The sequence below is a fragment of the Ctenopharyngodon idella genome, chromosome 7, assembly GCF_019924925.1.
Source record: "Ctenopharyngodon idella isolate HZGC_01 chromosome 7, HZGC01, whole genome shotgun sequence".
NCBI classification, from domain to species: domain Eukaryota; kingdom Metazoa; phylum Chordata; class Actinopteri; order Cypriniformes; family Xenocyprididae; genus Ctenopharyngodon; species Ctenopharyngodon idella.
The window spans coordinates 44,985,528-45,057,616 of record NC_067226.1 but is presented as its reverse complement, the minus strand read 5'-3'; the positions used below and the strand labels follow the sequence as shown (position 1 = coordinate 45,057,616).

The 72,089-nt window shown below is 37.9% G+C and overlaps 1 protein-coding gene and 1 long non-coding RNA gene across 2 annotated transcripts; one reads left to right on the top strand and one right to left on the bottom strand.

The window, feature by feature from the left end:
* Window positions 1-15,006: 15,006 nt before the first annotated feature.
* Window positions 15,007-56,941, top strand: mmp15b (matrix metallopeptidase 15b). Its single transcript, XM_051900154.1, has 10 exons — window positions 15,007-15,961; window positions 28,540-28,688; window positions 30,514-30,636; window positions 30,736-31,043; window positions 38,756-38,917; window positions 40,849-41,075; window positions 44,535-44,673; window positions 47,756-47,906; window positions 49,722-49,840; window positions 51,119-56,941. The coding sequence occupies exons 1-10, from the start codon at window positions 15,833-15,835 to the stop codon at window positions 51,592-51,594; spliced, it is 1,983 nt and encodes a 660-aa protein (XP_051756114.1). The 5' UTR covers window positions 15,007-15,832; the 3' UTR covers window positions 51,595-56,941.
* Window positions 53,975-61,835, bottom strand: LOC127515959 (uncharacterized). The gene is made up of 2 exons (XR_007930894.1): window positions 60,980-61,835; window positions 53,975-57,390 (listed from the first exon to the last, which is right to left on the bottom strand). It is a non-coding gene; the product is annotated as an uncharacterized LOC127515959 (long non-coding RNA).
* Window positions 61,836-72,089: the final 10,254 nt, after the last annotated feature.

The window sequence follows — 72,089 nt, the reverse complement described above, 5'->3', positions numbered from 1 at the left end:
TCCAGTCTTCAATGTCACATGATCCTATATTATTTATTGGTGCTCGATTATTAATAATAGTTCTTATTATTATCAATGATGAAAACATTGTTTGCTGCTTAATTTTTTTGGAGAAACTGTGATACATTTTTGCAGGTTTCTTTGATGAATAAAATGTTTAAAAGGGACATATCATGAAAATCAGATTTTGTCAAGTGTTATAATCGGGTCCCGGTGCATCTGCCAACCCAGAAAACGTGAAAAAGGACAACCCATTAACTTTGTTTTGGCAAGTCTTTCTCTGCAAGCATGTGAAAAAATGAGCCGTTCAGATTGCACTCCCCTAGTGACATAAAAAGGGGATCTTATTATAATATTACCGCCACATTAGTCTGAACGTTTCCACCCACTGCACCATCATTTTGTTTTTGCGAGCAACAACGGTGTACCAGTTCTAACTCCAAGGCAAAAGTTAGAGAAAAGCATGCTAACTGTTCTGTAGAGTCTCGTTAGCTTGGATAGCCTGCAAGTTGACCCTGAGTGTTTCTGTCCAAGCGATATTTTGGAAAAAATATTAGACCATTCACAGCATTTGACAGCAGTCATAAACGTTAGCCTGGTGTGTATGGCTCTGTTTGGCAAACAGGTATGCTATGTATAGTGGGTGTCCACACAGGTTTTGCATAAAAGATTAACATAACGGCACATGCTAGTCGATGAGTTGAATCAACTCCACAGCAACTACATAAATTTATCCATTAGCCATTCTAAAAGTTGTAACTTCTTCCTGAGTCTCTCCATCAGTGTCCGACTCCGGTTTGAACAATGTAAAGCTGAACACCGTTACTGACAATCCTCATTTTGGCTGTGTGAGATTCTCCAGCTTTGTTGTTGATGAGCAACCGAAGCATAAGTTGTTAAAGCTCTGCCGTCTTTGCATTTAAAGAGCATATTGCAGGTTACATTTTTTTCCAAGCTGTATATATAACCTTGTATAAAAATACCACATGAAAATTTAATGCAGGATTTACAGGACACGAGGGCACAAATTTAGTAGATAAAGTGACCGTTTCTTTGGCTGTTTGTAAAAAACTTCTTTTTTTTTTTTTTGCCTGGCTCTGCATTGACAGAATAGGTTGGCATTCAGTACGAGCGGCCATGAGTCAGTTTGTTTTCGGTAGTTTTTGTATTTCAATTTATCATCGTCATGGTGGAGGTTGCACGAACTCCAGCCTGTCAGGACATTGAGTCCACAGGTAACAAGAAAAAGGACAGTGCTATCGTCCATGTCTGGGTGTGTTTTTTGTGCAGGTGAAAAGACAGGACGAAAAACACGTTCACTTTAGACCGGAGGATTATCGTCATTCCAACAATATGAGTTCAACATTGTAATACTCATGTAAAGGATGATATTAAATAAATAAACTTCCACACGCGATTCTTCACCGTTGTTTTTATATGAATCAATTTCAACATTGATGAATACAAATTATGTACATCAACACAAAAGCATACAGTCTCACACTTTTCAAAACAGTTTTGAATTATGTGCTGGTAATGCAAATACTCCAATCATGCTATGTATGTACATTCAAGTTCACTCAACTACATACTCATGACGTCATATACATCCTCACACTATCAGTGAATCGGCACAGAATAAACTCATAACACAGAATTAATGAATAAAGGATAACATGAAACACATACAATATCACGAAAACGTGAACTATGAAAGTCTTGTTGTTGTTGTTGTTTTTTTAAACATTTGCCAACTACCAAATCAGTCGTGATGAGAAACCGCTATACCACGTAACGTTAGTGTGGACGGATATTAATGAGTGTGACATACGCCTGATCAAATCTTATTAGTTTCTGTTATTGGTAAGTATCAATACTCCTAGATGACCAATACTAGCTTTGCTGTTGTCTGATACATGATAATAATCTGTACAATATTGTGATCTGAGCACAGTGTTACATATCCTTAGCTAACGTGTATATATCTACAAGCTAACACTGGTCTCCTGCCCTTTTCTCCACTGGTTCTCCTCACACAACAACTCAATTCGTCTCCTCTGACCGTTGTTCTGTCTAATCCTGGCCTGTCCTTGCTCTCTTGACCGCATAGCAGGCTAATTGTATGGCTGTGGTCTGTCATACGAGTATGAATAAACATTTACAATTTCCCCAGCGTCCGAACTGTCATTGCAATCCGCTGTTTTCCTATTGTTTAAATTGACCGAACGGAAGTAAAATTTTCTCACAAAAATGACTCCAGAGGCCTCAGCAGTGTATTTATAAGTATATTTTAAAGAAAATCTAGTTCCTACATTATTTTTCTATACATTGACTCACTGGGGCTTTAACCTGCAATATGTCCTTCAAAGGCAAAAACAGCGTGTTTTTGCTCACACCCAAATGGGGGCAAATTTGACAAGCTATAATAAATGATCTGTGGGGTATTTTGAGCTGAAACTTCACAGACACATTCTGGGGACACCAGAGACTTATATTACATCTTGTAAAAGGGGCATTATAGGTCCCCTTTAAAAGAACAGCATTTATTAGAAATAGATATAAATAGCTGAATAAAAGTATTAATTTCTTTATCTTTAATTTTTTTACTCTTATTTGCCCCAAACTTTTGAATGGTAGTGTATCATTGTTTCCACAAAAATGTTAAGTAGCAAAAACATTTCATAATAATCAGAAATGTTTCTTGAGCATCAAATCAACATATTAGAATGATTTCTGAAGGATCATGTGACACTGAAGACTGGAGTAATGATGCTGAAAATTCAGCTTTGATCACAGGAATAAATTACATTTTACAATATATTAAAATAGAACACAGATTTTTTTTAATTTTTTTTTTAAATAATGTTTTTAAATATAACATTTCACAATGTTACTGTTTTACTGTATATTTTTATCAAATAAAGGTAGCCTTGGTGAGCATACTTTTTAAAAATAGCCTAATTGTAATTAATATTTCAGACATTTGACTGGTATTGTATATGTTACAAAATTGTGTTAAGTTAAATGTTGGATCATGAATGTGCAGACTTTATGCAAATACATTTCCTGAAGGTGACGTAAAAAAGCAATATCACACTACTGTATCAATACTGAGATCTGAGGTGCAAGATAATAATAATGAAATACAGTGTGATTTCAGGAAGATTTCAGGAACTTACTAAGGGTAACGATTTTGCTTTGTTGAGATAATGTATTTCCAGAATCAGTTGTTTTGGCTGATACATCCACTCCATAGATCATGACCAGAAGTAGCAGGAGCTTCATATCTTCAACTCTGTGGAACTAATTAGGATAAAGACATAAATTAAATCAAATACAAAAAGACAAATCGATTAAAACATAATAAATATATAATAAAAATGCCTATAATAAAAAAGGTTAATCTTCTTGTTGTTAAAATGGTTTATAAAAACTCTATAATAAATAAATAAAAACATGGGCTAATACATATTCATAAATACAATTATTTCTGTGTAATATTTCTGTTTAAATTTAGATGTTGTCTTATTTCTCTCACCTTATTGTTTTTCTGGTCATGAAGGATGAAGCTGTGACAGCTCTGTGGAAAGTTTGCAGTTCAAACACCGAGAAGTGAAGAGACAAACTCAAATTTTGTGGCTTCAGTCAAACTCACTGAGCTCTACTAATGACAGAGCACAATGACATCCTTGTCATCACATTTAGCTTTCAGCAATATGTATATGTGTTGTTGATATGATATTATGTCCAAATCCTCAGCACTACTACATGCTACTATTGTTTCTTAAGGGTTAACTGTAAAATACTGCCACTTTCTGATCATATTGTAATACTGTGCTCAGTTTGATAGTTACCTATAGCATTTGGGATTATTTCACATCATTATAAAAACAGGTAAAAAAATCTTTAAAATAAAACTTTATACTTACCATGATATTATAATGATATTCTACATTCCTTGGAGTACAATTTCATGCTAAATAACATTTTATTTCTTTAGAAAATATGAAAAGACCATAACTTCCTTCCAAAGCCTTTATTTGAATAAATGAAGTCAGTGATGGGAAAAGCAGACTGTAATTTGACTAACTGTGGAAAACTTGATTACAGCATAGCTTTAAAAACAAACAAACAAGCAAACAAACAAACACCTAAATACAAGAAAACATTTAACAAAATCAAGTTTTTTAGAAAATGTAATTTTTTAATGCTATAGCAATGAACTGTGTTTAACAGTTAAATGAGATTAAATTTGTTACATAAAATAAATGTGGTATTTTATAATTTTCCAGTTATGGATTGATTGATCGATTTATTCACGCAAGTCGGGTCTGGTGTGAACGCCCCTTCAGGGGGACAAACACCTGCCTGGAGGTGACGTCCTCCCCCCACCTATACACACACAAAGACACAATTAAGATTCCTACGGTAGATACACCCACAGCTCACCTTTTGGTAGCAGTACAGTCAACTATTTTCTTACAGACCTTAACACAAACTCCCTCACAGCGTTCACAGTCAGCCGACTAAACCCACTATCAGACCACAGTAAAATAACCCTCTACTTAACCATTGAGAAATGGTTTGACAATGACTGCAAAAGACTTAGGAAAGAATTAAGAATCCTATCGAACCAGAAACACAGAGATGCTGACAATGAGAACATCCATCATCTCTATCATGAAAAACTTAAACAATTATACTTTAAGAAATAAAAAAGAACAAAACACAAAAAGTCAACTCAGAGAAATTGAAGAATCTCTAGAATCCAACCACTTCTGGAAACATTGGAACACACTAAACAAATCTTACCATCAAGAACTAGCCATCCAGAATGGAGATGTTTGGATAAACCACTTCTCCAAACTTTTTAGTAATATAGACAACAATCAGGAACAAAATGCAATGTACAAAAAACTAAGGGTTTTAGAGTCAACTATCAAAGACTACGAGAACCCCTTAGACTCTCCAATTACACTAGCTGAACTAGTAGACAAAATACAAGCCCTAAAAACCCAAAAAGCCTGTGGTGTCGATGACATCCTAAAATGAAATTATAAAATACACAGACCACAAATTCAAATTAGCCATCCTCAAGCTCTTCAATATCATCCTTAGTTCAGGTATATTCCCCAACATTTGGAACAAAGGCCTAATTACCCTAATCCATAAAAACGGAAACAGATTTGACCCTAATAACTACCGTGGCATATGTGTAAGCAGCAACCTAGGTAAACTTTTCTGCAACATCCTAAACAGCAGACTAGCCCATTTTCTCAGAGACAAATGTCTTGAGCAAGTGTCAAATTGGCTTCCAACCAAAATATCACATATCAGACCATATATTCACTCTCCATACCTTAATCAATAAGCAAATCAACCGAAACAAAAGCAAAATGTTCTCATGCTTTGTTGACTTCAAAAAAGCTTTTGACTCAAGAAGGTCTTTTTCTTCAATTAATCCAGTGCGGCATTGGAGGAAAAACATATGACATTATCAAATCAATGTACACAAACAACAAATTTATAAACAGACCCTCCATCACAAAGCCCTGAACTACCAAGAGCTGACACCAGAAAGAAACGCCCTCGGCCAGTTGGTCTTAGAACTGACTACACAAACCACAACATGTCTGACTGAGAAGAAAAAATAAGCCAGACCAAACCAAATAAATGAAACACAAAAAGAAAAATACCTAAAACATTGGACAGACACAACAGCACAACAAAGTAAATTGGAACGCTATCTGGCCCTAAATAGAAAATATAAATTGGCAGGATACCAGAGTACAGTGAGTGACCCTAAACTGAGAAAAGTCCTGAGCATGTACAGACTCAGTGAACACAGTCTCACCATAGAGACAGGCAGACACAGACAGACCTGGCTACCAATGGAAGACCGAATTAAATAAATTCAGTAACTCAATAAAGAACTTTACAACCATGATTGAAGTAGAAAAAATAAAGATAATATTAGGAGAGGGACAGACAGCAGCACTGGCTGTGAGATACGTGTGGACGTGCCACAGCCTGAGAGACAGCGGGTGAATGTGTGTATTGTGTCTGACCGCAGTGTGTTTCCCTACTGTCCACCACAGTGACCCTCAGTATGTGTGTGTGTATATATGTTAAAACACTGTGGTATCAAATGTTCAGTCATGTTCTAATTTGTTACAATATTAATTTAAATTTAAGTTATGTTATAATATTTGATAGTGTTTTAATATTAGCTTTGGCAGTATTTTATTATTTACAGTCATGCCAATAAAGTAATTTTGAATTTGAATTTGAATTAGATAGATAGATAGATAGATAGATAGTTAGATAGATAGATAGATAGATAGACAGACAGACAGACAGATGGATAACGTCTACAGAAATTAAAATTTTAATTTAGTAAATTTTAAGCAAATTAGTTTTCATACGTATTTTTCCTTGTAAAAATTCAATAAAATATTTTTTTTCTTTGTGATTTAATAAGTGAATTAAAGGGTTAATAATAACACACACACACACACACACACACACAAACATAAGAACTTGAAACAAAGTGTGGAAAAAAGGAAAATCTAGTGAAAATAGTTTGTTCTGTCCTACTGTCAAGGAGTCACACCCTGCGTCGCAATGTCCATACTATCCATCCTAAATAGTATGTGAGATTAAAATAAGTCTGTCCCAAAGCATAGTATGTTGAAAAGAGTATGCCAAAAGTCCCCGGATGGTCTACTATTTCCAGTAGATTTTCGAAGTGTGGATCCGTGCACACTATAAAGGCTAATATTGCCCACAACACATTGCGCTTTGGATGAGGATTCAGTTCTAAACTACAAACACGAGTAAAAAGTGTTAAAAAACTACAAAACATGGCGGATATGCGCGACCAACGGTGAGAGGTTTGAGTGACTAATAATCAGTTCAACCTGATAGAAAATATTTATTTAATGTTATCTGTGTTAAATTTCATCTGCAATACCAATGTGGACTTTTATAAAGATCTGATTGGCCATTAACTTTTAAATGCATCGTTATACATATAAGGAGAGTTCTACACATGAAAGACCCGCGACTGCAGATCAACGTGCTACTGCGTTTCTCTCCAATACAGTAGGAAATTAACTAAATGAAAATGTGGAGGATGTAAGATGATTGACAGGCCAGTTTACGGTGACAGGATGCGACAATGAGCAAAGACGCAATTGTATGACGTGACAGTATGTCCCAAAGCTTGACTACTCTTTTGCTACACACTCAAAAGTATGTACTTTGTGTTCACAGAAAGAGTACATACTTTTAGGGCATAGTATAAGTAGGCGAATTGGGATGCAGCAACAGCCAACACCCACCAACGCATCGTCACCAGATCTTCACGCTCCACCCACTCGTTCACAGTATCCTGAGTACTAATCACCTGCACCTGCACATCATCATCTAGGACACTATAAAGACTCTCACTCTCTTCACATCATTGTTTGGTCTTGTCTCATGTACCTGGACTCCTCACCCGCTACTTACCTGAGTTTCCCGTGTCTTCATCCAGTTGTCTTCCATCTCCTGTTCTCCGCTCCACGTTGATTCCTCCACCTGCAAAGACAAACCTCTGTTATCCTTCAGCTAAGTGACCGTTCTGAAAGTGCTTGTTCATTGACTCACCTGCATCCACTGTTTACCTGTGTTCGTGCCTCTGTTCAATAAACATCTGTGTTCCACTCTGCTTCCGTCTGTGTCCTGATACCTAGATGACTGAAGTGATTTGAAGACATTATATACATTAGCATATCATCTGATAGAAGAACATGAGAGTAAACTTTGTGTAAGTGATATTTTAATGTAAATTCTGAATCCTAGTTACATGTTTCGACAATTAATAAGCACACACTTAATCCTGTGTGTGTGTGGAATGAAGGGCACTTGTGTACTGATCGCCTGTAGATCTTCAGGCAGGTGTAACTACCATCTCTGTGTGTATTTGAATGAAGGGGTTTGAAAAGGGCTTTAATTTGTTTGTGTTGACAGATGTTAGAAAGCACTCTAACTTGACCGCTCTAGGTACGGCTCTCAGCACACAGTCAACTACGCTCTTATCTTGGACAATCACTGCAGTCCTTTAATACACCTGTCTAAAACACAAGACTGTTCAAAGAGACAAAGCTTTTTAGAGGCAGCAGCGAGTGCAAGACCGACGCCCTGGTAATGACAAGTACAGGAGCCTCAAGAATGCAGATTGACATGGATTTAAGTTGAAAAACAAATGTATTTAAATGGTTTAACAGTTAAAAGCCAAAATTTCATGCAATTCAGATGTCTCTTTTCATTAGCATGGTACAGAAAGTTTCTTGTGCTTCTGCAAAGTTTAAATATTAATTCTACAGTTTTTATAAAGCTGGCAGCATTAAAATGTGCAAAGATTCTGAAACGAAAATGGTTTTTAATAAAGAAAACTGAAGTAATTGTCATTTGACCACAGAAGCAAAAACTACTAATAAAAACCATGAGGACAAATGCTCTGTCATTTATTAGTTTTGTCTGACTGTATTCTGTAGGTGCTGTTCTACTAATTTTCATGACTGACTCAGCTGTGTGTGTATTATTTGGTTTATTATTGTTGTACATAAATGTTTGTACAATGCCCGAAATGGACACAAATTGGGAATGAACCCTAAAATAAGGTGTTATGAATGTGACCTTAAAGCTACAGTATGTATTTTTCTTGTTTGTTGCACCATAGTACAGGTGCTGGTCATATAATTAGAATATCATCAAAAAGTTGATTTATTTCACTAATTCCATTCAAAAAGTGAAACTTGTATATTATATTCATTCATTACACACAGACTGATATATTTCATATGTTTATTTGTTTTAATTTTGATGATTATAACTGACAACTAAGGAAAATCCCAAATTCAGTATCTCAGAAAATTAGAATATTACTAAAGACCAATACAAAGAAAGGATTTTTAGAAATCTTGGCCAACTGAAAAGTATGAACATGAAAAGTATGAGCATGTACAGCACTCAATACTTAGTTGGGGCTCCTTTTGCCTGAATTACTGCAGCAATGCGGCGTGGCATGGAGTCGATCAGTCTGTGGCACTGCTCAGGTGTTATAATGAGCCCAGGTTGCTCTGATAGTGGCCTTCAGCTCTTCTGCATTGTTGGGTCTGGCATATCTCATCTTCCTCTTCACAATACCCCATAGATTTTCTATGGGGTTAAGGTTAGGTGAGTTTGCTGGCCAATTAAGAACAGGGATACCATGGTCCTTAAACCAGGTACTGGTAGCTTTGGCACTGTGTGCAGGTGCCAAGTCCTGTTGGAAAATGAAATCTGCATCTCCATAAAGTTGGTCAGCAGCAGGAAGCATGAAGTGCTCTAAAACTTCCTGGTATACGGCTGCGTTGACCTTGGACCTCAGAACACACAGTGGACCCACACCAGCAGATGACATGGCACCCCAAACCATCACTGACTGTGGAAACTTTACACTGGACCTCAAGCAACGTGAATTGTGTGCCTCTCCTCTCTTCCTCCAGACTCTGGGACCCTGATTTCCAAAGGAAATGCAAAATTTACTTTCATCAGAGAACATAACTTTGGACCACTCAGCAGCAGTCCAGTCCTTTTTGTCTTTAGCACAGGCGAGACGCTTCTGACGCTGTCTGTTGTTCAAAAGTGGCTTGACACAAGGAATGCAACAACTGAAACCCATGTCTTGCATACGTCTGTGCGTAGTGGTTCTTGAAGCACTGACTCCAGCTGCAGTCCACTCTTTGTGAATCTCCCCCACATTTTTGAATGGGTTTTGTTTCACAATCCTCTCCAGGGTGCGGTTATCCCTATTGCTTGTACACTTTTTTCTACCACATCTTTTCCTTCCCTTCGCCTCTCTATTAATGTGCTTGGACACAGAGCTCTGTGAACAGCCAGCCTCTTTTGCAATGACCTTTTGTGTCTTGCCCTCCTTGTGCAAGGTGTCAATGGTCGTCTTTTGGACAACTGTCAAGTCAGCAGTCTTCCCCATGATTGTGTATATATTGTGAATAACGCATTTCTATGGACAAAATGCATCTAAAAATAGTGGAGGAAACATTGTGAGCTGCTGCGGGAAAGGTATGTGAACCAAACTGCCCAAAACATGAGAATTCTTTATTTTAAGCTTCAAGTTAATGCATTAGCATAATATTTAACATGGCTTGCCCTGTCAGGCGCGTTGACAGATGCGTGTGCTGTTTAATGTGTGATAAGTTTCCTCGACACAAAACTTTCATTTTACGGTTATATCCTTAACTAAGTGTAAGTGTTACAAATTCATGCGAATATTTCCAAGAAGGCTCGTCCTGACAGAGTGCGTTAAACTTCAGACTTCACTGAATGAATCATCAAACAGATAGAGAGATATATAAATTCGGCACAAAAATATTCATTTTGCTGATGCTGATATATCTGTTGTTGGAGAATTTAGAATTTAGGTTTAAAAGTCAACATGTAATAAAAGTATTTATGAAAGTGGTAACTGTAAAGGGATAACAGCGTGTAATTGAATACAAATGTAAGACATTTCTTACATTTACAGGATAAAGAAATGACAGTATCAGGTTACTGTGTCCAGAATGAATGTGTGTTAATTATTGCTAAATAATCATGTTAAATAATAAATGAATAAAACATTCAGTTGTCATGTTTGTTTGAAGGACAGGATGTGGAATACTGAGTTTTGTCAACAAATTAAAAAAAAAAAGAAAATAGGTCTTTTTATCCGATTAATTGAAGAAATAATCGGCCAACTAATCGATTATCAAAATAATTGTTAGTTGCAGTCCTATTTGTTATTATTGTAACGTGTTATGTGCTTTGAGATATGAGGTAATTTAAAGGATTAGTTCACTTTCAAATGACCCCAAGATTTACTCACCCTCAAGCCATCCTAGGTGTATATGTCTTTCTTGTTTCTGATGAAGACAATCGGACTTATATTAATAAATATCCTGACACATCCGAGCTTTATAATGGCAGTGTGGGTTACCAAACGAGTATGAGGAAAGTATGAAGAAAGTGTATGAAGAAAGTGTCTCCATCCACACCCATCATAAACATATTCCACACAGCTCCGGAGGGTTAATAAAGGTCGTTTGTGTAAAAAAAAAAATCCATATTTAACAAATTATGAAGTAAAATATCCAGCTTCCGTCAGACCGCCTTCCGTATTCTTAAAAAAGCTTACGCTGTACGTCCTACGCCTTCCCTATTCAACTTACGTAGCTGACGTGATGCCAGTTCCGTTTTTTCCGTAATTTGAATACGGAAGGCGGTCCTTTCAAAAGCTAGCTTCTATATTCTCTCCATCAAGCATCAAGTTTCTTTCAAAAAATGTCATTACCTGTCTTAATGCTATGCCATGGATGTTTTTTTTTTTTTTTTTTTTTTTAAATGTAAAGTTTAGTTTCAATTAATTTGGGTGTTTCTGGTTGTATGCCTTATTCTGAGACGAGTAATGTCTCCTTCTCTTCAACTTTTATCCATATCTCTGCCAATACCACCATGTCTTTGAATATTATATAATTGTCTTCCTGTACCATTACACTGTTAAAACAATTCCGTAAAAAAAAAAAAAATGGATAATGTACTGGCAGAAAATTACCAAGACATCATCCAGTAATTTTATGGACATTTCCGTTAACCCTAAAACATAACGCAATGTAGTTCAAAATTCAAAATACATGTAAAACACCTGTAAAAAATAAATACGGAAAACTTCATCAAATTAATACAGTACATTCTGCACTATTTTATTTTAGTGTTATTATACCAATATTCCTGTCATATTTTTGAGTTTGATATTTTATGATGGCTTCACTTAATGAAAACTGCAAATCTATTGTTTGTAACTTAAGAGACTGTTTAGCTAATATATCCACTTCCTCATTTCCTTTCACACCTACATATGCAGGAGGAATGCAAATGAACCCAATATTCAAACCTTTGTTATGTCACCTGTTCATGACAAAATATAATTTAAAATATTTCATGGTCCTGAAGCTGCTGCGGTCCTAAAAGTGCATCCTCCAGTATTGCAGGCAGATAATATTGAGTCTGCATGATTTCCCTGATTTTATGTGAGTGCTGATCTGATGCAACTAAAACACTCTTTTTATGGCCACCAGTTCTACTGTATACACTGATAAGTGATGTGTTGTTCTTTTCCTGATAATTTTGTCACATTGTAAGATGTACACTGCAGCACCTGTGTGTCCGTTCTCAGGGTTCTTTGAACCATCAGTGAACAGTGAAACATTTTGATAATTTTCTTTTTAAATAGTGTAATTTTTAACAAAGAAGAAGCCTACTCTAGCGCTACCACAGCACTCTGTTTTCAGCGCTCATATAATATTCAAATTCGGCTCATGAATAGGAAACGCAGCATCAGTTCTCACATATTTCCAAAAGTATAATGAAATGATTTATTCAAAGCCTCTGCACCACTTTAAAGTTGCAACAAAACATCTGTCCTGTAGGGGGCGCTGTGTCCCATTATCTGACTGTCAGTTTATCAATTTACTCATTCTGATTGTGTCACACAACTTCAAGCTGCCGTTCTCTGTCACAAAAGGCTATTCTTGAGTGTGAGTGAATTCAACGCATGCTACTGGCATCCTGTTCATTGTGTAAACAACCAATCTATAATTAATACAGTGAAACTGTCTGAGCGTGACCAGGGCATAATTCTGAATGTCTAGTGGTGAAGAAATTCTAAAGCAGGGGTGTCCAAACCTGCTCCTGGAGGGCCAATGTCCTCCAACTTGCCTCAACACCTGCCTGGAAGTTTCTAGCAGAGCCACACGAGTCCTGAAAAGTGAAGCCAAAGGGTCTCGATCGCCCCCAGTTGGCTGGATGCATAGGTCATAAACCCCGCCCTCTCTATGTTATGTAATCGAGGTGAGACAAACTAAACAGTCAAATTACACGTCAAATATTTTTTACTAAAGACGGTTTCTGTGATTTTAGGCAGTTTTTATCATGCTGATGTTAGGTAAAGTGTTTGTTCTTTAAATAAGTTTTTAGTTACTTATTTGATGCTATAAAAATGCGGGTGTTGACGTCATGATTGACAGCTGAGATTGACAGCTTCACTGAGTGGAGTAGTCACTGAAGCACCAACTGACTTTTTTCTGGATCTTTGGGAGGAGATTGGAGCTTTAACTTTAATTTCTACATTTCCAGGACTGTTTATCTTGGATCATGTGTGCCTTGATAACCAATTACATTACAGCCTTGACGTCATTGAATTTCATTCAGAGATGTGCGACAGTCAATAACTGTTTGCAGATACCATAGAAATGAATGAGAAGCGGCATAAACTGAATCACACCGACAACGTTTTGGGGGCCTGAAAATGCAAACTTTTAAAAATGGGTTTCAATGTGCAAGTTTTTGAAAACGACGGTTATCGTCTCCGTGTAACTACACGATTGTGAAATGGCGATATCATGCGCATGCGTATTACATGTTCAGTCCATAGGTGCATGTGTCTGTGTCTTTACAAAGTGACCTCGCCAACTACTGGCCTGGTATGTATAAAACAGCGTTTTTAGTCGTTTTCGCAGATTCATGTGAACGGTATGGTTTTGACAACGTTGTCGTCTGTAGGCCTACGCGAAAAACGCAAAGGAAAACGTTTTCCATTTTTAGTACATCGTTGTCATGTATATACCCTTGGGGGACTGTTTACACGACACCGTTTTCAACTAAAAAACTGAAAACTTTTTATTTTGGCTGGTCATTTACATGACAACAGCGTTTTGGTGGCCTGAAAACGCAAACTTTTGAAAACAGGTTTAAAAGTGCAAGTTTTTGAAAACAGTCTCATGTGAAAACTACAAAAACGCGAATCTGTGAAAAAGATGATGTCATGCACATGCATATTACATGTTTAGTCTATAATGTTTCATCGCCATCTAATGGCCTGCCAGCAGAATACAGCGTTTTAAGTCGTTTTCACGGATTCGTATGAATGGGGATCGTTTTGACAGTCGTCTGTACGCGGAAAACTCAAAGGAAAAACTTCTCCGTTTTAAGTATATCATTGTCGTGTAAACATACCCTAAGACTTTGATTAGCTGGTGTGTTTAATTGGAGTTGGAGCTGAACTGCAGGATAGTGGCCCTCCAGGAACAGGATCGGATACCCCTGCTATAAAGTGGCAACTATGGAAGCTTGTTTCCGCCATGGAAAAAAAATGCAATAGCGATTTTTCTCACAATTCTGACTTTTTACGCAATTGACCATTCGCAAAGACCCACCGTTTAGTTACTGTTGCTACGTCCGACATGCCACGCTGATCTCTCACCACACATCATGTTCTCACGCAGTGAAAAATACATCGCGGAGCAAAGAGGATACTGACAACGTGTCGACAGACAACACAGAGCAGGTTACTTTTGATATGAAACAAAGTCTCAAATTTTAAATTTTGTCATTTTTAAAGAAATTTAAATAAATACCGTTTTGTGGCTCTTTAATGTGTCATGACAGATTGCTGTAGCGCCTCAGTTCAAGCGTGGCTCGTGAACCGATCATCTCTTCCTACTAGTTCATTTATAGCATCAAATAAACATGAATGAACATCATAAAGAATATTGTTTAATCACGGAAAGACTTCAGTACACACCATTTTTCCAGTTCAAGTCCACCTACTTTAATCTGCTAACTCCCCTCCCCTGACTGCTTTGTCGGACAAAATGGCGGATTTGGCGTTATGATTGGTTAGATCGCCTGTCAATCAAACTCATGGCAAAGGGTCAATTAAGAGTTTAGAATCTCGCAATTCTAATTTTTTTCTCTCTCTCTATAAAAATTAACTCTGAATTGCGAGGAAACAAGCTTCCGTGGCGTAAACAAACTTTCATAGACTGTAAGTTGTCTGTTTTTAAAAGTTTTTTTTTTTTTAATACAGAGCTCAGAGCTCAAAAAGTAGTACTGCAAAGCAGGAACACGTAGGCCTACATGTTTTTGTGTTGGGATAAATGTCCAGACTGGAGGTGGCACTGGCTACTTTACTGATGTCCGTCCCGTCGTGCCCCTCCTCCAGCAAGGCAGAGGGACACGCCGCAGGATTCGGCACAAAGTCCCAGTCACTCACTGCACACATGAGGCGCGTCACAAGCCACCAGCGAGCACGCGGCGGAAACGAAGTGGAAGCCGTCCAAGAAAACTGAGAGAAACCGTGGATTTTACCGAGAAGAAACCATCATATTAAATCTTTACAAGCAGGGCGGTGATCCAAGGCAGGTGTCAGAGAGTGTTGCCGTCATCTGCTAACAATTTGAGCGCTCTTGTATTGTGGTTGCTGCGCGACGACCGACGGCATCGTTCACGAGCGAGTTTCTGTCCCACTACAATCACACCAGCCATTCATGCTTCGTTTACAGAGTCATACCACAAGAGGAAATTGCAACGTAAGTTTGCACAGTGCCTGCTTTGAAGTAGGTTGTAGCTGTAATTAATTTTACAGCCACCACGTGAGTGGGATGAAACGAGCATTAAGTGGGCACACCCGCGGGATATGATACCTAACACACTCAGAAACTTCAGCCAGATCATCGGACCTTATTGAGCGCTTGTGCAACGCCTGGGATCGGCGTTCAAATCCCACTGAATGATCGTTGCACTCGAGAACCGTGCGCTTCTGGAGAAAGGACACGCAACTAGAAGCGCGCTCACAATGATAATGTTTTTAATCTGAGTGCATTGGACTTTGTGTGTTTTTAAGTTACAGACAGTTTTATTTAAACTCTTTGAAAGAGTTCAAGCTGCTGAACCCACATTATTGATCCTGATGAAAATGATGGCAGTATTATGGGATGACCCGTTCACGTTGCTGTGGAGACGGACTCTAATTTATTCTCTTCTGGTGTTCTTGATGAGTGGAGCGCGCACCTTTGGAGATGAAACCTTTAATGGAGAGGTGATTCTTTCAAATTATCAATGTGCTGCATTTTTGTATCACAAACTCACTCATTTAATAGTACTGTTTTAAGTTTGGTGAGAACTTCGAGTATTAGATTTAAATGGTTTTGACCAACTTTTGGTCACCGTTTTGATGACTACAAACGATATAAAGTATGTATTCAGGTCAGTGCTGAAAAAAATAGGACTAGAACAAATTAGGAATAGTTGGTTTGTTGATGTTGTGCTGCTGTATGTGTTGATGTGTACATGCATGAATGTTTTTGTTTGTAGCTGCACATTTGGTGTTTGTTTTACTGCTCATTCTCTGTACTGAAAAAGTTTAAATCATATATTTGGTGTGTGTTTTTCATTTAGGTTTGATGCAATGTGCATTTAATCTTTAGAACAGAGTCTCAGGTCTGGTTTTATAGGACCTGTAATATCAGAGAGCAAATTAGAAATTTATTTAGCTTTTAACTAAATTTTTGAGCGCCAAAATTCTTGTAGACAAACTTTTGGCTGTTTTTAGTTTGAAGTGGTAGAACAGCTTGTAGTCCTTTGTGGTTTGAGGGTTGTTAGTGGTGTGCCACCTCATGCATGCAGCGCTTCAGTGGTCCAAACCCTGTTGTTGGTGGTCTGGCACTGTGCAAAGAGACTGACAGAAGAACCGGCTCTCGGAGTTAATTATTTTACTCATCCAGACTGATTCACATATCTGGCAGGGAGCCTCATATTGATCCTTTCAGGTATCTGTTGCCTTCTTAAACATATACTCAGTCCTGACCCAGATTAATATTAAAAAGTCTGGAATAACATGAGCAATAAAGATAGAAGTGCTTCTCTGGGCTGGAAGTAAATCCATCTCAAATTGAGCACCTGCAGTTATTTCAGATTAGGGATGTGCCCTGATGATTTGGCTTTGTGAAAAAGCTAAGGGACTTTCTGGTGTTATTATCACAGTGTTATTACATTGACTGTTTATCGCCCACCAACATCTGAAATACTATAGAGTCATTCTTTGCAGGTAGTATTTTTTTTTTTACTGTAGTAGCCATGAGGTTTTTTTTTTTTTTCCCTTCTCACTAAAAATGTTTGACTGAAACCCCAAATGGGAATTTTACACATTCTCCTTTCATTTGTGTTTCGAAAATTAACGAAAAGCTTACGGATGTGGAACGACATGAGGCTGAGTAAATGATGACTGAATTTTCATTTTTGGATGAACTAACACTTTAAGTAGCGATACTCGCTGAACTCCAGTTCAGTTCACAGAGCACTTCTTGAAATATCTGGGCTTCTACATCACTATTCACAGTGCTTCCCAAAACCTTGGTGAGCTTAGTTGATCATAGAGAACATTGGTGGCAGTGGTCTACATCAGTGGTTCCCAACCACATTCCTGGAGGCTCCCCAACACTGCACATTTTGCATGTCTCCTTAATCAAGCACACCTGAATCAGGTCATCAGCTCATTAGCAGAGACTCCAAGACCAGAAATGGGTATGTCAGACAAAGGAGACATGGGAAATGTGCAGTGTTGGGGAGCCTCCAGGATCGTGGTTGGGAATCACTGGTCTACATGATCAACTTGGGCTCACAATGCTTTTGGTAAACACAGCCCTGATCTCCAAGGGCTGGGCGTATGGTTTAACATAGACTTTTTTAAACCTATAGTTGACCCAAACCCTTTCAGAAAGAAGCAGCTTATCTAAATAATCCTACTAGTCACAAATGTTCCAATGACAGGTGATAGGCCTGTACATGCCACAGTGCTCGATGGATTCTTAGGGGGATTATGTGTGTTAAAGCTGTACGACCCACAGATTTGGGTGTGTGGTGAGATAACTCTGGGGAGAAAGGCTCAAATTCAGTTCCTAAGCCTTATAGAAAAGTATAGTATGCATGCATTTTCTTTTAGACTTAAAGCTTGTGATTATGAAGTTGACTCTCCATTTGACACTTAGGGTGTGTTCACACTTGTAGTTTGTTTGCTCTGGATCAAAAAATAAAAAACTATACATTTAGCCCTGGTTCACTTAGTGTTCACACTCATAGATCCTATGACAAGAAAAACCAGGTACTCTCGAGCATTCTGTCCTTTTTAGGGTCTCATCTTGTGACATCACAGTATGACTCATATTTCAGTCGAACCTCACCAGAGTTCATTAAGGGTGTCTCGGTCCACTTGTTTGGTGCGCACCAGGTTTCTGATGGTAGCGTTCACACTTACTCAAATGAGCCAAACTAACAGAGCAGTCGCATAAGAGTTCGATTTAATTGTACCAAACCTGCCAAGTGTGAACACCCTCAAAGTCCATGTTTTTATGAACACATTCTGGTTGATTTACTTGCATTGATTCATCAGGTGTACATCAAGAATTCAGGAAGCCTACAGAGAACGACTTGCATTTGAGATTCACGATTAAGAACATAAATATTACAAACATTGGGTTTCTTTCGCTAATTGCATGGACTATGTTTTTATACTTATCATGAAAAATGTCTGCCCCACAACATATGCATACGCAGATGAATTTATTAACTTTGTTCTAATGTTGATAAATGGGAGTATGCCAAATGAGCAACCACATGGCTGAGGTTAGTCATTTACATAAAACATGCATAACCAGATTACAGACCATTGATTACAAACCAGCTGCACATTTTATAAGGAAATATACACTACATACAATGTATAAAATATATAATTGTCTTTTTTTGTAAATTTACAACAAATTTTAATACATAACTTATTAGTCATAACATTATGAGCACTGACAGTGAAGTGAATAATACTGATTATCTCTTCATCACGGCACCTGTTAGTGGGTGGGATATATTAGGCAGCAGGTGAACATTTTGTCCTCAAAGTTGATGGGCAAACGTAAGGATTTGAGCGAGTTTGACAAGGGCCAAATTGTGATGGCTAGACGACTGGGTCAGAGCATCTCCAAAACTGCAGCTCTTGTGGGGTGTTCCCGGTCTGCAGTGGTCAGTATCTATCAAAAGTGGTTCAAGGAAGGAACAGTGGTGAACCGGCAACAGGATCATGGGCGGCCAAGACTCATTGATACACGTGGGGAGCGAAGGCTGGCCCGTGTGGTCTGATCCAACAGACGAGCTACTGTAGCTCAAATTGCTCAAGAAGATAATGCTGGTTCTGATAGAAAGGTGTCAGAATACACAGTGCATCACAGTTTGTTGTGTATGAAGCTGTATAGCCTCAGACCAGTCAGGGTGCCCATGCTGACCCCTGTCCACCGCCGAAAGCGTCAACAGTGGGCACGTGAGCATCAGAACTGGCCTGTGTGTATATATATATATAATATAATGTTTAATAAGGATACACACCACATACAATGTATAAAATGTATAATTTTGTGGTTTAAATTCCTACTTTGTTGTGAATTTAGAATACATTTTAGTACAAAAGTTATTGATGAATAATGATTTGTTAGCAAAAATGTTTGTCCTCAGAAGTCTGAACCTCACATCTTTATGTTTTGGACCATTGCTTTGCAATGACAAAAAGTGCAAACTCAAAGCTTGTGTATCAATTCACCCTCAGCACAAAAAATGTAGCCATTTGAGTTAGTACAGGGAGTGTTGTGAGTATGCGTGTGGGTGTTTTTCAGAGAGCCTTTTGTCATACAGTTCTTTACAGTACAATACTTCATAGAAAAGCATTTGCTTTCTCAAACAAAGATATGACTTCAAAGTGCTGTTTTATGAACATGTGAACAGGGATTGCTTGGTTGCTTTCAGTTGTTGTCAGTTCCTTTTCAGATAGTTTTATCTATTTGCTTGTCAATTCAAATAGAGTCCTTGATATGTCATAAAGCTATCAGGAATGTTTAAGTAGATGCTGGATGGAGGGAGTAGAGGTGTTGGCCTGCTCTTCCATGCTGCATGTGATCGGTGAATGCATCAGCTGTTTTCTAAATAGGCCACAAACAGAAATGGTTAAGAGACGTTTAGGACTGCAGGGCTCTCGGGCAGCTGAGGCGCAACAATGAGACTTCTTGTGTTCAGCTGACTGTATTCAGAGGTGCAGGGAGAGATAGAGAGACAGGAAGAGCTCATGCAGCAGGGAGCGGAGGGGGGTTATGAGGACTGTACTTCATAGGGAGCCGACTGTATCACTTCCTGCAACCTTTATCCTTCATTTAACCCCTGGAGTCCCACTTCTCCCTCATGCACTTTATCCGCCCAGTGTATCCGTGGAATATCTGGCATGTCACATCTTTGTGGTTTTCCCACAAACTCGTGTTTGTGTGGGGTCTGGGCTACCTCACGATGACTGTGAGGGGTAATGAGATGTGATTGGACCGGGGAACTGCATTAACTGCTAATTGTGTCCATGTCTCAGTGGATGACTTTTACTTCTGACTGGTAGGTCTATTTCCTCTCGTATTAGGAACCAGGGCCACATTCACTAGCACAATTACTGCAAGGTCATGAGGGTAATGCGCCTGATTTGCTAGGCCTGTTCTTACTGTACATAGGCAGCTGCCTTATCCTCACAGAAATGGACAATCTTAAGTGACTGATTTGGAACACTCTTCATAGGCAGCAACTATGCGTGCCACACAAATAGTGAAGCATGTGGGAGATTCGAAAATTGATTCCAGTGGTGCTTGGTACATGTTGACAAGTTAAAGGATTAGTTCACTTTCAAATGAAAATTACCCCAAGCTTTACTCACCGTCAAGCCATCCTAGGTGTATATGACTTTCTTCTTTCTGATGAACACAATCAGAGTTATATTAATAAATATCCTGACGCATCTGAGCTTTATAATGGAAGTGAACAGGGATCATGAGTATGAGCTGAAGAAAGTGCATCCATCCATCATAAACATACTCCACACGGCTCCGTGGAGCTAATAAAGGCCTTCGGAAGCAAAGCGATGTGTTTGTGTAAAAAAAAAAAAAAAAAAAATCCATATTTAAAAAGTTATGAAGTAGAAGTATTCAACTTACGAAATAACAGAACTGGTTTTCTTCAGCTCATACTCATTGGTCCTGTTCACTGCCATTATAAAGCTTGATTGCGTCAGGATATTTATCAGTATATCTCCAATTGTGTTCAATCAGAAAGAAGAAAGTCATATACACCTAGGATGGCTTGAGGGTAAGTAAAGCTTGGGGTAATTTTCATTTGAAAGTGAACTAATCCTTTAATGCTAATACTCAGCAATGAGCAAAAAACATACAATGAATACACATATTGGGTAAAATAGTGCATTTAATTGAAATATTTTCCTTAGTTTCTCTGAGACCCTCCACCTCCACCTGCCTAGATCAGCTACAGGGTTTACGTATGTCTATGCAGCAGCAGCATATCTGACATGCTCACAACAATGGGTCTATGTGTCTATTAGCAGTAGCAAGTCCATACTTGCTCTGAATCAGCAGCAGCAATAATCAACAGCAGCAGCAGTGTAGCAATTAACATTGCCATTTTTAAAAAAATATTGGCTGGTAATCAATAGGGCTGGGACGATAAATCGTTGAATCGCAAATCGAGAAATGATTCTGGATCGATTCTGAGATTTTCTGAATGCATCGCGATTCTCTCTCGAATCGATTCTGAGCTTAGTTTTTAACAGCAGATGTGCTGTAGAAACAGCCGTACTTGAATTCGATACACACACCACTTGAACCTTCTATAAAATAATCATTCCTAAAGTTTGAAAAGGTTGAAGCGAATTACAAGGGTGTTTGCACTGGGCCGTTTACATTAATCTCACGTCATAAAAGCATTCTGAAGTACATAGCCGAACGCACTAGTGTTCTTCTTCATCAGCATTTGAGCGTGCGGTTAAAAACTAGCCTAGAGCGCCATCTGCTGTTAAAAACTAAGCTCAGAATCGATTCAAGAGAGAATCACGATGCATTAGGAAAATCTCAGAATCCCAATGTCCCAGCCCTAACGCCACTTCCCTTTGTCAGTAAAAGCCTCTAAGTCCACAGAAGAACCAATCAGAAGACGCGACTCGAATCATGGGATTTCAATATGAATAACGGTGTTAGTATGAGCCACTTTAAATTGCCGAGCTGCAAGTTTTTATCATGTTTTGTCTTTCGATACAGTGGCAATGACAGGATTTCAAGAGTAGCAAGTAAACACTTTTGCTGCTGTAAAACTGACAGAAACAGACGTTTTACTATGTCTTGTTGCCCAAAGAGGTGGACTTGGAGGTTTTTGCAAAAAATGCACACATAGACTTAACTGGTTTTGCAGCAAAAGACAGTCAAATGTGTTAAATACCAATGAATGACTAAAGTGACATTTTTGGCATTTCAATAACTGACTAATAACCTTTCATTATCATTAAAGTTAAATTACTGAACCTAAACATAGGAGCCTGGTAAAAAAATGTTCATTTAAAAGAAAAAAAGGCAGACAGACTTTTGCATCTGAACTCTTCAGATATACTGCCATCTCCTTCTGAGAGCTCCTCACTTGAATGTCTAGTTAATTTAGTATGCTGTTTTGATTGATTACAGTTATTGATTTACACAGCGGGAAAATGAAATTGACAACTGATTGATGCACATGATCCTTTGACCTTACTTTGAATCTCATTTCACAATTGCCAGCCATTGCCTAATAAAGATATCGCCTAAATGCATTTTCAAAATCTATTTATTGTATTTTCTGGAGGCCGGATAGGACATGAGGCAGAGCTGAGAGAGAAGACCACATGGAGTTTAAATGAAATTTGTCATTGATTATTCCCCAGACGAGTTACCTGAGATTTCAGAGCCAGAATCCTGTCTGGAACGCCAAAAACCCAATGTGCTTTAACTTATTTTACTCCTCCCCTCCTCCGTCATGTTCTGTTTTCCTGTCTTCCTCTTAATCTTTTTCACTTGATCTGGTTCGCTCGCTCCCCCTTCCCTCGCACTTAATGACCAAAAAATGGCATGCACCCAAGGCAAAGGAATAATAGCGCTCTCTAGTCGTTAGATTCTTGGCTGACATTGTTCTGGACACACACACACTCTCTCTCTCTCTCTCTCTCACACTAAACCCAAGTCTTTTCACAACGCGCTGTGAATCACAGGTTCCTGGAGGACATGCTGTTGGCAGCAGCTCTCAAGGTCCCATTGAGCCAGCGGTTGGCAACAGTGGCTGATGGGAGAGAAGGATGGCTCTCCTTGCTTCTGTTCTCTGCAAAGCCTTACTCTGTATGCATGACATAGGATGTTGCAATGGTGGAATGGATGCTGAAACACTTTAGGTCTTCGTTTATCTCATGCACCGGATAGCTTGGTGTCCATTCCAATGACCTGCAACGAATGATCCCAGGTGCCCTTGACATCAGGAAAAGAACGTTGTGCTCCTTTATGAGCCAGTAAGCAGAACACTAGGGTAATGTCTTTCTGTTGTGGGAGTTCACACACCCTCCCACCTCTCGCCCGGCTGAAAGCCCCAGGGCTCTGAGAGATTGAAAGGCAGGCAGTCTTATCTGTGGGGGTAAGGTGTGTCCAACCCTGCACAGCCTTCAGCACTTCCCTCTCTCACAGCCCTGTGGGAAAGAGGATTGTGCTCAGGGAGAGGAAGAAGGCTGGGGATTGTTTGATTTGGTGTGAACGTACAAGGGTAGTTGACAAATGATATGGATATAGGTAAAAACATATGATTGTACAAGGGGAAAGTGAATATTTTAGATGCTGCCACCAAATTTGAGCATTTGTGAGCCACTTTGTTTGCAATTAATCTTGAGTTGTTAAAACAGACATTTAGAAATGTAAAAATGGTCCTTGTAGTCTCTAAAACAGCACGAATAACACTTATTAAACTATTTTTATATTTTCTGAAGTAAACATAACTTGGCAAATAGTACCACCATGATTCTAGATTGATTATTAGTTGCCAGGGCATTTCTGTGCTGTTGCTAAGGTGCTCTGAGTGTTTGGACATGCATTTGATATGCATTTGCTCCTTTTTTATTTTGGCCCATAGCTCAAGTCTAGGGTAGGGCTACATAATTTGAGGAAAAAATCTAATTGTGCCTTTTCCGATAAAAATTGCTATTGTTATTTTTAAAATTCATTTCTTAAACTTTTAAAGCTGTTTTTCAATATGACAAAAAAAAAAAAAAAAAAAAAGTCTTAATAAAAATAAAATAAAAAATAAAAGTCTTAATAAAAAGCCTGTTGACAGTACATTTAAAAAATTGAGAATTTAAGAAATTAATAATAAGAATAAAATTTTTACAGTATGACTCTAAAATTGCAATACTAATATTTATATTTATTTATAATGTTGTGATTTGTTTATCAATATTACAAGAATAAGAATAATAATGATAAATTTTATATATATATATATATATATATATATATATATATATATATATATATAAATATATATAATTATTACTATTATTGTTACTAAATAAAAATCTTAATAAAAAAAAACCTGTTGACTGTTCATTAAAATGAGAATTTAAGAAATTAATAATAATAAAAATAATTTTAATTTTACAGTATGACTGTAAAATTGAAATACTAATATTTATAACTGTCTTGATTTCTTCATGTTCAAATGTTAAACCATCAAGCTTTTATTTTGGGGGAATCACAGGGATCCCTTAAAGCCTCTGTTGTATTGATAAACAAGTATTGGAAGATGGTTGCTGCGCATTACATTCCCAAATACACATTAAAGCGACCCAAACATTAAGCAGATGCAGAGACGAGTTCTTTATCAGCTTTTACTGCGAACGGAGCCGTTTTGAGATACTGCAAACACTGACGGATAATGAGCTGCTCGTGTGTAAGAACAAAGTGCCGCGCTTCACTTTAAAACATGCAACGCATATTTATTTAATAAAATTAGCCATATCGCTCTCTTAATTTTATTTTGATGAATCGTGCAGCCCTAGTCTGGGGGATTATTTCACCCATTTTATCATTCAACAGACGAGAATTGTAAGTCTGATCACTTACAAAAGTAATCACACAAGCTGGATTATTCATGTCTAAAGCACAAATACAGAACGAGCTCCACGCAGAAGTTTAATACTTAAGGTTTCTAAGTACATAGAAATAGTGACCCATGTTGGGTTATAGTCAGTTTTTTGCTTCTAAAGAATGTAGATAGCTGTTTTAGTGTGGTGGCACATTACCCTTGCCCAGAACAGGGCCAGCTATTCAACTGTTTGCCTGTTATTCAGCTGCCTCACAGCACACAGAAGAGCACAAAGCCCTGTGTTTTCTGTGGCCATGGAAAGTGGAGATCCGGACCAGGCAATGTGTGACAGCCCTGGTTACAGAGTAGGAAGAGAAGGGGGCATTATTAAAGCCCCCCCCCCACACACACACACACACATTAGCCCTCTGATAATTAATACCTGGTGAAAAACAGCACTGTAAATTCACTAACACAATATTGAAATGAAATGAATGTTAAACTGTGTCTTAAGAACAGGACACAACTTCTGATATGTTAATAGAAAACTTTGAATGCAGTTTGATAGACCTAAAATCTCTGCCTTTTGATTGCAGAATCTTTACAAATCGGAACACATTTTGTGACATTGTTCAGACTTTCTGTGAGAGATACCTCCCAAACTGTTCTCCACTTTATCATTGAAACAATTGTGACATCTGATTTCCTATGGGAAGTTCTGTTTGGTGTAGGTTAGTGTTGCCACAGGGTGGGCTTAACAGTGGGGTAGTTTAATTACATAATTTGCCTTAATGACCCAACTAATGATGATAAGCAGTAGCTATAGCCACATTTAATGCACATCAGTGCATAATGTCCAGCTTTCCCCCCTTTAATCAATCCTCTGGCCTTTTGGAATCGCCCACCATGTCCCACTCGAGAGCCAGATGGGAGTCCATGCATGTCTCTGCCCTGAGGAAAGTCCCCCAGCAGTGAGAGAAAAGTGGCCGTCTTTTGCTTCTAAAGCCTGATAAATGGACCGCCACAGCTGGTGCCGTCACCCCTCAATCTGTGGTCAGATCCGCCTCAAGTGTTCGCACACAGTCTGGGCCAGTATTAGGTGTCGCTTATAACAGGTGTGACGCTCTTTCAGTCTGTGACAATATCTTATTTCTTGCTTATTTTCATGGCAGTGACAGACTGATGTTCCTTTGAATTGCTGTGGTCTTAAAGGAGGTCACGTCATATGTGTTTTGTGCCATAATTTAGTTTCATGACCTTTTCTCCTTCTGTCTCACCCTTAAAGTCAGCATGAAACGGAGGTTGATAGTCTTTTCTTCTCTATTGTGACATATATCCAAGTGAAATGGCTTCTTTATCAAGAAAAAAAAAAAGATCGCGATCGCGACTCAAACATCTACACAATCTCATTCCTAAATGACAACGATTCTCCTGTGTCTATTAAACGTTTGACAAAATCACAGCGAAACATTCATATCTGTGTTGGTGCTGTCGCTGATCCAGAGTCACAAACAGTCTTTTCAACCACACGGTTTCGTTTTTCTCTGTTACAAATAATCTTATTGTCCCAGAAGTATTGGGATAAAAGTTTATAGTTCGGATATAAACACTGATGTCTAGAGCAAATCACCTTTTAAAAGTAATTTGGCACTTCAAATAACGATTATATCATTACATCTTTACACCACCAGGTGGCGACAAGTGGCTGTTAAAAATGTATATGTCATTGAATCATTTATTCAAGAGATTCGCTCAAAAACGCAGATTCATCCAGTAATGAAACAAGTGAAGTATTTATGAGTGAGTCGTTGAATCATTCATTAAAGTTTTTTTTTTTTTTTAAATAATTCATATTAGTTGAACATTTTAAATAGACTACAGCAATTAACATTTTGTCAGAACCTCTAGTAAATGATGTTATTTTGTTTAGTTGTTTGTTCAGAATCATGGGAGAATGTTGATCTCTGTTTGAAACAAAAAAATCATGATTCTCAATTTATCCAGAGTCGTGCAGCTCTAGCGGGACTTGATTTTGTCCATGGGGAAAGCCTAAACATGCTCAAACTCATGAAACTTTGCACACACATCAGAAGTGGTAAAAATTTACATCTGATATGGGTTTCAGAATTAGGTGTGGCAAAATGGCTCGATAGCGCCACCTACAAAATTTAAATTAAGCACCCTTCGTGCTACGTTTCCCGTACAGGTTTGATATTCGGTAGACACATCTAACAGTCCAATCCCTACAAAAAAAAGTCTCTTGGAGCAAAATCTGAAAACAAACAGGAAGTCAGATATTTTGAATTTTCTTTGCAAAATGTGTGCAGTTTTTGCCATTTCCAGACGTTGTACTTTAACGAACTCCTCCTAGAGCTTTAATCAGATCAACATCATATTTGGTCAGTCTAATCTAAAGGCCTTTGTGACGTTAAATTGCGAAGATCTTGAGTTTTCGCCGAAGGGCGTCTCCCTGGCGGCCTGACAAAGTTCAATGTTTCGCCATGAAACAGGAAGTTGTTGTAACTCGGGCATACAATGTCTGATCTGACTCAAACTTCACATGTTTGATAATAGTCCTGGCCTGAAGACATCTACATGACAATATTCAGTTACAGTCATAGCGCCACCTGTTGGCAGAAGGAAGTTTGGCGCTTTAAAATGACTTTGCCATAATTCTCCTGAAATTATTGCATGTCACCCACTGTTCACTGTTTTCCTGAGGCCAACGGGTGGCGGTGAGCCCAGGTGCGAGAGCCCTTTCATCGCTGCTTGCAGCTTTAATTGTGGTTTGCTATTAGTGGATCTCATGTGAGTGACAGGTTGCCCCGCCCTCACTCCAGTAAACACGTCATCAGAGAAGAGATGTCGTTGCTTTTGATTAAACATTATGAGGTACAACGAGGGAAAACTTGTTTTTTTCAATTGTCAATTTGAATTTCATGGTGACTTTAAAGCATATGTTTGCAGATTTTCAACCAGCTTTGTATACAATGTCTGTGGTATATGTAACTGAAAAATACTCTTTCTCCGTGTTACCTGCGCCCAGAGATCCTCATTTATTTGTCAGCAAAAGTCCACCGGATGACACAAAACATGTCATTTGGCATCATCTGGTGGACTTTTGACAGATTCAGGTCTTTTGTTAAAATTGCAGATCAAACTTCCACATTTTTGTGTTCCTGCCCATGGACAGTTGGATCAACAGAGTTGCAGTGTCAAAATACAAAAGTGCATTATGGGTGTTGAAGTGTTTGGCAAAAGGGAATGCCTTAGATCTTTTTCTCTGTTTTCTCTGAGCAGGTTTCAAATACTGCATATATAGCCAAGTTTTATTAAATACCCAGCTTGTCAGCGATGAATTCCTCCTTTAATTCTTTGGGTAATTAACTCATTAATGTTAATTACCCCATGAGAATGAGCAATGAGAATTTTCATAATTGCTTGATTAAATTGAACAAACAGTTAATTAATCCTCATGTTAACAATGCAAAACAGTGAAAGAGTCGTATCAGCTATAAAGCAGCTCTACAGAAAACAGTGGCGTCATCATCCAGCTCAATTCAATTTTATGATTATGAATGACAGTGAACATCCCCACAAAAGGTCAAGGAAAATCTGATTTCTCATGAAATGACCTTTTGATTCCTTGTGTCTGTGTTTTTCTCTTAGTCATGGCTGCGGATGTACGGCTACCTCCCGCAGGCCAGCAGGCAGATGTCCACCATGCGCTCAGCTCAAATCTTGTCGAACGCCATCAGCGACATGCAGCGCTTTTACGGGCTGGAGATCACTGGAGAGATGGACCACGTCACCATCGAGTAAGAGACTCAGTCCATCACATGATTTAATGTATCAGCTGCACTGTCAAAGCTACTACCAGTCAACAATCTTCAACTCATCTTAATCAAACCATTGATTTTTCATGAAGTACTTTCATCCTATTAAACCTGTAATTGAACAGAAAAACAGAGGTTACCTTATAAAGAAAGAGAAACTTAAAAGGGATAGTTCACCCAAAAAATGTTGACAAAATGTTGTCATTACTTACCCTCAAGTGGTTCCAAATCTTTCTTCTGTTGAACACAAAAGGAAATATTTTAAAGAATGTTGTTAACCAGACAGTTGATAGCACCCATTGACTTCCATAGCAGGAAAAGAAAATACTATGGAAGTCAATGGGTCACATCGGTCTAATTATAACTATTGTATGATGTTTATTACATTAAGTGCACAAACTACATGCTTGAAATATAAAAAGAAATGCCTATGTATTGCGTAATAAAACAAACTGGAAACAGATATTGGAAACATACCTAATATAATATAAGCTAAGCTAGCAGGCTAATCGGGTAGATGTATGCTATGCTAGTAAATAAGCTAACTAAAAAACAGTAAGAACGAGAAATGCTTGATTTCACAACATATAGCTTCGGTTATATACTAGTAATTTAAAAGACATTAATGGTCATTATAATGCTTTTTAAACGATATAGATCATAATGTGATTTTTGCAGGAATTATAATCAGGCACTAAAAATACTACCCATTAAAAGTCAGTTGAATCAATGGGATCACTTGGGGTCCTAAAGGAGACCCGATTCCTGAGGGGAATCGATTTCTCACCACACCGCCTCTGGTGTTGCCATCCGCCATCTTTAGTTTTCTTTTGCACTCTATCGCTCTCTCGCGTGTTGCAATATGGGAAATAGTCCGTTGGCTAGTGATGGGCAGATCAAGGCTTTGCGAAACACTGAAGCAGTTGAAACAAATGTGCCGTAATGTGTCGAGGCTTCGAAAAAACCTGACACACGTCTCCACGTTGACCCCTAGTGGTCAGAACAGTGTAAATGCAACAAAACTCAGGCCAAACATACATAAAAACACCTTTTACAAATGTATTGCAAATGTTTTTTTGAAAGTAAAACCTATCAATTGCAATTAACTAATCATCTAATAAAATTAAATATAGTGTCTGTATAATATGTGTTCTTTTATCAATTTTCAGGGTTTAAGTTTGTTTCTCTGTTCCATGGCTCACTTTATCATCGCCCTCTACCGGTGAACCATTGAAATTTCGAACTGCTTTGAAATGTTTCGAAACAGTGATGACGTAATGAAGCCTCATTTACTGAAATCACGTGACTTTGGCAGTTTGATACACGCTCCGAATAACTGATTCCAAACAAAAGATTCATAAAGCTTCGGAGCTTCATGAAGCAGTGTTTCGAAATCGGCCATCACTACCGTTGGCGAGTGTACATCGAATAATACACTTGAAATCAGTGTATTATCACTTGAAACCACTACAAAATGGCAGACACTAGATATAGTGCACTTTATGCTGTAGGAAACAGGGAGCGGATTTAGACACTGCTTCCGTGATTGTTGCCTATTTAAAACATTCTTTGTACTTTGTTTTCTTTGTTTTCTAGCATGCTAAACTTTCTTTGTAAGTGTATTATTATTATAAAAACTTTCTCAGGTGAAAATTATTGTATTTCATCTGCCACAGATGATCTCCATTGATGTTTAGTTAAAAACAACCCAAAATATTCCTTTAGCATTGCTGCACAGTGATAGACAAAAAGGGTATTTTGTGGTTCCTTTTCAACACAAAGCCCTCATCTGTTCCTTTCTTTTTAGGGCCATGAAGAGACCCCGCTGTGGCGTCCCAGACAAGTTTGGGGGTCAAATCAAGACCAATGTACGGCGGAAACGTTATGCCCTCACTGGCCACAAGTGGGACAAGACCCACATAACTTTCAGGTGGGTTTGAATCTGACTCTTCAGTCCATATCATTATTATTTTCAGTGATTTTGACATTCGTTGCATCATTGTTCTTCTTGTGTCTGTCGTGGCTGCAGTATTCAGAACTACACGCCTAAGATCGGGGAGTACAACTCATACGAGGCCATCCGAAGGGCCTTCAAAGTGTGGGAGAAGGTGACGCCGCTGACATTTGATGAGATTCCTTTCTATGAGGTCAAATACGGCCGTCGGAAGGAACCTGATATTATGATCTTCTTCGCATCTGGATTCCATGGTGACAGTTCACCGTTTGACGGAGAGGGGGGTTTCCTGGCACATGCTTACTTCCCTGGTCCCGGGATGGGTGGAGATACTCACTTCGACTCAGATGAGCCGTGGACCATTGGCTCACAAAACCTACAAGGTGAGTCAGAAGGACCTGTGTGCTTTATATATTGCATAATACAGCTGCAAGAAAAAGTATGTGAACCACTTGCAGAATCTGTGAAAATGTGAATAATTTTAACAAAATAAGAGAGATCATACAAAATGCATGTTGTTTTTTAATTAGTACTGTCCTGAGTAAGATATTTTACATAAAAGATGTTTACATGTAATCAACAAGACAAAAAAATAGCTGAATTTATTAAAATAACCCAGTTGAAAAGTTTGTGAACCATTGATTCTTAATACTGTGTGTGGTTACCTGGATGATCTACGACTGTTTTTTTGTTGTGTGATGGTTGTTCATGAGTCTCTTGTTTGTCCTGAGCAGTTAAACTGAGCTCTGTTCTTCAGAAAAAATCTCCAGGTCCTGCAGATTCTTCAGTTTTCAAGGATTTTTTGCATATTTGAACCCTTTCCAGCAGTGACTGAATGATTTTGAGATCCGTCTTTTCACATGGAGGACAACTGAGGGACTCAAACACAACTAATAAAAAAGGTTCAAACATTCACTGATGCTCCAGAAGGAAACACGATGCATTAAGAGTCGGGGGGTGAAAACTTTTGAACAGGATGAAGATGTACAAATTTTTCTTATTTCGTTTAAATATCAATTTTTTTCATTTAGTACTGCCCTTCGGAAGCAACAGAAGATACTTACATGTTTCCCTGAAGACAAATTAAGTACAATTTACCTTGATCTTCAAATTCACAAAGTTTTCACTCCCCGACTCTTAATGCATCGAGTTTCCTTCTGGAGCATCAGTGAATGTTTGAACCTTTTTTAATAGTTGTGTTTGAGTCCCTCAATTGTCTTCAGTGTGAAAAAATAGATCTAAAAATCATTCAGTCACTGCTGGAAAGGGTTCAAATATGCAAAAAATCCTTGAAAACTGAAGAATCTGCAGGACCTGGAGATTTTTTCTGAAGAACAGAGCTCAGTTTAACTGCTCAGAACAAACAAGGGACTCATGAACAACCATCACACAACAAAAAAACAGTCGTAGATCATCCAGGTAACCACACAGTATTAAGAATCAATGGTTCACAAACTTTTGAACTGGGTCATTTTAATAAATTCAGCTATTTTTTTTGTCTTATTGATTATATGTAAACATCTTTTATGTAAAATATCTTACTCAGGACAGTACTAAATAAAAAATAACATGCATTTTGTATGATCTCTCTTATTTTGTTAAAATTATTCACATTTTCACAGATTCTGCAAGTGGTTCACATACTTTTTCTTGCAACTGTATGTAATATTATGTAATCTACATGTATGTGAAAATATATATTCATACACTACCATTCAAATTTTTTTTTTTCTGCTCACCAAGGCATTTATTACAGTAATATTGTGAAATATTATTACATTTTAAAATAACTCTCTTCTAATTTAATATATTTTAAAATGTATTCCTGTGATCAAAGCTGAATTTTCAGCATAGTCTTCAGTGTCACATGATCCTTCAGAAATCATCATGATATGCTGCTCAAGAAACATTTCTTCTTATTATCAATGTTGAAAACAGTTGAGCTGCTTAACATTTTTGTGGAAACTGATCTTCTTTAATGAATAGAAAGTTAAAAAGAACAGCATTTATTTGAAATAAAATTGTAGTAACTATGTAAAAATCTTTAATGTCACTTTTAATCAATGTAATGCATCTTTGCAGAATAAAAGTATTAGTTTCTTTAAAAAAAAACTTACTGACCTCAAACTTTTGAACTGTATTTTTTTGTGTGTTTGTTTAGTTATGTATCCCCTTAAAAGGTTAAATTATAGAGCTTGATAAGGCCAGTATAAATGTAAACATTTAAAACTTGCTTCTACTTCGTAAAGATAAAGAGAAAAATATATCAAGTTGAATATATATATATATATATATATATATATATTGGCTGTCGAGCGATTACAAATTTTAATTTTAATGTAAATTAATTACATGATGTGCCGATAAAATAATCTAATTAATCGCAAATTAATTGCATATCAAATTTGGCTGAGATAATAACCCCAACAGATCATTTAAAGTCATTATTGTGTTAAATGAGAAAAGCATTACATAGACATTACAAAAAGTAGCTTTAGTTGCAAATATTTTATTTGATTCAACATAGAATGCACGTATATATGAATAAATATATTAAAATACATTTAGTTGCATTTAGGTTTAAATCTTTTTTTTTAATTCTAGATAATACATTAGTTCATCATTATACATTAGTTCATAAAAGTTCATTATCCTTTTAATTATATCATTTGTAAGTTATGGGGAAGCACACACAGTCCACAAATGGCACCATTTCCTGCAAATCACCTGCTGTTTTATCTGCTGTATCTCAGTTTCACAAACCCTCATGAAATAATCCTATTCTCTTACTATAGATTCTGTCTAATGATCAAACCAAGTCATTTGCTAAAGAAAAAGTCTGCTGTTGTCAGTGTTCACTCTATGTGGTTTGTGCTCTCATTTGCCATTGTGATCGGAGGTTTTCATGGTCCTGTGGAGGCGAGTGACATCATTTGAGACAGATGGGTGACAATGTGAACATGTTGATGTATCAAGAGTGTCAGACATGCGTAAAGACTCTTTTGCAACCGTGAAGTATGTGTTGAACAGGTAAAGAGTACGAACCTTTAAAGTAAAGAGTACCTTTGCACGAAAGGTCAGGAGTTAGAAACCTGAGGCCATATAACAGAAACATTCTAAATTAGAATCTTATCTGAAATCACCATGGTTACGAAACAGATAAGATCTCATTTAGAACATTGAACTAACTTCTCAGAGGAAGACTTAAAGTCATCATGAAAATATAATTGACAATTCTTATTTAACTTATCCATGCAAATCAGGCTTTGTGATCTTTAAAGGGTTCATATGATGCTTTTTTAAATGTTCCTTATTTTGTTTACTGGATGTAATAGAATAGGTTAACATACTTCGGTGTTCAAAAAACATTATTTTTCACATACTGTACATTATTGCAGTACCTCTATTCCCAGTCTGTCTGAAATGCGCAGATTTCTACATGGCCCCTCCTTCTGAAAAGCTCAGAGCGCTCTGATTGGTCAGCTGACCCGGTCCTTGATTTGCCAAACAGCTCAGGAACAGCGTTAGAAACAAATCTTAACCACTGATTCCTAATTTAATCCATTTTCGGAAGGCCAAAGGGCTTTTGCTTTCTCAATGAAATGCACAGCGTCTCCATGATGACAACATTAATTGACTCTAAGCATCAACTTTTCTCTTTGCGTTTACCATAAGGGGTGGACATTATGCTAATATTTCACATTGTGACATAGATTTTTGCATAAATAATATATGGACTTCGAGCCTTTTTAAGCAGGTCAGCTGATAGACACAATGAGTGTTGTACCTTTGCAGATCATGCACAAACAGACACATTAAACACTGAAGGAAAAGGAAAACATTAAAAAGCATCATGTGAAGCATCATTTAATCAAAATAACTTCCTCTCCCTCTTGCAGTGGCATCTCTGATGTGTTTACTGGAGTGAGGGCGGGGCAACCTGTCACTCACACAAGATCGGCCAATAGCAAACCTCAACAATCCAATCAATTCCCCATGGAAAAAATCAAGTCCCGCCCTACTTGTTCCAGAAGCCATTTCACTTGGATATGCGTCATAAGACTATCACAAATTTATGCTGACTTTAAGATAGAAAGCTGTAATATGCTCCCTGTTTCCTAAAGTAACTTGGAAAAGCCTCTTTGTCTTTAAATGGGCCAAAGGTTAATCATTGGATGTAGTTTTTCAAGCAGTTTAAAGGAATCGTTACACCATGACACATTTGATTAATTGCTGACACACTGTAACATTTACTGAGAGCTCATCATGCAACTTCAAAAGAAATTTTCCAGAGCCTATTTCCATAGGTTTGTAATGTCTACAGGATCGTCATTGTTAGCTACAGTTGAAGTCTCGGTCAACGTGTCACAGCTGTGAGGAGAGATGTCTCCTATTGCCCTGAAGTTGCATCTTTTAACCGCCGCGGCCCTCAGACAAGAGCAGCTTTGAATGACAAGTGCGTTTGTCTGTGAAAGCCGTCATTGATTGAACTGTCTGAAAGCATTAGGACAGCAGTTCAGTACTTCTCTTATCTGCACACTTATTAGCCCTAATGATGTTGCCTCTCTGAGAAAAAACCTTGAACAAGCAACATTAGTATCCAATGACTTCATACAGCCTTGCATAGTTTGGATTGTCTACACTGGCTAATAATGGATACAGTCAGTATTAGGGAAGCAGTCAATCATCCCCCCCCCCCCCCCCCCCCCCCCCCAAATCAGGATTTAAGAATCACATAGAGCCATTTACACCCGCAGAGTCACAGATCATTGTGACAGCCGGAAAATGGAGACAGAACGTGATTAAAGTCAGTCACAGACTGAGTGCACTGTCATTGCAAGTGTTTCCATAAATCATGTGCAGATAAATGCAAATGTTCTGCACTGATTCACAAACTCCTTTTCATATGAACTGATTAGCCTGAGTGAGAGGAACACTTACTGTGTACTTGTAGTGTCACTTGTAGTGTACTTCAAATCTCAAAAGTGTATTTCTTAAAAAAAAATGGACTTGCAGATAATATAATGAAATAAAAGGCCACTTAAAGAGAGTACACTTTCTTAAAACACTTTAAAAAGTGCACTTTATAATAATCTCAAATTTAAAGATTCACTTTAAAGTACTTTTTAAATCATTGTTTTAATGATTTTTTTTTTGTCTTGCTTTAAAGAAGAGCCCTTATTTTTATTTGTTGACTTACACACTAAAGTACATGTAAAGTACTTGATTATAATTTTAACTGTAGTGCGTTATTTGATATTACATTAAAAGTTTATATATTTTAAATGTGCTAAATTACAACTTCATTATTACAGTTCAATACATTCGGCAGTACAGATTAACCATATTTCAAAGACAATAGAAGTAATTATGAAATGCTTAAGTAAAAAAACATTCTAAAGTTCAGCTAATTGCATTTAATATAAATTTAAACTATAGTACATTTTAATTTAATTGCAATTAACATTCAGTTAAATGCCCAAAAAGTATATTGTTTGAAAGTATATTATTTTCTATAGGAAGTACTCTTTTTAAAGTGTGCTAAAGTGCACTTCTTTTTCACAAGGGTAAGAACACAAACAAAGTGCAAATTGGGGCTGTTTCACAATCTGTTTGACATGAGTTTGAATTGTGCGCTCGAAAGGTGAGGTCTGGGGTACGGTTCATCTAGACGCAGTTTGAAGTTGGTATGAAAGAGACCCAGCCTAATTTGTGAACCGATATTGATGACAAACAGTTTGCCTACTATAGTGTAATAGTGCATTTTCCATTGTTGCCTTGGGTGAGCATGATGAGGAGAGAGGGATCTGTGGGGATCAAACTTGGCTGTGTACCAAAAAAATCCAAGCTAAATGTGAATTAAAGTCATAATGAAGCATCATTTGCAAACCCATTTTAATTCTGTAAAGTGATGTATTTAGTGAAACCTCAATGAGACAAAAAAAGTGTAGGGCAGGACTTGACTGGATTGTTAAAAGTGTTCCATACTAGAGTTTGCAGTCAATTTTGGGACTTCTTCCCTTCCTGAAACACTTAATTGGATGAAACATATGCAGCTTTGGCCAAAAAGGAAAGTCATTTCAGAGTCATTTTGATGAAAGATTACAAAGATAAACACTTTTCTTTTGAAGAGCGTGCACTGATGAACTGTTTATATCAAGATGATGTGTTAAGATAGTCAAAAGTGTCCATTTTGATTTCATGCCACTTTAAAGTCCACATCTTCTCAGCACTAAGCAAGAACTAACAGGGGAAATTACCCTGTTCCCAACTCAGTCATTCCACACTATCCTCTTCACTCATACACTCTTAAAAATAAAGGTTCCAAAAGGGGATTTTCACAGAAGAACTATTTTGGGTTCCCCAAAGAATCATCCAGTGAACAGTTCCTAAAAGAACCATGTTTTGTTAGTGTGAAGAACATTTTAATAACCTAAAGAACTTTTTCCACTATCAAGAAACTTTTGTGCATTGGAAAGGTACCATGAATGTTAAAGGTTCTTCATGGAACCATCAATGCTACTAAAGATCCTTTATTTTTAAGAGTGTTTAGACTCTTTTCCACCATCAGGCCGAACGGATCCAAGAACTGTAAGGAATGGTTACAGTTATATTTACACTTCAGCTTGTTCGGCACTGCACGATTATAAGCCGTTCTTGGCCCGGTATTAACCGTGCTGGTTGAATGCTATAGTGATGTCGCCACTCAGGATTGGTCACTTGTCTGTTCCCTGGCTACCAGTTTCTCTCTGTAGTTGGCCAAGCAAGGTATTTGAGCAAAGTAAACACTAGTTTAAAACAGAAATATCTTTTCATCCTTCATATTGTGGTCACTATTTACATCCCATACAGTCTGTAAACGACTGATGCATTTGTGCTCCATTATCATCCCCACAGTGGAAAATGAAACCACATCCGTACAAACTGGGCCGGATTGGCACAGAATAGAACGGTTAAAGGGTTAGTTCACCCAAAAATTAAAATTCTGTCATCATTTACTCACCCTCATGTGGTTCCAAACCCGTAAGACTTTCGTTCTTCTTTGATACACAAATGAAGATATTTTTAATGAAATCTGAGAGATTTCTGCCCTTCATTAACAGCTACGCAACTACCACTTTGACGCTTCAAAAAGTTCATAAAGAGATCGTCAAACTAATCCATAGGAATTGAGTGGTTTAGTCCAAATTTTCTGAACAGATTGAATTTAGGCTTTTATTCACATATAAACATTGATCAGCGAACATAAACAGAAGCTGCTTGATGTGCGAGAATGAATTTCATTGGTTCTTGCAGAAGCTCACACGTGCTGCGTAACAAGAGAATGAACCTCATTGGTTCTTGCGGAAGATCAAACGTGCTGCGTAACACATGAGAACGTCAAGCAAAAATGCTTGAGCTTCCATTTACCACAACTGATGTGTGAGTTGATGAATGTTTATATGTGAATAAAAGCCTAAATTAAATCTGTTCAACATAAAAAGCAATCGAGTCTCTTCAGAAAATGTGGACTAAACCGCTCAATTCATATGGATTAGTTTTATGATCTTTGTGAACTTTTTGAAGCGTCAAAGTGGTAGTTGCGTAGCTGTCAATGGAGGTACAGAAATCACTCAGATTTCATTAAAAAGACCTTCATTTGTGTTCTGCAGATGAACGAAGGTCTTACAGGTTTGGAACAACATGAGGGTGAGTAATTATGACATAATTTTCATTTTTGGCTGAACTATCCCTTTAAACAATGAGAATGGTTCGGCCCAACGATGGAAAAGCAGCCTTATGTCCCATTTACCCAGCCGACTTAATATAGCTTCACTTCCTTATCTACTGCAAGACCAGTGGCGATTTTGTTTAATGTGCGCACTTAACTACTGCAAATGCAATGTTCTGGTTGATACGCAGTATATCATGTGTCCTTACGCCAGAGTGCCCATAAAGTGCAGCTGTGATCTCCCAGAGCGAATTAAGATTAATAAGCTGTTGTATCAGACATTCTTTACTAGTGACCTCAGTAAATCAGCTCTTCTTCTTATTGCTGACCATTAGCTCTCTCTTATACCACAGCCTTTGATATTTAATATGTTTCTCCCCTCAGGTAATGATCTGTTCCTGGTAGCCGTACATGAGCTGGGCCATGCCCTCGGACTGGAACACTCCAATAATCCTTTGGCTATTATGGCTCCTTTCTACCAGTGGATGGACACGGAAAACTTTGAGCTGCCTGAGGATGATCTCCGCGGGGTCCAGCAGATTTACGGTAAGTTCTTATTTTGCGGCATATTATCTCTGATCAAGTAGGCAGTTTAGAACAAGAACAAGTGTCTAGTTCTACCTCTGTGGCGTAGCAGTTGTGCAACATTTGTTCTGGTCTGGCGCATTTAATTTCCGGATCCCGTTCTCTGTTGTTCTCCTTATCATCTGGCAGAAAGTGTTTATAGACACTATAGATTTACAGTTTTAGATTGTGTGTGTGTTTTTTTTTTTTTTTTTTTGTTTCCTGGTTCAGTCTGGACCAGAGTTATTATAAACACGTGTTGTTGTAAAAGTCTTTTTGTTTGTTTACAGCAAGTAGCTTTACTGGTATTCCAGCTTTTGGTGTAAAGTTTATAATGTTTGTTTTTGTGGTAGACTGGTTTACTTTGCCCTTGACCAGGCCATGTTCCTTTGAAATACTCTGGTCTTTGTGGACTTAAGTAATGTTTATTTAAGTTTTGCATGAGGGAGTTTCAGCTGTGGGGGAGAAATGTAGGCATCATTCCCACTTTAGAAGAAAGAACTCATGCTCATGTCATGGCAAATTCATTAATCATTTCACTCATTATTGGTGTTTGTGAAGGCAAGCATCTCTATTATTGTTCATACTTTAAAAAAAAAAAAAAAGAAGAAAGAAAAAAAGTTGTTTTTTGCATACAGAAAATGAAGCCTAGTTTTAGAACCATTAGGATTTCGTAATGCGTTCAGGGTCCATTAATTCTCAGTGGAGTCTCTCTATATTATCGTTACTCATTGCATAAATAAGTTACTGTAATACTATAATATATTTTTTTAAAGACAGTTCAAAAAATACTACCATGTTGTATAAAAATTCTATAAATAAATATTACAATTAAAATAATATATTGCTTTGTTCAAATTACCATAATGAGAATTTTAAGGGAAAGTAATTTCCCTTAAGCAGAACTGCCTTAATTCTTTGTGGCATTAGATTCAACAAGGTGCTGGAAACAATCCTCAGAGATTTTGGTCCACATTGTCTATATTACAATCACGCAGTTGATGCAGATTTGTCGCTACACATCCATGATGTGAATCTCCTGTTCCACCATATCCCAAAGCTGCTCTATTGGATTGAGATCTGGTGACTGTGGAGGACATTTGAGTATAGAGAACTCGCTGTCATGTTCAAGAAACCAGTTTGAGATGATTTGAGCTCTGTGACATGGAGCGTTATCCTGCTGGAAGTAGCCATCAGAAGAGGGTACACTGTGGTTAAAAGGGGGATGGACATGGTCATCAACAAAACTCAGGTAGGCTGTGGTGTTTAAATGATGGTCATTTGGTACGAAGGGGCCCAAAATGTGCCAAGAAAATATCCCTCACACCATTACACCACCAGCAGCCTAACCCCGTTGATATGAGGCAGGATGGATCCATGCTTTCATGTTGTTTATGCCAAATTCTGACCCTAACATCTGAATGTTGCAGCAGAAATCGAGACTCATTAGAGACTCATCTATTGTCCATTGTTGGTGAGCCCATGTGAATTTTAGCCTCAGTTTCCTGTTCTTATCTGACAGGAATGGTACCGATGTGTCTTCTGCCTTCTGTAGCTCATCTACTTCAAGGTTCGATGTGTTGTGTGTTCAGAGATGCTCTTCTGCAGACCTTGTTTGTAACGAATGGTTATTTGAGTTTGAGTTGTTGTCTTTCTATCAGCTTGAACCAGTCTGATCATTCTCCTCTGACCTCTGGCATCAACAAGGCATTTTCGCCCACAGAACTGCCGCTCACTGGATATTTTTCGCTCACTCTTTTTCCGATCATTCTCTGCTGATCTTATTAGGATTATTACACACAAACATCCATTTTATATTTATTATAGACTGAACTAAGAGGCTGCCACAACGAGCTATTATTGTTACAAATTCTGAAGTAATTTGTGTTTGTTTCTTCCACTCTTCCATGTAGGACCACCCAGCAGTTCTCCGACTCAGGCTCTCCCCACTGTGACCCCTCGGCGTCCAGCCCATCCAGATCCCAGGGCACCTCAACCCCCTAAGAACCCTCCCGGAGCGCCCCCTCGCCGGCCGGACAGGCCTCGCACCACTGATCGCCCAGATCACTACGGCCCAAACATCTGTGAGGGCAATTTTGACACAGTCACCATGCTCAGGGGAGAAATGTTTGTCTTTAAGGTGAGCTAAAGACCCTAGATAAGCTTTTTCTGCATTATGGTAATGAGAATTATATGTCCCAAACATGTTTTTGACAGGCTTTGTACGATTCACTCAGCAGCTGTAGTGCTTTCTGAATCAGAGCAGGTCAAGCGGTGAAACAATAACAGTCACAGTTCCAGGTGAAAGACCTGACACAGAAGTGGAGGCCTGCTGAGGTCGGCCTGCTCTCAATCAGGCTTTGTTAGGCAATGGGCCGTAAAAACCCCAGTGCTGGTCTTTGTTATGGGGCAGAGCTCCGTAAAGAGGAAAGGAACCATGTATCTGGAGTCTGGAGTTGATCAGGAGATACATTAGATCCATCTGCTCTGTCACTTTTGCTGGAGTTGCGGTTTTATGGTCATGTCATGTGATTTGTTCCTGCATTAAAGAAGCGCTCTCTGTGGCAGAGTATCTTTAATTCTCTTTTTTTTTTATCTGAAAAACAAAAAACAGACCACATCATATGATCATTTCACTTTCTGCCATTAGATGAAAAAGCACATTATTTTGCTTTTGTCTTGCTATTGGAGAAGTTAGAAGAAATGTACAGAACGAAAGAACGAGGAGATATTGATACACTGAAATAACTAGGTTATTATAAAAATCCTAATCATGTAATTTGGCAAATATGTCCATGCCCTGGTTAACGTTTCTGCAGATAAATATCTAGGGACCAAAATATACTGGATACTTGATTAATAAATGCTTTAAAATTAAATTTGTTTTTTTTTTTGTTAGTTTAAGGTAACTAATGTTAATAAATGGCACCTTATTATTATTATTTTTTTTAGATGGGTATTTTTGTGGTGAGCAAAAATTACTTTAATATTATATTTTGTTATTTAATTTATTATTATTAATACTACTACTACTACTATTGCTTCTCTAATTATTATTAGAAGTAGTATTAGAGCCACAGGCAGGCAATACTGGGCATGCTACACCTTAGTAGGGTTGTCAAAAGTACTGACTCTAAATTTGAAAAATGTGTCAATACCAACATTTCCCCCTAGCATTTTAAGCGCTGTTGAGCAGATTCTTAAACACTTCTGATTGGCCATTGTGTTCACATGCTCAACAGATATGTCTGTGATTGGCTACAATGATCAATGCTTCAAAAACATGACATCTTTGATGCTCTTCACCGAGCGCTTACACAGATACACATGGGAGCATTTGAAAGCAGGCGTCTATCAGCGGATCCGTCTATCAGCGGATATATTAGGGATACGCTGACAGACACCTGTGATACGTGTGTATCTGTGTAAGCGCTCGGTGAAGAGTGTCATTGATGTCTGTTTACAACATGTTTTTGAAGCGTTGATCATTGTAGCCAATCACAGACGTGTCTGTTGAGCACTTGAACACAACAGCCAATCAGAGGTGTTTAAGAATCCACTCAACAGTGCTCAAAATGCTAGGGGGAAATGCGGGTATTGTCACATTTTTCAAATTTCAGTTCCGACTTTGTACCGAAGTCAGTACTTTTGACAGCCCTACACCTTAGCACGATTTGTTGGAAAATATTTATGCATTTCTTCTTCAGGTGTTACTGTTTAACTGGTGGCAGTAGTCAAGTTATCCATTAGACAACAATCAGATGCCCTTGAGTGAAGGTCCACTCCCCAGTAATCTGTATGTCTCAAATGTTCATTCCTCATGTAACACAATACTACAGGTTAACTTGCGCAACATTGTTTTCCTCCATGTGAGACAAGGTGCATCTGTGTCTGTTTGCAATGAGGTGTTGGGGTTGAGAAGGGTGTAGGGAGAAAGCAGGATAAATTTAGAGCGTGTTGGCCTGCAGACCCGGCTCTGGTTTTAATTTGGGCTTGGTTTGGAACATTCTGAAGGTCCTGGTGGAGAGTCAGAGTGAGTGTAAGGATACACTGAGTTTATGTACATGTACACGATCACATTACTGCAGCTCATACTAAAAGCCCCAATATACTCACAGCGAAATTCTTTTTGCTCTTCGCTTAGGGGTAAAAATTAATACATTTGCAGTAGTATATATACATCACTGCTTAGAGTGACGTTTAGATGAACATGTTAATATATGCTGTGCAAATAACAGAATAAACACACAAGTAAAATGACAGCAGTTAAGAAATCATCTGATCATTGCGATGCGGATATGTTTGCACCAGCTCTGCAATTCGGCACTCCAGTCAAGTCAAGTTTATTTATATAGCACTTCATACAATAGATTGCTTTAAAGCAAGCAGCATTACAGTGTCAAACATGAAAAAACAATGTCAGTGTCAACTTCACTTTCTACTTTAAAGTGGCTCTCCAATGTGTTCATGTTTTTACTCATGGACGTCTGACCTTGATGGACTGAACAGAAGAAATAAACCAGAAAAGATTTCCACATCAAAGAAGGCGGGCCTCGGAGCCACACCCACCTATTATGTAATCACCATGGGCCAATGGTAGTTTGAAGGTGTTTACCAGCCAGAGCAAACTTTTCCAGAATGTTCCCTTTGGCTGTTTCGAACTCCTGAAATGATTTGCAAATGTTCTAAATGATTCAACACCAGTTTATTCTTCGATTTTGCTTGAAGTATATCGTGGCCTTAAGGGTCAGGGGTAATGAATATTTAACTTTAGTACATAACTTGTCCTGTACTACAGACATGAATGATACCTCAGATTGTGTCTTGTTGAAGATATGTAATCAATGTATACAATTTTTTTTTTTTGCCAGACAAAAAAGACATATTTACACTGATAGAAGCATAAGTTTCTTCTTCCTAGTCCCTTATTTGTTGTTTTCTGATTCTCTTTCAGTTGCACATTTAAGTATTGATGGTTTGGAAAATGTGCAGTACGCATGTCAACTGAGGCCCTGTTTACACCTGACATTATGATGCGTTTTGGTCGATCCGATCACAAGTGCTTAATACAAGGGTAAACAGGGTGTAAAGCGTTTTGAGCTTGTCCACTTTTGACCACTTCCAGAGGTAGCTGAAAACTCATTCGACATGTTAATGTGGTCAAATGCGTTGAAACAGCCACAAAAGACCACCTTCTCTCTGCATACTGACCTAATGTGTAAACGTTCGTCAGCTGAAGACCCAAGTTTGATTTGAAGGTGAAAAACGTTACCAAGCACAATGTTTTCTTACCATTCCTGATTTCTAACACGCACGCACACCGTTTGGCTTGGTCTTGCAGCTATCAGAACTAAAGCTTCTGCTCTCTGTATATTTTTTCGTCGTCTCTGGTCGCGTTCATATGTAGATTGTGTGAGCTTATTTCGTCCATTAGTTCAAAAGATCTGAAAAAGCCCATACATTTACCTGCCTATAAACCCTCCCCTCGAAGAAATCAGGACAGAAGTGGTTGAAAGTGGACAAAAGAGGGCTGTTAATACACTTGACCACCATTAGGACAGAAATACACAAACATCATCATCTCTTTTTGCTTCCTCAGGGTCGCTGGTTCTGGAGAGTGAGGAGGAACAGAGTGCTGGATAACTACCCCATGCCGATCGGACACTTCTGGAGGGGTCTGCCGGGAGACATTGACGCTGCATATGAAAGGCATGATGGGCGATTTGTGTTTTTCAAAGGTATTTTCCCTTTCTAACTGCACTTGAAAACTGATATAGCTCTGCGCTGTTAAAAGTTAATATAGACCATAAAAATGTTATATTCGTGAGAGAAATTATTACCCAGGCTGGCAGAATTACATTACATTGAAGTGCTTTTTACATTAGAACAAGCCATTGATTTTGACGTTTGTCATTTAGTACAGGAAGTGTCCTTGATTTCCCTCAGGCACTTATGTGTAAGTCTGATGGATTTTACAGGTAGAGTTTCAAAGATGTGGCTTTTTGTTTTATATATGGGTTTAAGGTGAATGGACACAATTTAATTTTGGAGCTGTAATTTTGGAGATTGACCATAAATTTACCAAAGGAAGCAAAACACAGTGAATGCTTTAACTCACATTAGCTTCACTTCAATCAATTTTTGGTGTTTTTTTTTATTATAATTATTTACAGCTATTATTGAAAATTACAATTATTGTTACATTAGTAACAAGAAAAGAAACCCTTTTAATGAAAATGCTAGACTTTTTTTTGGCATATATATATATATATATATATATATATATATATTTTTAGCATTTTGCATGATTTGAAAATTACTTCATTAAGGGTATTACTGATGCATTTTATTTCACAGAATAAAAAACCCATTAACTTCAGCACGATGGAACCAGAAGTGCTAAAATGCTCAGGTTTTGGCATACAAAAAAAAAAAAAAAAATGTTATCCCTTCAGCACTCTATTTCAGCAACATCCATGCTAACATCCTTCTTAATAATATTTAAATAATCTCAGTTTATAACTGGAAACCAAATTTGCAAGTCATATGAACAGTATCAATGAAAATCTCTGGTGCAAAAGTCAACAGGCCAGAAATTCGTCACTGTTATTACCAAGCCTGCCAGCAGATTGAAATCAAAAACTGTTCAGAACACAGTGAAGTTTCCCACATTAGTTATACATATCAACACCCTGTACCCCTGAAACAGACATCTAACAACTTCCTGGTGAAGATTTCTGTGAAGATGAATGTGTATGTGCTGTACTTGAGGAAAGCTGGCTCCCATAAGGAAACTCTGTAGGGCAAGTGATGTCATTGGCAAGACCCTTTTAAATTTGGATTTCTGCCATTCGAGAAAATAGGGAGACCGAAAAACTTGGGGAGCAACATCTGTTCTTTGTGAAGCGAGGCCATTGCGTCAGCTAGCGGTTCTACCAGATGCTGACAGCAACGGTTGGACTTGGATAAGGGCCCGTTGAATCAAACGGGTCCGTAAGGATGGTGCCTCAGTGTCTGCCATACTGTAAAATAATAAAGACTGAAGCTCCCAATGTTTCTGTAACGACTCCATGCGATGCTCTGTCGTCACTTTAACCACTAAAATGTGGGATTCGAACCAAACCCACATTGTTAGTGCATCTTTTTCAGTGTTGTCATGCAGTTATATGTGTTATAATAGAGAGAAAACACCAATCTGTGGTTCAGTGCTAGAGACTGTGTCAAAGGTTGGAAAGTCCCTGTACATGCACCATGAAATCCTGTTACCCATTGAGTGTTGCTGCCTCCTTGTCTTTTCTACTTCCTCACCATTGTTTTCAACCTCTGTTCGTTCTTCATGTTCATTTTTGATCTTTTGAGTGGTTTTTTTTTTTTTTTAACCTGCTTTCTGGTGGTAGGCTGATATGCACGGCCGTCCCAAACATGGGGTCTTGACCAAAAATTGATGCACCTCTTGATGGAAATAAATGTTGTGATGTTATTTCCATCAAGAGGTGCATCAATTTTTGGTCAAGATCTTGTATTGGCAATGCAAGAGGTGAGCACTCTGTAAAGTCTACTCCAGCTCATCCCAAAGACTTTCAATGAATTTAAGGTCAGGACTCAGAGGTACCAATTCACACTCCATCAATTAGAGTTAACTGTTGCCAAACCTCTAACATAGAAACATAATAATCACTGCAATAATGATCCAGTCATAGACTGGATCATAGAGTATTTGCCTATTTAAATTCAAACAGTAGGGGTGTAACGATACCCTCGTGTCACAATTCAATACATATCACAATACTGAACTCATGATACAATATTATTGTGATACTCCAAGACATATGGTAAAAGGTTAACAAAAAATGTACTGTTGATTAAAATGCTAAATTTTGTATTAAATTGGGGTGGAAATGAATAGGCTTGGACTTGGTGCTGGTAACCCAATGCACAGGACAATGTTGATACCTGAATAAAATATTCATGATTCTGAAACTGAAACACAGATTTATTTAGATGAATATGCACTCTGTCACTGACTAGATATATTTAAAATAATGTAGGCCACTTTTTACTGTAACATAAGACATTTGGCATTATCAGGACCCACAAATATTCCCCCATTGCATTATTATACATTATATTCAACATTATATATAGTAGTTTAATGTAGTACTGACACTAAAACTCTGTAAACTTGAATTTTTTTCTCACATAGTAGTTTTCTTTTTGGGTGAACTATTCACAACACAGACTGTCACTATCCACTATACGATATTGTTGCATTTTTGTATTGCGATATATTGTGACACAATATATTGTTACACCCCTACCAAACAGCAACTTTTTTTGGGGGGGCCAGGCAGTGTACTATACTATAATATATTGTTCCGAGATTCTTCACGTCAGTGAATAAATGCATATGTATGCAATTAATGTTTGTATGTCATAATGGTCTGGTGGTACAACTTTCATTAAGCATGTCAGAGGTTCTGAGTTTTATTCCGCCCTTGTATAGTTTATTTTTTTCTCTCATTAAAACCAAAGATGTTTAAATCAAGAGAGGGAGTGGGGACAATATCGACCCTGGCAAAAATTAATGGGGGCATGTCCCATCTGTCCCAACCACAAATTACACCTATGCTGACATGGGTTTTTCAACAGGTGGCGGATATATAAACCTCATATGATGCCAAATGAGACGAACATAAAATTGCTGCAATAAAACACATTTTTTCCCCCCAGCACATTTTATACTATATTTCAAAATTCACAAAAAAAGTATTGGACTATCACTACTTTCTTCTTCTCTCTCTTGTGACAATCCACCTGTAGGAAGTCAGTACTGGTTGTTCAGGGAAGCCAACTTGGAGCCTGGCTACCCTCAAGAACTGATGGATTATGGCAGAGACATCCCATATGACAAGATAGACACAGCCATCTGGTGGGAACCCTCAGGCTTCACTTACTTCTTCAAAGGAGACTGGTGAGGGGATAGTCTTATTTTTGGTTCCACAAAGAATTCTGTTTGTCTAATCGTTCCCTTGTAATCCTCCCTGAGATGTCTTAAGGCCTTGACACACCAAGCTGATGGTTGGGCCATTGTTGAGCATCTGCCGGCTCAGTTTTGACATTGTCAGGGGTATTTTGGCCGATTGAGCATGTTGAATCGGCATGCATTGGTGTGATAGAGAACTCTGATTGACTGTTCAGCTTAGCAATCGAGTCGGTGTATGAGAATAAAAGCAAACGTGATGAAAGCTAGCAAAGAAGTCAAGACTGCACAGACAGAAGGCTGTTCTAAATTTACATCAACTTACCTGAGCATTCCAATGCATGAATAACTTCATAACAACCTGAGCTGCCTGGAATGAAGAAAGTGATCAGCATGATTTATATTGAAAATGGTTAGCAAGCGCTGCTTTGTTTGTATATCTGCAGTACTAGTTTCGGTTTCTGTTTTTGATTGATGAATATAGACTATTGATACCTGCTGATATAGACGGTGATTTCCTTACATCAGGCACAGAACGCATGTGTTAGTTGACAGTTGCCTATAATCTTTGTGGTGTGTTCAAGCGCAGCTTTTTAGCCGAGACGCAGCCGACGAGAGGCGACAACACAGTCAGTTTTCATCGCCTCTAGTCCTTTCACGTCAGCTTGGTGTGTCACGGCCTTTACTGACCCTGGTTTACACCTGGTCTTAACATTGGTCTCGGGTGGTCCGCTGAGAGAGATTGATGTTTACTCCTGGTATTAACGTGTCTCGCATGCTGCTTCAGTGACCACCCCAGATTGGATTTCATCGAGGGGAGGGTTACTATTTTTTGACTACATATAACCATTTTGCAATAAATGGGTCAATGACACTGCATCTATTTATTTATTAAAAAATACATCAAATTCATACATTCAATGAATTGAACACACCTCTTTAATGACATGATTTTCATTTCTAAATAAAAACATAATAATTTTAATATTTTTACAGAGCATAAAGTCAAATATGTCAGGGTGAAACAACTGTCCTGATATAATAATGAAAAAAAAAAATCCCCCATGAAAAGAATTTAGAAAAAGAAAGAAACCTTAAGTAGTTTAAAATATTTTATTATAATTTCCTAGAAAAAAACTGCTTTAAAGCTTGTTGATGATACAGTAAGTCTCTTAAAATAGCACATCATTAAGTTAGTTTATATTGAAAAATGAGGTGTGAGTTTCCCAAAACTATATAATTAAAACATAATTAATTAATTAAAAATTAATTGCACCTGATATTTGTCACAATAATAATACATTAATACATTTACTTCAAAATATGTTTTATAAATTGTATAATTTTATAAATATTTCATATTTGTAGAAGATATACTATAAAATAATGGTTACGATGTGAATACTCTCATGTATTCAAGGTGTAAATAAAATGTTATTACTTTTTACTTGGTTTAAACTAGTTGAAAATTGGATAAATTCTAGACCATATCAAAAGTTAATGTACTTGTATTTATTTCTATTTAAGTCATACATAGTTTAATGCATGTTTAATACAGTCATACATGGCAAAGTTTAAAAGCCCTTGATTTATGACAATGATAACATCCTTCAGTGTTTGTTTTGCATTAGCATTTATGATACAAATGCAAAGTGACCTCCTTGAAAGTGGTGTGCACTTATGGTGGGATCACCTGAGATGGATGTTAATATCATGTGTAAATGGGGTCAATGTGCTGTTGCTGAAATGGGTGCATTAAGGAAAGTCAGAATAATATGCATTGAATTTGTGTTTGATAAACTACAGGTACTGGCGCTTTAATGAGCACTCCAGAGCTGCGGATCAGGACTACCCTAAGCCAATTAGTGTGTGGGGCACTTCTGTGCCGTCTTCTCCCAAGGGGGCTTTCCTCAGCGATGATGGAGGTGAGTGAGTGAAATGGTGTGTGGGGTTGAGGGGTCATCTAGAGCTTGTCACCTTAATGTACAGGATGGATGAGGATCAATCAAATGGTAAAACAAAGGAAGTGAGAGAAAGTAATGTATGAAATGTGATTTGAGAAAATAATGTGATATTATCTGAAAACACATCACTGAAAGCCATTTCAGTCCCCATTTAAAGGGGACCTTTAAAATCTCTGGCGTCCCCAGAATGTGTCTGTGAAGTTTCAGCCCCACAGATCATTTATTGTAGCTTATCAAATTTGCCCCTATTTGGGTGTGAGCAAAAACACACCGTTTTTGTGTGTGTCCCTTTAAATGCAAATGAGCTGCTGCTCCCAGCCCCCTTTCCAGAAGAGGGCGGAGCTTTAACAGCTCACGCTTCAGTTGCTCAACAACAACAAAGCTGGAGAATCTCACGCAGCCAAAATGAGGATTGTCAGTAACGGTGTTCAGCCTTACATTGTTCAAACCGGAGTCGACACTGATGGAGAGACTCAGGAAGAAGTTACAACTTTTAGAATGAAACTGGACATTTCTGAATGGTTAGTGGATAAATTTATGTAGTTGCTGTGGAGTTGATTCAACTCATAAATTCCTGCAAATTTAACTGTATTGACAGGATCTGTGGCATGATACCGATTACCATAGATATTCTTTTTTTTTTTTTTTTTGCCGTTTTTTGCCTTTATTATGATAGGATAGTATAGAGTGACAGGAAACGAGGTAGGAGAGAGAGTGGGGGGACGGGATCGGGAAAGGTCCGAAAGCCGGGACTCGAACTTGGGTCGCCTTAAGCGTAGCAGCGCTCCATCCACGAGGCTATCGGTGCTGACATATCATTTTTGATTTAAAGGAATAGTCATCATTTACTCCTTCTGCAGTTTCAGACCTGTGACTTTCCATGACTTTCTTTATTCTGTGGAACACAAAAGAGGATATTTTGAAGAATGTTGGTAACTAAACCATTTTGGTTCCATTGACTTCCATTGTAAGGACAATGGCTGATAACAGAATACTTCCTAAATGTAACACTAAAACAAGCATTTTCTGCTTTGAAGCAATATGTATTGTGAAAAGTGCAATAAAAATAAACTTGAATTGAATTGAATTCTGTGTGTGTTTGCAGGTGGAACTGAAATGTGTTTTATGTGCCTTATTTCCCCCCCATTCAGTCAGTGAATAAAGCTAAATTTAGTTTATATGCAGTGCCAGTGATGTACTCAACACATTTTTAACTCTCCAACTTTGTCTCTCACACAGCTTATACGTACTTCTACAAAGGTACAAAGTACTGGAAATTTGACAACCACAGAATGACGAGTGAGCCGGGCTACCCAAAGTCCATTCTTAGAGACTTCATGGGCTGTAATGTGGACCTTGATCCTGACAGAGACACCGACGTGGACCCGGGACGCAAGTGGCCTGATCGGCCACCCTTCAACCCGGATGCTGGCCGAGACAAAGACAAAGACAAGGAAAAGGAAAAGGACAAAGAGAGAGACAACACCAATGACGTTGACTCTAAAGAAGGGACGGAAGAGAAAACAAATGAAGTGGACGTGGTTCTGAAGATAGATGAAACGGAGCGTACCATGAACATCATCATGGTGACGGTACCCCTGGTCCTGGTGCTGTGCATCTTGGGATTGATCTACGCTATTATTAACACACTACAGAGGAAAGGAGCACCCAAGTATTTAGTTTACTGCAGACGTTCACTGCAGGACTGGGTTTAACCTCTCAGAATGACCTCCGATCCTTCCATTTCACATGCCCAAAAACTTTGCACACACAAAACACCAACATAAACACACACACACACACACACATACACTCACACTTTCATGTTCACCCTTCTTTTCCTTTCCCATGGTGCTTTCCTAACATGTTGTCTAGTCTATTTATATCAGAAAGTTTGCACATTGATTTTGTTGTTGGGTTTTTCTTTTCATAACATTTTATTTGATTTTATTTTGAATCAGGTTTTTGTGGGTTTTTCTTGATTTCTATTTTTAAGATGTCACAATCTAGATCTCTAATCACAGTGTAAAAGATGAACAGGAAGTCTTGCAGAGCATAAAGAGAGGAAAAGGAAAGCGGAGAAAGGAATATCTCGCTTAGGAATATTTCTGCATCCATTCACCTTTTCTCAGGACTCTCAGCTGTGGTTTTCCAACTGACCGGGCAAGTCATAATACATCATCATAAAGACCATAAGGACTGTGGCCACTTCTATCATAACTTGTTGATAATATGTTGATATACAGTGGGGTCCAAACGTCTGAGACCACATGGAAAGTCTAATTTAAACCTGAAAATAAACAAAGTTTCAGGATTTAAAAAAAAAAAAAAAAAAAAAAAGTAAAATACATTTTGTCATAAGTTTTTTTTTTTTTTTTTTTTTTTTCCTTTTTAATTTATTTTTGTTTATGCAGCTTGAGTGTTGCTGTCAAAGCAAATAAATTCATGTTAATTTTTCAGTTCAAACTGTTATTCTAATAATATTTTTAATGTAGAAAGCATTTATTGCATTAAAAAATTGAAACATTTTCAACTAGTGGTCTCTGACTTTTCGACCTTCCTTTTTGGAGTCAATTCACAAGCAACTGGACCTGGTTTAACTAAGTCCAGTTGCGTTTGATTTAATTTTATCTGCTATTTCTTTTGGTGTCATAAAATAGGGACTTTTCTCTAAACTTTGCTTACCTAGTGCGATCGTAACCAAGTCACATTTTATTGCCCCTTGTTTTAACATGTTTTATGTGGTTCCGTCCAAATTTGTAGAGCCCTCCTGACTTCTTTCTTGCAAGCTGGTGTGTTTTCATCTCCAACAGTGCCGTGATACTGTGGCGATTATAATTTTTATTGTCTGAGAAGCATAACATTTCGGTTGGTTTCATTAAGGGGGTTTGAAAAAGCTCGAGGCATTGAGAGAGATTGTACGTTTGCTGGTGCTGGAGCCATTTGCTGAGTTTATATTTATATAATAGCTTTACATTGTTCAATCAAATGAAAATATGAAAAATAGAACTATAAAATACATACCACTAGTGTACACCATTTAAAACTCAGTAAAATACACTTGAAAAAAGCTTCTTGGGGCCTAATTATAAATAAAAGCCTTAGTAGGGGCCCACTGTTGTAGGGAATGTTAGGTAATAGTCTAATTTAAAAAAACAGCAGGGGGTGAAAGCCATTGGTAACCTCCTTCTACCCAAACCCAAAGCTCTCCCTAACAAAGAAATATCACTTAGAGGTGGGCTGAGACGAGAGGGGAAAAAAGCAGGGACAACTGTGAGTTCAAAAGGAAAGGGTGAAGATGCAGAAACCTTATATCTTAAGTCTTTGCGAAAGGGCTTAAAGTGTGTTAGTAGAGTCTGAACTAGATTGTATTACAGTGATGGGGATATTTTAGGGGTGGGGGTGTAAGAAACAAACAGGCGGGAGTAGGTTAAACCCATTGCAAGCGCCCTCTCGAAGGCTGAAACGTACACAAGTATGAGATCATATATAATTTAGTCGTCTCAATTTTATGTGCTGCATTCTCAGAATTGCCTCAAGGGGCGCTATATCAGACATTAGTGTAAACATAATGGTGACTTCCTCCACAACCAAGAATGAATTTTTCATCCATGGCCAGATATTCGATTACTGCCAGGAAGCAACAGTTTGAGAATCTTGCTGAGCAAGTTTTAGTTAAACTGTAGACATGTTTCTAGCTAGCTACCTGAATAAAACATTTAATGATACTTGACATTTGAAGGTAACTCCATTGCCTCGCCTTGAGTACTAAGTTTTGAATACCAATGCACATTAAGTGTATCCGCCGACGAGACCAATGCACTTTGCAGTGCATTGGTCTCGCATTGACATCTGCGTTAGCATACTTGCTTAGAGTATATTTTTGGCCTAAGCTTGAGCCGCTTGGTAGATAGCGTGTGTAGCAATGCCATCCCTATATGAGAGCTTGTTGGCACACAGTCCCATGGCCCACATTGCCAAGGTCCACTGCCAGTTATTTTTGGAGCGCATTCCTTGACCAGCAGAGGAAATAGGATCCCTGTTTCATTCACGACTTATTCATGCTGATGTGATCTACTAGGCAAAATAGACAAATTAGGCAAGTTTCCTAACGTTGTAAGATATAACTGCTGTCAGGTAGGTCTGTGTTTGCTTTCTGTGGTGTTTGCTTAGTCTTATGTCTAATCTACATAAACACAGCTAGTATACTAGGACACGGAAGGCATTGAAAAACAAACCGCTGCCACTTTTTAAAGTGCCTCTGACAAAATCTCAGTCATTTACCCTTCGCAATCAGCGAGAGAGTACCTCCTTTTGTAGCAGAAGAGGTAGACGTAGAGGAGAGAACGAAAGTGAGTGGTATTATAAATATTGCTCTGTCAGACAAGGTAGAGCAGAAAGCACTTTGATAAATATTATTGGAAGAGTAGAGGAGACGCAGGACAGTCATGATCGGAATGCTGTCACTGATGAATCCCACCGAATACCGTTGCCAGGCGATCCGCCCCTCCTCGTAGTGCTCCTGTCGTCCGAGGAGATTTGGAGGAGAGTTAATCAGACATAAAAGCTCTTCCATCCCTCCCCCAATGCCCTTTACCTTCTCCTCCACTTGGCCAGATCAATGAGGAATACATAAACAGGCTTGAAGGATATCTGAAACGCTCACTCTCAGGGGCTCACTCAGGCCTTATTCCTGTCTTGTTCCCACTACAGCCCATTCTTTGTCTTATTTTAATACTCCTTTATGGCCTTTTCCATAATGTGCCACTTTTTTTTCTTAAACGTACCATGATATTAGCATGGTCTTTGGGACATACTGTAGTAACCTGGTATTACCATTTTTTTTGGACACAACCATGATGGTTATGCAATTGTATTATTATTACCTTAGAGCCAAAATCATCTACATCAATAGGGTAATAATTTCTTTGAGGTCCTTAGGTACACATCTTTGGAGCCCCATTCCTCCTATTTCCACCCCTAGTGGTAAACAGCTTATCTTGCATTAGGCAACAAAATTAGGGAAAACATGTTTTGGTAGGATTGTCACTTTGGTGACTGTAATAGTGATCCTAGGGGACTCAAAAGGTCAGCAAATGTTGTATTCCTAACGGTTAGTCTGGGCTGTATTCACTGAGAGGCGTTAGTGGTCCATTTTCTCTGTATTAGCTGAGGGGCCCTATTTGTCAGAAGGGGCCCAGGGCCCTAGTGGTCATGTCCCATTGTATGTGCCCGGGGGCCCTAGTGGTCATGTCCCACTGTATGTGCCCAGGGGCCCAGGGCCCTAGTTGTCATGTCCCACTATATGCGCCCAGGGCCCTAGTGGTCATGTCCCACTGTATGCGTTCAGGGCCATAGAAGTCATGTCCCACTGTATGTGCCTGGTGGCCTGGGGCCCTACTGGTCATGTTCCACTGTATGTGCCCAGGACCCTAGTGGTCATGTTCCACTGTATGTGCCGAGGGCCCCGGGCCCTAGTGATCATGTCCCATTGTATTTGCCTGGGGGCCCTACTGGTCATATCCCACTGTATGTGCCCAGGGCCCTAGTGGTCATGTCCCACTGTATGCGGTCAGCTTGAGCTGTATACACCAATGACCCTTGTGATGAGTCCCCTATGCCAGTCCTTTTAACGGTCTTTGGCACAGCTGTAGGCATTGGTGGCCCCTGGGAACTGGCACCACTGGTTCGGTCCATAATCCAGTCCAGATGGTATCTGATACATTCGCTGTCTCTGATGTTACCATCAGAGTAAGGTTTCAAGGGCACTAATCTAATATGCATAAAAACTGTATTACTAAGTATGTTTGTTTCTACACTGATTTTTTTTTTCAGAGATGATAAGGGTGACTAAACAAGATTGTGGTAGACAATGACTGATAATCAAAACAGTCTGTTTATTTGTTAGTATGTGATAGTGTAGGTTTTAAGGTCTAATATTTTCACCGTCATCTCAAATCAACTCTTGGCCAAGTTTAGGACTGGCTCTTATAACAATGGCCCCTCTCTCTTGCTGCATTATTGTCCTGCACATTGCTTCTGGCCAACAGGAAGATAGACTGGGCCCACAGCCAGGGCCACAAAGCTTCCTCCCACCAGCCCTCACACTAGCATTGCATACTAACAACAGCCTCTGTTCAGAAAGCTTTGAGTGTGAATCATGGATGTTGACCGTTTTGGTCACACCGTTCCCATAAACGCAGCTCAGGACCACTGCTATTTTATGCAATGATGGGTTTTTCATCACAGTTAAATGGAGTTTGACCACCCAAATGGACAGTACAGTGACGCTACATATGCCGTGTGACTTCTTTCTGTGTATGTATATTCTCCTGATATAAGCTTGAGCTCTGATCAGAGGTGCCTCTAAGAACATCCGTCCACACCATTTATTAACCAGCTGCAGCTATTCGACTGCAATCATTGTTGACTTACTGAATAAATAGCCAAAAAAAAAAGGTTGAGACAATATGTTGTCTTCACCTTTGTTGAGTCAGCTGTGTAGAATGAGACAGTGTGCATTATTCTGTGTCAAGGGTAGATTCAATATCAAATCAACCCTGTTGTGTGACAACGCGTCTAGGCATGCACACTGTCTTGAAGGGAATCTCACTTTACTTAATGAGCCTTACAAAAACATGCTGTTTAAAACTAGACAAAGCATTTCAGACAAAATATGCAGTAGTAGCAAATCACTAACATTTAAAGCAATGCTGTTTATGTGCACAAAGTTGTGCTGCAGTGTTTTCTTAAACACCTCATCATCTTTATTAATAATGGTAAAGTGAAATTTAGATGGTCATGTTTTCAGTTAATATTTTTCTTAATATTATCTTAAATTTGGTCATTTTTAAAATTGTAAATAGTACCTTTTCAATATTTTTCTTTTGTGTTTTTTTTAGATTTCTACCTGTTAATAACATTCCGATTTGTGTTTTTGATTTTTTCTTATGTAGAAACTGAGGATTTTATACATTTGTGTTTGTTCACATCTTCCGAGTGTGTTTAACGATCCATGCTGGACATGTAAACAATAATAAAAGAATAAAAGATGTTAAAGAATTAAGTCTCCGTTTTCTGTTGAAATTCCACAGTTACTTATCAAAAAGATTTTTACTTTACACACATTCTTGGTCTTGTGCACAATTCAACATTGCATCAAATTTCACAAGTAAAATGGGCTGCAAACACAATGTCATGTTGATTTTAAACTTTTTATATAATTAGCCAATACTTTTGAGTATGCATGAAAAAGCATTGTTTCAGTTGTTAAGGTTCATTGTTGTCGTTGCCTTTCATGGTTGTCCGTGTTTTGTCCACACTGAACTGTACAGTGCAGACCTCCAGGGATCTCCACTGTAAACAAGCCTTGTCCTTCCCAACCCCCATCGCTGGGCTCTCCTCTCTCCCAGGAGAAAGATTGGGTCCCTGAATCAGCTAGCACTTCCTCTCCCTCAGGAAAGAGCAGGGCCATATGGGCCATGGGAGACAGGGCGGGATATTTATAGTCGCTGAAATACAAAGAGAAAAGAAGAAAGTGATCGAAGCATGAAGAACAGGTGCCACAAATCCAGAGTGTGTTGTTAATTTATATACAGTTTTAATTATTATCATCTGTGCAGGAAGCTTTATGGATCATTGCCAGTTTCACTACACCATGGTTGTGGACCACCTAGATTAAAAAAAAAACCTTTCAACAAAACTCACTTAAAGCTGCAGTCCATAACTTTTTTTTGGTTAAAAATTATCCAAAATCAATTTTTGAGCAAGTACATAACCAACCAGCGTTCAAAGCTATCTCCTTACCTTAGCCCGATTCACAACTGTAAGCTTGTTGTAATGTTTTATAATAAAATCGAAACTGGTGGGTTTCCGCGGAAGCTTTTCTCACAGCAGCTGAAATAATTAAACTTATCATTTTGATGCCGGATTGTAATCCAGAAAGGTCCAAATGACAATCCTCAGTGACAACTGGAGATTAACCCGTCAAAAGCAAAAGACGTCGGACTGCGGAGTGGCTACAGAAATTGAAATCTACAGGTAACGCTAACACACACTAAATACACATAGTCACACAATGCTGATGTTGTTAACATTAATAGTTTGAGAACAAAGTATAACAATAATAATAATTTGCATGGTTTGACGTGATCCGAGCTAAGCGATCATTAGATTTAATCACCATTGGTAGCGCAATTTATTATAGGCCTAATGCTTTTTTCCTCAGTTGATCAGAACAAAAATGGCAGACATGTTACTTGTTCAAATGACATTTTCTGGTAAAAATTTTTATTTTGGTCATACTTCCAAGATGTAGAATCTGTGATTCTGAAGTACAGTATCCACACCGATGTGGTGACTGACACCAAACATTAGATTCATCCGCGCTGAGGAGCCGTGCCGATACACAACACACGTAAAGATAATTCTGCATATAACTGCAATTGCAGGTTTCAAACAGAGATGGCGACAAAGAGGCAACATGTACGGACTGCAGCTTAAATGTTTCCTCCCCTTCTCTCTGTTATGTCCTTTTTCCTCTATCAATATCTGTGTTGAAAAAATAGCAAATAGCAAGTTTGCTAAACTCCCATCCCCTCTATGTTTGGAATAACATGGTATCATACTACTCTTTCTGCAGTATCCACATTTTCTGAATGCATGGATGACCTACACCTCTGTTCAAAAGTTTAGGGTCCGTTTTCCGGATGCATTGCAATGTATGACAGCAAATACTTTTTACATTGTTCCAAAATTTCTATTTCAAATAAAGTCTGTTCTTATGAACTTTCTATTCATTAAAGAATCCACAAAAATTTTAAGCAGTGCAATGTTTCGACTGTGATAATAAATGTTTCTTGAGCAGCCAATCAGCATATTAGAATGATTTCTGTAGAATCATGTGACACTGTATTTTTGATCAAATAACAGACTTCTTAGTAAAACAACAACAAAAATACTCGTGTACAGTACATTTGCCTAAAGGTGCTGTATAAACAGATGCATGTACTGCAAAAATAGTATTAATATGCTATGAGCTTATTGTGTTGAATTTGCCTTTACTTTCTATTTCCAGTGTAATGAATGAACCGGAATGTGGGCTTTTTCTTGATTTATTGGGATTGCTAAAACCATTTTAAAACCAAAAATATTATTATACATGTAAAATAACCATTTTATTTTCAAAACATTAACTGAAACCACTCGCTGAATGCAACGTAATGAGGTAAAACAAGCAGGCAGACAGTATTCAGTGTATACTAGCGTTAGCAGTATGCTAGTATTCCACTCCAAAAAGAGGCTGAATTCAAAATAGCATACTAGTCTACTAATCTTACTATGTTCGCCATATGATTCTACTTAATTCTGAGTTAATTACTTTCAGATCCCCACCTGGTGTTTGTTAAAGAAACACACTTAACACTCGCCCCTCCCTGAGGCACCTGCTATTTCCTAACAGATCGTCTTGAAGAAAACAGGTGGGTCTGACGCTGTCGCTAACATAGCTTGTTTCAATTTTGACAGCATCCCCCACTCTATTCAGTTGTCTTTGTCCCTGCTGGGGAATGAGGTCAGTGTTTTTAGCAGAAAGCATGTGGTTCGGAGTGTTTATTTGTGGAAGAATTAGGGTGGGCAGCGATCGCACACTATAAGATCTCTCCATAAAATCCACGACTCTAACAAGGCCCAGCAAGCACATTCTTTCTTAGGATTTATATGGTTTCCTTTACAAACAATTTCAAGTTTTCCTCTGCTAAACTTGTAAACAACACAGACCAAAACAACTTAACACACCTTTTAATTGCACACGTCTAATGCGAGCCATGGGTCTACTTCGCCTGAATGTCGAGAGTATAAACTAATTTCCTAACACACGATGAACACCTGCAGCTCTGAGGCGTTTTCTCTTAAATTAACCCTCCAAGGACATGCCTGTTTTTCTAACCTGACACACTTATGACCACACACACGTAACCCTAGAAGGCACTAAATGCTTCATCAGCTTAATCTCTGGCCAGTCAAAAGACTGATTGGCACCTCTGAAGGTAGGCTACACAATGCGTTAAAGAAACAGTGACACGATGGCTGAGCACAAAGGTGGCTATTAGGATGTTGTGGAAACTTTATTCCTCCAAGGGTCTTTAAACTATTTCCTGATCAGTAATGTTGTCAACAAAGTCCACTTAGTGCATGTCACATTGAATGCATTAGCATTATCGCGGAAACAAAAGTCATACGGGAAGAGGAAATCCAAGATTAATATAGAATCTAAGGGTGTATTAAGAATGACATTCTACTCATATTACTTTCATTATGCCCCTTACGAAAAAGTGCACTTAATTGTATTGAATGTCGACGTGTAGTGTACTTCAAATCATAAAAGTAGGCTATATTTTCAAACAACTGTTCTTGCAGTATAATAAAATAATGACATAAAAGGCCACTTAAAGGGAATTAAGACTTGTATGGCTTAATGTAACATAAATGATGTATCTTACTGAAAAAGAAAACATTATTTAAAAAATCCATGACATATTTGGACAATGGGGGGCGCCATTTTGTTTAGGTGCACAGTGCATTCTACGTCGATGACGTCAAATGGCTGCACTCGGTGAGCTACTCACGCTACCCTGTTGATATTTTTACCACAACACAGCTCGGAATATAATATACGATGCCAATTTTCAGTCAATGGGCAACAAGAAAAGCGATGCAAGTCTTCACTGCTTTACTAGCGATAAGAGGAGAAGAGAACAAAGACGCAGGTCTTTAGGAAGTTTTATTCGTCCACATTCTTCACAATTTCCCATTCTTTTCTCCTCTTATCGCTAGTAAAGCAGTGAAGACTTACATCGCTTCTCTTGTTGCCCATCGACTGAAAATTACAAACAAAAGCAGCACAATGTGGCATTATATATTATATTCCGAGTTGTGTTGCGCTAAAAATACCAACAGGGTAGGGTCAGTAGCTCACCGAATGCAACCATTTGACGTCATCGACGTAGAATGCACTGTGCACCTAAACAAAATGGCGCCCCCTATTTTAACGCTGTCCCTTGTAACCATAGACTGTAAAAAAAAAAAAAATGGACAACGCACCTTCACTCTCTTCCATTGTAGTAACTGAAGCCGCCAGTGTGCCAATATGGCACTGACATCTTGAGTCTCGAGTCTGCGCAGTAATGGACACTTTCAGGACTCGTGTGGCACGCTTACTTATGGTGCTTTGCCGAGAGCAGGTGTGTGTGTGAGTTTAGGAGGAGGCGTGGCTTTGGAGATGCTCTGAAGGGAAGGTGGGATGTTATGATTTGAAAGCTAGCTCGCTATAGAGTACCTCAGGGATGACGTGTTTTTGTAGGCCAACCTGGAAGTTAGCGGCGCACGGGTTCCCTCGATCTAAAGCCAATGCATTTTTCCCATAGACTTTTGGAAAATTGCAAAAAATAAGCTCTGTGTTTAACAAAGGGTTATGACAGTTACACGTTTTGTCTATCAAGATAATCTTTACAAGTTAACACAACATTTATACATTTTGAAGCCTAAATAAAGTCGTCAGATATAAAAAGCTAACAGTAGGCTATAAACGGACTACAGCACACCATGGTAGCGGATCAACGTCACCACCACCAAGCTTCCTCAAACTTTATTTATAACTCGCTGATTATGATCTACGCTGTGTATGAATACTTATCCACTTTTTCATGAGAAATGCTGTCCAAATGTCCTGTTTGTCATGATGACGTCTAAAGTCCCCGCCAAAGGAAGTAGTCCCTTTTAGCAATTTGATAGCAACCAGTGTTTTTAAGACACAATAAAGGTTTAAAAAAAATCACAAGCGGGTTATAACTGGTGTGTTTTATGTCATAGATCAAATTTAGAGGCTTTGTTAACCACAGACCTTATTTCAGGCGATTTAGGAAAAACCCATTCAAAAAACCCACTGACTTTGGGGCGATGGAACCGGAAGTCATAAAATGCTAACTCGCTTCCGGGTTTTGCCTACAAAAACACGTCATCTCTGAGGTACTCTATTGACCCTTCACGGGAGTTTGATTGACAGGCGATCTAACCAATCATGACGCCGAATCCGCCATTTTGTATGACAAAGCAGTCAGGGGAGTTAGCAGATTAGCATTGGTGGACTTAAACTTAAAAAATGATGTGTACTGACTTCTTTCTGTGGTTGAAATGTGGTTCATTCATGTTTATTTGATGATATAAATTAACTAGTAAGAAGAGATGATCGGTTTATGAGCTGCTTGATCTGAGGCGCTACAGCAATCTGTCACGACACATTAAAGAGCCACAAAAAATGGTTTAAATTTCTTTAAAAATTACAACATTTGAAATTTGAGACTTTGTTTCATATCAAAAGTAACCTGCTCTGTCTTGTCTGTCGATACGTTGTCAGTGTCCTCTTTGCTCCGCGATGTTTTTTCACTGCGTGAGAACGTGTGGCGTGAGAGCAGCATGGCTTGTCGGACATAGCAACAGTAACTAAAGGAGGCGGGTCTTTGCGAACGGTCAATTGCTAGCCTCTCCAAAAATGTCCTATCAATATATTTTAAATGTACTAAATTGCACGCTTATCATTACAAATGTGTAATTAAAAACATATTTAAATAAATAACATGCAAGTTTCAATACAAATGACAAACTATATTTAAGTTTACCATAAATGTTTGTCAGTACATTCGGCAATACACTTTAACAATATCTTAAAAACATGTACTTAAGTCCTACTTAGGTATGTTAAAAAAAATAAAATAAATAAAAATAAAAAAAACACTCTTTACCAATTGCATTTAATATAAATTTAAACTATACATTTTCATTTAATTTCAGTAAACATGCACTTAAGTATCTAAAAACATTACATTCAGTTTGTACTTAAGTATATTCTTGTAAAGTATATAAGTTCTCTTTTTAAAAGTTATGATAAAATGTACTTCTTCATAAGGGTCAGTATGTATGCTGTGCACATTATGTGAATTTTCTGTATGCTGGGATTGGAATACCTGAATGAAGAGCTAAATTTGCCAAAATATAGTATACTGCTAAAGAGTAAAAAATATTTACAACCAAAAGACACTGTGCTGGATATCCCATACTTGAAAGTACAGAAGCTCATACCAGTGTTTAGGAACGTGAAGAGAATTTGAAGGTGTAGAAGCACTGTGAAGTAATGATTCAGCATTATGTGCCTTTTCTGAAGATTTAAAAGTACTGTCAGGTAAAACAGAGAAAAGTAGGATTTACATGAGTTCAGTCTTGAGAAAGCATTTGAGGTCATTTAGCAGCTGGTTAATGGCCTGGTCGTGTAATGGCTGCTGAAGACATCCATATGCTACACATTAGTGGAAAAATTATCATTGTAGCGATGATCATAATGAGATTCTAGCTCGTAATGACCTTCCGGTAGAGCTGTAATGAAGAGAAGCTTTCAGAACTGCCAGTAAAAGGATGTTTTCTGATAAAGCATCTGCTAAATGCTACTATGGGATATATGATGTAAAGCATTAGCAAGAAATGGTTAGGGAAAATATTTTATTTTTCTCTTTACATGCATACTTTTTTATTACGGAAATAGTCCACTTTAAAATAATATTACTTAAGTGTGAGCTGAATGTGATGTTTTTGGAAATTTAACTGTTGATTGCAATTACATGAAAATGTATTATAATTTAAATTTATATTAAATGCATTAGTTTACAGTGCTTTTTTTTGACTCAAATCTTTATTTAAAATACTTCTGTTTTTGAAATATGTTTAAAGTGTACTGCCGAATGTACTGACAAGCATCTATGCTAAACAAAATATACTTTTTTTTTTTTTTTTTTTAAACTTGTATTCATACATTTAAATATATTCGTAATTACACATTTGAAAATTCAGCCAGTAGTGTGCTATATTGTCTGGATATTTGAACTGAAGAAGAGAATCATGGGATGGATTGCATCACCTCATACTGAGAATATGTGGTGATGTGAGCTAACAGAGGTCAGAGGAAGTGGGTTTGAGAGGGTCAGGTGGTCTGTGTAGGTCATTCTGTTTCCTGAGAGAAAGTCTTGATGAAGTAGTCGGGGTCTTTCCTCATCACAGCTCTCATTACTCTTTAGTTCCCATAACCTCATGTGTCTGTGACATTTGAGGACACACACACACACACACACACACACACACACACTTGAAGTTCCTTATACTGAATTACTCAAATCACATGCTTACATGCCCAAAGATTATCTTGTGCTTAATTGTATTGAATCTTCACTTCAAATCTTAAAAAGTATATTTTCAAAAACTGTACTTGCAGATAATATAATACTAATGAAATAAAAGGCCACTTAAGTGTACTTAAAGTGAGTACACTTCCATAACTGTGGTTATTAACACACTTAAATACAACTTTTTCTGACATTTTCTGTTTTACTTTAAAGTATGTTTTAAATTGTTGTTTTAATAATCTTGCTCTAAAGAAGTACACTTATTTTGATGTGTTGTCTAAAGTACTGTTTTAATTTTAACTTATTGAATATAGCAACTTATTAGTACAAATGTGTAATTACAAATATTTTTCAAATTTTAAAACATAACATACATGAAAATAGCCATAGATGTTAATATGGCAATAAAAAATAAACAAACGAGCAAAATACATAACATACAAGTTCTAATAGAAAATACATAAAATTTACCCTTACCATAAATGCTTGTCAGTTTATCTAGTTGTACATGTTAACCATATTTCAAGAACAACAGAATTATGAAATTACATAAGATGTTCTTATTGCAAATAAAATGCACTTAAGTGTCTGAAAACACAAATGTGGTAATTTTTGCTTATTCCTATGGTTAAATTGATTCATTGAAGGTCAGCAGCAGACATCGGTTAATAAAGCGAGATTAAATACATAAAGTATATTTGTGTAATTTAACATTTAATTATTGCATCTTTGCGTAATATTCTGTGTTTGTATTTGTCTGTTTTTATTCATTTGAGGACTGAATCATTTCACAATAGTTTTCAATCGACAGTCTGTAATGGAAACATGGCTGGGTCAATGACCTGACGGGTCTTTTTTTTTTTTGTCCAAAGGCCTTAATAATAATAAAAAACATATGACATCCATAGTATGTAAGATCGTACAACTAGATCTCTTCTATTGAATCCAAAAGGTTTGAATTATATTTTGCTACATATAAAGGTATTTCAAAGATTTTGAAGTGTCAAAAGGTCATTCGGTTTAACCGTCCAAAAGCCAATACAGCCATTTCATTTGTGATTAAAATACCTTAAAATGTAATAAATGTATATATATTTTTATTCTAGCATGAATTTATAACATTATATATCAACATAGTGTAAAATGGTATTAAAATTATGTGTAGAAGTCATTGCTTTGTTATGAGAAAGAATGAAGCAAAGTAACTAACTCTCTCTTAACTATTTGAAAAATTCATGTTGTCCTGAAACATCACGTCATTCGGTACAACCGCTATAAAACATGGAAAATGTTGTAATATTTTAAAAACTTGTTCTAAATATAAAATGTTTGATTGTCCTTTTGCTAGCTAGCTAGATATCAGCCTGTTAGCATTTTTTGAAAATGTCGTCTTTTGGTATACCCAAAAGTGTCATTCGGTAAAACCGAAATTTTGGTTAGACCGAATGACTTTTTTAGTGACAAATTTTGTCTTCTTGTAAAAAAAATGACAAAAGCAGTGTCAATTGATTATAAAAACCACATAATCTCATTGTTAACACTTAATAAAACTTCAAAATTATATCTCCATTATGTTTTTTAAACTGTAAAAAAACCTTATTCGTCAATGGTACTATTGTCCTGCTTATAGCTGAATTAAGCTGACTTCATGATGAGTTTTGCAAAATAGACACTGTTATTGAACTAAATTGAATCAACACTGAACTGATTTGAGCTATCTTTTTAGATCTGCTTTACAGCTGAAATTGTATAGTTTCATAACTGAAGAAATTTGCAACTTGTTTTACTTGTTGGTTTATTACTTTGAAGCTGTATTGTATAGCGCACTATATAAATAGTATGCTTGTAAGCACGTTCCATTGCGAACACATACACTTTCGTGTGCATTGGTGCTTATAGAATTTCCATCTCCTATGATGCAGATGCGAAGCACTGTGAGATTATATTCACAAATGGTCTTGATTTATGTGATCGTTCTTTATGACTATAGCATGGAGCTAGATAGTCCTGAGAGACAGAACCTTTTGATCAGTCTGTATTTTCAAAAGAAAGAAAAAGGTTTAATAGACTGCTCTTATCCTTTATAGATTCAGATTAGCAAAATGCCATATTGTGTGAATCAAAAGACATGTGTTTAAGAATCAAAAGCTGTCAAGTTGCCAAACAAGACTGAATACCTGCGATGTCTGGTCAGTTATGCTGACTCCAAGACTATAAAACACCACAATCTCTATATATCACTCTACATAATACTCAAAATATAACGTGCTAAGAAACATAGAAAACTGTCCTAATAACATGCAAACAAAGAGCAACTAAAATGTGGTTTTGTGTGACATTTCTTTTTCAATGTAGCCTAAGTCTATGGTTTTATTTATCATTTACCAGGCTTAAATTTTAAGTCTGGTCACTTTTAGAAAAGTAAAAGCACACCTTTGCTTTGCAGCGAATGTACATTGAGCACTCAAATTTAGTAAACAGAAGCTCAAGCATGCTTGTTTGACTTGTGAGGTTCATCCTCGCCAACCAATGAGATTTGTTCTCATGCGTCAAGTACGGTTGAGCTTCTACCATATTTGAGTTATCTATATGAATGTTGGCAGATTAATGTTTATATGTGAATGAAAGCCTAAATTAAATCTGTTAAAGTCTTGGATTGAACCACTCGATTCATATGGATTTATTTTACAATCTCTTTCATAACGTTTTGAACCGTCAGCATTTTGGGTTAATAAACTTTAAATGGCGGGACATTAAAAATATCTTCATTTGTGTTTCAAAGATGAATGAAAGTTTTATGGGTTTGGAACAACATGAGAGTGACTAATTGATGACAGAATTTTCATTTATTTGGTGAACTATTCCTTTAAGACTTCTCTCTCCCTAAATCTATATAAATCTATATATCTACATTAAAAATAAATCCTAAATCTGAGTGATAGTAATAGTGATACTTGCCTTGCCAAGCACAACTAATTAGTTTAGTGGGCATTCACATCTGTGAGTACTCTACCCATTCTAAGGAAATGCTTTGTGTACTTTGTATGGTTGTGTCTGCTCTGCAGGGCCTCTAGCCGCCTGTAAACAGCACAGGTGTCTTTCTGCCTTCCCTGCTGGATAGATTGAACAACATCAGACAGACGCTGATGCTAAAATCATTACCATAAAATAGAGGGGCTTGGGAAACAATAGGCCAGAATTGGGTTCTGTGGATAAAAAAAAGATTCATTAATTTGCCGCTCTCATTACACTCACTCTGCACTATTAGTGGCCGTTCACACAGAACACCTTTTTTCTTTCCATTGTGCTAATTTTCCATTGTTTTTCAGTATAAACATGCACTAGTGTTTAAAGCTTGGTTTATACTCGCCGCGTCCACATGAAAAAGACGTCATCACGGTGTGGGTAGTTGTGCGCATTGAGTGCGCGAGACATCATTTCGCCTGGCGGCAGTGTTGCCAAGTTCACGGTTTTCCTGCGGAATTGGGTTACTTTAACACTGTTGCCGCAGGTTGTTTTTCACATCCGTGGGTTGAAGCAACCCCAAATAACATGATATTTAGCTCCTGGAATGAGAATTTTACAAGGGGAACCCTGCCAAAAACGCAGATTTTACACCCCAGAACCTGGGCGGACCTCTCTGAAACACGATTGGGCTAGTTTTGGGGTAGTTTTGAGTAGCAATCAGGAGGGTTTTGTCATGAAAACCTGACAACCCTGCCTGGTTGTATGCTTGGCATTTTTTTCGTAACTTTGCGCGAGGCTCCGCTTCCAAAGATGCACGACTTTGAGCTGATTCTGTACCGGCATCTTACCAGCACCCAGTTTGCGCTTGTCCAAATTAATTGCATACATTTACAAAATGAGCCTACAATAGCAGAAATAAGCCTTTTTAATTAAAATAAAGGAACCTGTTTAATAAAAATGATCATATAATTAAATAAAAATGTTTAATGAAATTAGAAAATATTTAAGAGATTGTTTTTGGTTTTTAATTTAGTTTTATACATATGTTCTTATCCATATATTTTGTTTTACATAATTGTTGAGACGGCATTCTAAAAACGTGGCGCTCAAGATAAAAGTTCAATGTTTAAAAAAAAAAGAAGTGTCTCTAGACCTTTTTTTCTTTCCACTGACCTGTGTCTCACATTTTTAACAGCAAAAACACATTCTGTGTGGATCGGCCCTTACGCTGCACACTCATTCTTGCTCATTTCCAAGGTAAATCATCACCACAATGTTTTCATCCAAAGTTGTGAATAAAACCTAGATAATTAAAGCTACATTTGTCCTACATTAACACAATAACAAAAGCTTCAGTTGTTGTGTTCAGAGCTGGACGCCTGATGTTTGGAAACAGTTGTGTAAGACAGTTCTGGGAGGTAATTATACCAAATCATTTTGGTGACTCAGGCATTTCAAAATGACTAAAACAATATTTTAGATGGTGTGCAATGAGATTGGTCCACTGGTTAGTCCAGTTATCCAATCACATCAAAGTCATGTGAGATTTTTGTTGAGCATCCATGAATGTATTTGTTAAATGTGTTTCCATCCTAGTTTTATGTACTTCGATGCACTTCAGCGTTCCACTTTGAGGACCAGCAACCAAAACATAAGCTAGACCTTAAACCGGAGGGTCACTGTCTTGCAGAGTGTAGCACCAACCAGTTTAAAAACACCTGCCTGGAATCTTCTGGTAATCCTGAAGACCTTGATTAGCTGGTTTAAGTGTGTTTAATTAGGGTTGGAGCTGAGCTCTGCAGGACAGTGATCCTCCAGTTTGAGACCCCTGAGCTAGACTTTTCAGCAGGGAGGATAAAGACCAGAGCATCAATCTGTTTCTTCTCTTAAGACATTTACAGTCTTTTATGCTACGTCAGACTGATAAAAATCATTCTGATAAATTATTAAAATGTGTGTTGGGAGGAGTGCGCATGTAAAAGTGTGCAAACGTATGTTACATTACTTAGCAGACTCAGCACATCTGCTCGTGGTCCTGTTCGTCGATTAGTCAGACATTCCCGGCCCGTGATGTCTGCTGGTCTTGCAGCTGTGCAATGGAGACCCCACCAGGGGGCTCAGCATCTGGACTCCATACCCTAATTTCAGGGTGTGTTCAAAGGTCAGGCAGCAAAAAGAGTCCTGGGAAGACTTACTGGATATGGAATCCATCAAATGTCCTCCTCGATTCCAAATGGATATTAGAGAGACACACAGTTTGATCAGAGCTCAGAGAATAGAAGGATTCCAAGGATTGTCCACTCTCCAAATCTCTTATAGATACACCCAACTTAGATGTCCACCTTAGATGACTGTGGTGATTCCATCATGAAAGGTCATTCCTCCCTTCTCTACTTCCCTTGTTCTCTGCCAATGCTTCATTGTGCTGCACTCATCCACTCGCTCACGGCAGCACTCCATCCATCATGCTGGCTCTTGTTGGCTTGTCACCCAGATAAGATCACTCACATAAACAACTTGAACACTAGAGAGATGGAGACCCGGCGGAAAGACACTTCCTCTTCCTCTGTGGCATGTTAATTAGGGAAATAGAGTTGAGAGGCAGGATCATGGAGACTTAATTCAAGTTCTCAGTTGATCAGCACAAAGACAAGCATTCTTATAGGTGCTATTATTCTCCTTTCCTTTTGTCATTCATCATTTAGTTTTTCACATTTGGCTACTGAACCTTGAGTCTCGACTTCTCTCTGTCAGTTTATATATATATACAAATACCGTGCATTTAGACAGAGTATTTATGATTTATGGTGATAAAAAAAAAAAAAAAAAAAGGAGTGGGTAGATCATTATAGGCTGGTTGTTTACACACACTGTGGACAAACATCTGTGTTCAAACACTTTATAAAAGTAAAGTGAATTTTGCATAATAGAAAAGTTTTGCTATAAGGGTCATATAATGAGAAATCAAACTGTAAAGGTACTAGGGTAAACGTACCTATTAAGCTCAAGTACCCATTAAGCACACTACCATCTTTTGAGCTAAAATCATAAAAAGAAAAAATAATGTAATATCCTACTTGATGTCTTAACCAATTGATCTGTTTGTTACTACATACCTCAAGAAATTCAGACCATTGCACACTGAGATGGGTATCCACGTGTTCACAATGTCTGGTGGCCATTTTGAAAGCTGTCTGAAAACTTTCACCAGAAGAGGAGCCCCTTAAATGTGCATTTATAAGATGGTTAAGCCTTTATTTTGGGTAAGTATAACCTTTCATGACTCAAAACTTCCTCCCCAGTCCAAAATGTCCCTCTATCGAAACTAAGGTACAAAAATGTATCTTTCCCATCTGGATGTAGGACAGATGCCAACAACTTGAGAGAATTATTTTTCATGTCATGTTCTGTAATAAGAGCGTTTTTACATAGAAGAAAAAAATGGTCCCCCCTCCTTCTCATGTGATTTAAACTGAAAGAAGCCAATGATGCAGCACAGATTTCACATGTTTTTCTTTGATATATGCCTAGTCCTGATCTCTATTTGTGCAACACGAAAAGGGCAAGTAGGCTTTTTAAAGTCCTGAAGGTAGAGTTCAAATCTATGTGAGGGTTAACAGCTTTTTCCCTCAAAAGGGATTTCTACAACACAAGTGTCCTTCAAACAGAGTCAGAGGAGGAATGGGAGTGAGATGAAAGGCTTTTAGGCTGCTAGATAAAACCACATCCTCCATCTCCCTTTAACCCTCAGCCAGCTGATGATAAACAGAGAGAAGAGCAGTGGACCATTAGAGGATGAGGCATAGATATGCTGGTCAAGCTGCAGAAATATCAGTGTGTGGAAGTGTGTGGGACATTAGGTGTGTTCGACTTGAAGCGGTGCTGCAGAGAATAAACAGGCCAATAAATTAGACAGAACGCCCGTCGCAGACAGAAGAGTGGCGTCTTAGCCCCTTGGGATGTTTTTTGTGTATTTGTCTACAAAAAGTGAGCAAACATAGGAAAGCTAATGTGAGTCAGCAAAAAAAAAAAAAAAAAAAAAAAAAAGATGCTGTCTATGCTGTCTAGCAAGCATTTCCTCTCTTAATTTGACATACTTTCCTGGACTACAGCAGGACTTACATAACTGTACTTGCATAAAGGGATAGTTCACCTATAAATGAAAACTGTGTAATTTACTGACCCTCACGTCATTTCGAATCCATAAGATGTCCGTTCATCTTTGGAACACAAAGGAAGGTATTTTTAATATTCTCTCATCATTCTTGTCCAACTTTTGAAAGTTCATGCAACCAAAACATTCATGCATCACAAAGTAATCCATATGAATCGAGTGGTTTAATCCAAGACCCTGTTTCTACCTGGTATTAAGATGCGTTTTGATCAATCGGATCACAAGTGGACGACACTAAATACAAGTGTAAACGGGGTGTTAAACGTTTTGAGCTTGTCCACTTTCGACCACTGCCAGAAGTAGTCGAAAACAGATTCGACCGGATTGCTTTCGTAGTGTAAACGATCATGTGTTCAAACAGCCTCAAAAGACTATCTACTGTATTGATCTAATGCATAAACATTATGGGAAGTGCTCTGGCCAGACAGGATTTAAACTTTATCAGCTGAAGACCCAAGTCTGGTTTGAAGACGAAAAACAGACCAAGCACAATGTTCTCTCACCATTCCTGATTTCTAACACACACTCACCGCGTTCAGAGTGGTCTTGCGCCTATCAGAGCAGAAACAAAAGCTGATCTCTCCGTATGTTTTTCCATTGTCTCTGGGTGCATTCATAGGCAAATTGCGTGAGCTTATTTTAACCATTAGATCGAACGATCTGAAAAAACCCATACATTAACCTGCCCATAGACCCTTCCCTTGAAGAAAACAGGACAGAAATGGTTAAAAGTGAACAAAAGAGATGGATTAAAACACCAGGTGTAAACGGGAATGTGTCTCCCTCGTCCACTTGTGATCCGATCGACCAAAACGCATCATAATACCAGGTAGAAACAGGGCCC

Bases quoted from the DNA above. Each gene is read 5' to 3' on its own strand.
- mmp15b (XM_051900154.1), top strand. From the start codon at position 15,833: ATGAAAATGATGGCAGTATTATGGGATGACCCGTTCACGTTGCTGTGG. The intron at 30,637-30,735 runs GTGGGTTTGAAT...TCGTGGCTGCAG, and splicing joins AAGACCCACATAACTTTCAG to TATTCAGAACTACACGCCTA. The intron at 38,918-40,848 runs GTAAGTTCTTAT...TCTTCCATGTAG, and splicing joins CGGGGTCCAGCAGATTTACG to GACCACCCAGCAGTTCTCCG.